Source organism: Cibotium barometz, chromosome 27, assembly GCF_041138505.1.
Source record: "Cibotium barometz isolate CiBa-2024 chromosome 27, ASM4113850v1, whole genome shotgun sequence".
Classification (NCBI taxonomy): Eukaryota; Viridiplantae; Streptophyta; class Polypodiopsida; order Cyatheales; family Cibotiaceae; genus Cibotium; species Cibotium barometz.
The window spans coordinates 36,358,587-36,430,675 of NC_141072.1; the positions used below are offsets into that span (position 1 = coordinate 36,358,587).

The following is a 72,089-nucleotide window of genomic DNA, read 5'->3' on the forward strand; positions in this document are numbered from 1 at the left end:
CACTTATGGGGTTGTCCGCCCATGTGTGAAAGAGGCCTAGGGTTAGGGTTAGTGGCATCTCTACAAAAGAGATGTTAGCTAAAGAAAGTGGACGTTTTTGGCCATTCTCATAAGCTATTGAGTGAAGCTCTTGAGCTCTCAAGCTATGGCAACTCTCTAACTCTCTCTCTATTGTACTCTAATGAGCATTAAGCTCCAATGAGTATAGCTCCACTTCATTCTCTTAATTTGTTTAGCATCATTGAAGTAGATTAATGTATGATTAGTTGAATGCTTCTTTCTTTCTCTTGTGTATGCTGCATGCTTGTAGTGTGTGTGTGTGTATAGTCTCCATTGATGCAAGCTCTTGCCCACTTCATTGGCAAAATGAGTTATTCATGGATAGACTCTCTCTATGAGCTTATGGGTTTGTGAATGTTACATTCTATGCTTGCTTAAGCTTGTGGGTTAGTAGATGCACGCTTATGGGTTTGCGGGCATTAGGGGAAGCTAAGATTTAATCAATGTTTGAATGGGATTAAGAGATTGCTATGCATTGCTGGTTCTCTTGATTAGTGTAGTGGATTTAAGGGATTGAGAGATTGATTGAGGTGTTGAATGGTTGAATCATCAAGTGGTGGTTCGTGTATGTGAGCTCTCCCTCATGGGATAAGCCTTCATGCACTAATCGGGTCGAGTCCTCGGATTGACATTGTGTTTCTTAACACATTTGTTGATCGGTAGTACTCTATGAGCACTATATTGCACGGTAGAGAGAACCGCTCTACAATGGCGCCACTGTCGGGGAACGAGTGCCTACATTAGTTGAGCCCCATACACACACTACCACTCCTTGTTAAATCCAATCTTTTGCAAAACTGTTGTGGATAGGAGAGCAAGATTTGGGACTAATTTTGGTACTTATTCAAGACTAATCTGTTGTTAAATTCTCTTTAATTGTCTTACAATTCGAGTGCGATTGGCTAGCTACGCTTCTCCCTTGAGGTCAGGACAAGGATTCAACACACGGGAAGGATTGGAGGTAGGCGCTAAACCTACAAATTTCAATTTGTGTGCGAAAGAGTGAGGCACCGCGTGGAGAGACCCACACACGGCACCATAAAGACCGGCACCGCACCGGATAAGGGGGGAGTCTGGAAAATTTTTCATTTTCTGTCGCAAAAATTTGGAAGGTTATCTAACTTTTTGAGAGGAGTTAGAAAGCACCCATCGTCGAAATTTCGGTCCCGGAACCATTTTCCCATAGTGAGTCACTATGGGAAACTGGTAAATTTTAGGCGATTTTCGAAATAGAACACCCACAAGATCTTTTAATCCATTTGAAGCCGACATCATGGGGTTACCACTCAATGTGAGACTTCAATATATCTACACGAATGCTCAAGGAGCTGAGATCTTTAGGGATCCACAACAACGGTATCTCGTTAAGATCGTAGACTTTTTCTTAGAGCTTGATAGAGCACCTCTAGTCAATGACCAGGGTAACATGTACATGGGTGGAGATGGTGTTCGCTACGAAGTCACCTATCATCCAGAGAATGTAGACAAATTAGGGGAGCTCTCTAAAAGTGAGTTCTTAGACTTATCAAAGCCTTCCAGAGCAAGAGAGTCTAGAGATGATTGGCTCATTGAGCCGGACATGCTTGGACCATCCAATGCCCAGTCCTTAAAGCCATCCATAGATGATTTACTTTTTGTAGATCTAAATTTAGAAAGGGACAGGAAAGGCAAGAGCAAAATGGATCAGGGGGCTGAGAACCAATGGGACTTTGTACGACAAATTCCAGTGACAAAGGTCTTTCAGGATGACCCACTTCAAGAGGTCTATAAGGACTCTTTAGAAGGATATTATGCCACAACTAGATTGCCAGAGCTAGATCTTCCTCTAGCACTTGTGATGGTAGTCAAGAAGCTTGTAGGATACAAGAACCGAATCGTTGATAAATGGGCCAATGAATACCGAACCTTAGATTGGAAGGAAATTCGTGAGCTAGATCTTCCTCTAGCACTTATGGTGGTAGTCAAGAAGCTTGCAGGATACAAGAACCGAATCGTTGATAAATGGGCCAATGAATACCGAACCTTAGATTGGAAGGAAATTCGTGAGCTCACGTGGAAAGGACAACCATTATTCATGGAAGTGTTCTCAACAAATACAGCTAAACCAGGAGAGACAGCCTTTCTTGGAGAAACTGTTGCTCCCCCCCTACGAGAGTTGACTAGAGAGGGACCCTCGATATCAAAGTCCACTGCAAGTAGCCCAACTCTAGCACCAAGATATTATCCTACACCAAAAGTGCGACCACAGATCACACCACAACAACGTTTCTCTTACTATGACAATCGGAGGGTAGGGGAGCCAACTCGGCCTCCCATAAATGCACCTCCTGAAATGCAGGTATCAAGATCTTTGGAGGGGGTTGGTGAGGCAGGTAATAAGGGACCCACACCAATTTGGGATGCATGTGGACCATCTTACCAAAGAGAGAAACAGTTCCCACACTGAGAGTTAGAGGTCGTAGGCCCTATGATGAGTATTCAAGACAAGTAAGGCCATCAACTCTTCAGAAATTGGTAAAGAAGTACGAAGGGTCGGGAGATCCATATGACCATGTAGCAGCATTTAGGCAAGCAGTTCGAGCTGAGCAAGTGACTGACAAAGCATACGCAAATTGAAGGATTTGGGCTCACTCTTGAGGGAAAGGCCCCTCTAGCAATAGTTTAACAAGGTTAAAGTGGTCCTCTAGGAAGGATGATTGCTAAGAAGCATTATCAGTCCATCCCTGGGAGAAATCCAAGCTAAGTAACTCCTTAATTTATAAAGAAGGATAAGGTGATCAAGGATTTTCTAGAAGAACTTAATTGGTTTGGCTTACAACACTAGCTCACAATATTATCCATAAAACCAAGAATAAGGTGATGAGTCTAAAATTGGATTGTAGCTTAAGCCCTTGGTACTTTAAATTCTATGGGAATTTTTTCAAGAAATTGTGAATTGCAAACACATTATGAATTGGTTAAGGATACTCACTAAGTGACTCCGTAAGTTAAAAGAAGGATAAGGTGATCAAGGATTTTCTAGAAGAACTTAATCCGTTTGGCTTACAAGGCTAGCTGACAAAATTGTCCATAAAACCAAGAATAAGGTGATGAGTCTAAAATTGGATCGTAGCTTGAGCCCTTGATACTTGAAATTCTATGGGAATTTTGTGAAGAAATTGTGAATTGCAAACACACTATGAATTGGTTAAGGATACTCGTAGCTTGAGCCCTTGGTACTTGAAATTCTATGGGAATTGCAAACACATTATGATCTGGTTAAGGATATTCATAGATCAAAGGAATGTCTTCCATTTGTTGAAAAGGGAATGAATGATACAATTTCTTGGGGAACATCATGGATCTATGGACCATCTATGTGATGCATTGTAGGGAATCACAACATATATTGACCAATGCACTCGTGTGGCAAAATCCATGTGGGAATCATGACATATATTGAGACGAGTGCACTTGTGTGGAAAAATCCATGTGAATTACCATCATATGGGTTCATCGTCAATGTGGAATATGTGGGAGGACCAACTTATGAGGTTGTGACCCTCCTCTTGGTAAGGAAATAAGGGTGTGGTGTAGCACAACTCACTGAGTGGAATCGAAGTGGCCTCATGGTTGTACTATGCTCCCTATGTCAAGCATGGCTAGTGGAAGCAGCCCTGAGGTGGAAGGACTCACTTGGAATCCGATAATCTAAGGCATGTTATGTAGGCTATTGATGTTGTGAACTGCACTTAACAATGATCGATAGATGCTCTGAGCCACTCTTTGAATGGTTCGATGGTGTGAACTACACCTAAAAATAGTTGTTCTATAACTCTATGAAACTAATATTTATTTATTCGTTGATCTACTTATTTTTAGTCCGAAATCGCACACATAAATCCTTGAAAGGCCAACAACATCAACTCTGAATTTAGAGTCTAAAGTAATTTATTCGGACGTTGGACCCATTAGGGAAAATCGGCGGAGCTCATTTTGGGGCCTTTTGGCTAGAATGAAAAATCCCTCTTCTCTAATGAGAAAGGCCAACGTGACATTAGAAAACTTGTAAATCAAATTCTAACTTACAAAAATGAAAGACTAAAACTATTCTTTATTTTGAATGTGAACGTCATGCATTTAATATAGGTGTATTTTTTATTTTCGACCAGATTTTGGGGTTGTTGGAGTAGTTAATGCAATTGGGAGGAAATCAAAGAGGAAAGAAAAAACTTCCCTGGATGAGCTCTTCTATTTTCCATGATTATTCTTTTCCCACTCTCTTTGACAGGTATTTCTCCATTATTCCTACTCTCTACCATTTATTTCTCCTCTGTTCATAAAAAAGGTTGACAGAAAAATATCAATGTGCATGTACAAAATATAGTTTGGAACAAAACATGGAGGAACAAACAATATGTAAAGCGAGAACTTCTAAAACAACAGAGAATTGATTGTTCTATTTGTTCATTATTAGTAGTGCCAAACATAATTTCTTCAATGAGTAAATGGGAGAAACTTGTCGTGTCAAAAGGAAATTGGGTACTTATGCAACCAAATAGGAGAAGGAGAGCAAGATCTAATAACGTGTTCTTAGCAGCATGGAAAGGCATGGAAAGGCAGAGTGAAAGACTTCAGGTTTATTGATGGGAAGAATAATGTTAAGGAAATATCGATCTAGCATGTTTATATGCACAAAGAGTGACTATCAAGACTATCTTCCACAACATAGACCAAACTATAAGTGCCTAAGAAATGATAGATAAACATGTTCTCTTTACTATTTTAATTTTAAAAACTTTCTAACTACAAATTTGGTTTTGTTTCTATTGACATAGATGTTTATCCACCATCATCTTATGAAGAATGGAAGCCTATACAATGCATATTGGGGTTATTTGATGTTTTGCATGGGACAATAGGAGAAGTTCATTACAGAGGTAGATCTGTAACACAATTGGCACAATCCGGTATTTTATGACCATTTTTATAAGTTGATGGATAACCAACACACATATGGTATTCTGGAAAGACAACAATTACCATCATGGAATATTATAGATTGGCCAATTCAAATGGTTCTATTAGTGAATCCTATAGAGCCAAACTCTTTATGGAAGTACAACGTTCATTATAGCCAAGTATTGCAACAAGAATTATTAAAGTGAACATATACATGCCTATCTTAGTGTTTGTAGAGTTTTTCAGCCAGTACCCAATAAAGGTTAGCAAGACAATGCTCACATAGAGAGTTAATGTTGTAGAAAAAGGTCTTGATTTTCTTGATTATGGTTGGGATAAGAAAATTTCTAATAAGGTGTAGTATGAAGTTGTGCAAGAAATAGTTATAGTAAAGTACATGATTGGATCTCAAAATTTTATGATATCCTTCTATTATCAACGCAGTCAGTTCATTGGTGACAAAATTGTCCCAATGGATCAGGATTTCAATACGTCTGGTGAAGGAAATCAATTTACTAACATAGAGGCATATGAAGGGACAATATTATTGGCTATTATATCTCTTAGGCAATGATGTACACTTGCTCAACTGTGCCATGATCTTCTTACCTAAAATGAACCCAATTTGCCAAAGAGCTTTACATTCATTATTAAAAACAGAAAAGTAATTTCAATGTAATGCTTTATTATTTCACTTTACGTTGAATTAGTATATTTAATTCATATCAATAACATCACATGAAAATAAGTATTACAAAGAAAGAGAAAGATTATAAACTGGAGAGATATACCAAATTACATTCTTAATATCTTCCATGATTAACTAAATACAGGTAAGGTGTTATTCAGTATTTTTATGTACAAAAGTAATAAGGATGGCATTTTATCGTCATCATCAAAATATACAATTGCATTCTACTACTAAGTAGGTTTGACTTCAGCATACTCTTCTGTTTTGTCCATAGGCTTATCTTATGTGGTTTTAGCTTCACCAAAAGTATCTATAGTTGGAACTTTAATTTTGATATCCTCCTTTGTACTGGTAGATTTGGAGGCTTCCCTGTATCTTTTACTTTAGATGGGAATTCTTATGTGGGTTTGACTTCAGCAAATGGGGATTCTTCTATAGCTTTACTTTAACAGGCTCTTCTATTTTGTCCATGGGCTTATCTTCTATGGTTTTGGCTTCACCAAAAGTATCTATAGTTGGAACTTCAATTTTGATATCATCCTTTATAGTGCCAAATTTTGAGGCCTCCCTTGTATCTTTTACTAGGATCGAGGTGTTTCTTGTACAGGAGGGGGTCTCTTCTGGCATGGTCAAGTATTATACTTGTCATACTAGCTTTAAAGCTATCCACATATACAGGAGGGGGGTCTCTTCTGGCATGGTCAAGTATTATACTTGTCATACTAGCTCTAAAGCTATCCACATATACATCATTGTAACTCTTTGAGGTCATGTGCAGTCTGAAAAATAATAATTCTCTTATTGTCATGAGAATATATTTTAAGTCCTCTTTAAGAATATTATTTTTCCCTCTTGAGTAATTTGGGGACGCCTAGGTTACTCTTACGTCATGCCGGCTAGGTTAATATCGTGGGTGACACCACTATAAATATTAATACGTGCGGTATATGACGTATGCTTGGGGCCGTCTATAATTATTTCAGTTAGGTTTGTATGGCAAGGTGATTCCTGGGGGGTACTTATGCCTGGTAGTCATGAGTTGGTGATGGTTTGTACCTGTTTAATATTTGTGGGATTAATTTAATTATTAATTGGGCTTATATTTTTAGGTGATGAAGATTACGAGGATTGATGAATAATGTCGAGGAGAATGTTTCTTATGCGCATCATATTTATTTTTACAAGCGTAGCTTGTAACTTTAGTAGTTGATTTTTCCATTTTGATACATTGGGAAAAATACATTTATAATGTTGAATTTATTAAAGCCTAAAGGCTTTATCCTAGCCCCAATTTTTGGGACACTCTATTTTTGTTGTGGAAGAGTGTCGTGCTCTCTAAAAGCACACTTTGTATATTTTTGGGGGCTATGGCCTATTTTTGGTTGAAAGCTAATAAAAATACTCTTGTGTGGGGAAGGCCACGCACAAGGGGGGGGAAGATTGCACCCAGCATGTTTGTCTTGGAGCTAAGTATTATGTTTGCTATGCTTTTGTTTAATTTATTTGATTTTGTTGAAACTTGCAAAGCATGTGTTTTCATGGTTGAATTTATGAGTTGAATTTCTCAAGTGTTCCATAAGCTATCCTAGAGAACAATTCCGTTTTCAGTGGTATCAAAGCTAGGGCTAGGAGATTTGTGGAAAGGTGGGAAAGGTCTTCATCAACACAACTCTCAAGAAAATTGCAGGCTTTTAACCGCCGGTGGGCAAAAGAAGGGTTTGTGGTCTTTAACCAAAAATTCAAATTCTCAAACTAGCTCTACTTCTCAAACCCACTTACCTCTTCCCAAAACCATTCTTCTTCATCAAAAAGTGGTTTTGCTCAAAGCTTCATGAATTTCAGATCTGACCGTACAGATGGATTCCCCATGGCCAAAAACCTCACCTGCCCTGCTCAGAATTAGAAGAGGTTCAAGCTGAAAAAATCCTATAATTGACGGTCTGCATGTTTTGTGAGCAACTAGCTTTGTAAATTAATCAAAAAGAAGCCAAAGCGATGCGCCGATTGCAGCCTCACGGGCAAAAAAAAAAAACGTGAGAAGAAGAAGACCACAAAAAAATCATTACTTAATCTCAATTAAGCCAAATCCTCAACTTAACCCAATTCTACTTTTTCCAAGCCCAATGCATGTCACATCAACTTTTGGAGCTTTCACACTACCTATTTTCCTATTTCAAGGGAAATTCCAAAGAATTGCAATTTTTTGATTTTTGGGTGCAGAAAATTGATTTTTCAGGGTTCAAAGAGGCTTAAAAAGGTCAAATAAATGCCAAAAATTTCCAAAATAATTTCTAAAATTTTTTAAAAATTCTCAAAAATTATTACAGAGGTTTGGCCAAGTTTTCAGAATTGTTTGAGTAGTGTTCAAGGTGTAGAAAATTATTTCTTCAGCATTTCGACTAGCCCAAGTCTCCTAAATCACTCGGAATTGCTCGGGACTTGTGCGAAACGAAGGGAATTCGACCCAACCATTGAACCAAAGTCTTTGTTCAGTTTCAACACAAATCGAATTGTGAGAGAATTGAGATAAGTACAATCATTTGCTTTATTTACATACATCAAATAATATCAATTTTACTTATTTACATTGTTTGCATGAGCACTATGGTAAATTTTCCTATTTTACCTTCAATTCAAGAGCAACTCCAATCTCTACAACAACAAATTGTAGAAGAGAGAGAGATACGAATTGAATTGGAGCGACAGCTCACGAGTCGAAGACGTAAGCGTGACTCTCTAATCTTATGATGACGAAGACGACATCATCCAAAGAGCTGTCAATGCTACACTTCAAGCACAAAATTCACGGAAAGATTCTAAAATCAGTCGTAAAGCTTTTTCATTTCAGAATTATGATGGCAAGAAAGATGCTCGAGTCCTTTTGGCATGGCTTAGTCAATTCGATGACTACTTTTCGGGGGAGAAATTTTTCGAGAAGGACAAGATCAAATGTGCGGCTAATCACATGGTGGATAGCGCAGCTTTATGGTGGAGCGTCATCAAGCAAGGACGTGACAAACCGGATTCATGGAAAAGGTTTCAAAGGCTAGTGAAAAAGCATTTCTTACCTTCACAATTTAAATCTAAAACTAGGCATCAATGGGATACATTGCATCAACTTGAAAAAGAAAGCATGTCTCAATATGTGGAGAAGTTTTGGAATATATTACTACAGGTACAGGTTGTGGAGAAAGTCAATGAGAAGGACCAAAAGAGGAAATTCATTTCGGGCCTTAAGTCTACAATTAGGGCCGATGTGAATATGTTTAGACCTCATTCACTTTCTACAGCTATATCTTTGGCAACAAATTCCGAACGCAAAAATGGTTTTCCTAGAGAGGCCAAGTCATTTGAGAGTAACCACTCTAAACCTTTTCATGCTTCAAGAAATTTTCATAAGTCAGGGTTTGACAAAGGCAAGGAGATGATCAAAGGTGAATCAAATTCAAAGAAAGTCAACAGTGGCAAGCCCAAAGGTCCTCCAATCAAATGTTTTTGATGTCATAAAGAAGGACATATAGCACCAAATTGCCTAGAACGTGCAAAGAATCCGACACCTGCGGGCACGAGTCAATATGCTTGAAGGGGACGACAATGAAGATGAATCGCTCAAGCAAGCGGGTAACTCTGACCCCGACTATTCAGAAGCAGAAGGTAAGTCTCAAGCTCATTCGCTACTCAAAATAAAAGGAAAAATTAATGAGCATGAAGTTATTGTTTTGCATGACGATGGTAGCACTCATGACTTTATTTCTGAAAAGGTAATTAGAGCTTTAAACATTCAACCTTCACCTACACATTATAGAGTTAAAGCTGCATTTATTGGAACCAAGTATAATTGCATGCAAGAGGTGAAAGGTTTAACTTTAAGCTTCAATTCCTTAACAGAAAAAAGGGATTTCTTAGTTGCACCTTTACAAGGCGTAGATGTAATATTGGGTATGCCTTGGAGACATATGTACAACCCTATTATAGAACCCTATTATAGACTATGATACACATAGCATTTGTGTAAGGAGGGACAATGAAAATATTTTCCTCCAATGTCTAGTCAAAGGAGAGACGAGCCCTTTATTGAGTCATACTCAAGCAAAGCGAGCTCTTAAGAAAAGGGAGAAGACTTATATGGTTTGGGTTAACCAGCTTAGCGCTGAGTTTAACACATCTAAAAGTCCAAAACTTGATCCTTATATGTCCAAATTCAGGGATTGTTTTATGGAAGATTTACCTCCAGGATTACCTGTCTAGGCCTGAAGACCATAGTATTGACTTATTACCAAGCAACTCTCCACCTTGTAAAGCTCCTTATAGAGTCAACAATTTAGAGCAAAAAGAAATCCAAAAACAAATCGAGGATTTGTTAGAAAGAGGCCTTATTAGACCTAGTAGTTCACCCTTTGGAGCTCCAGTCCTTCTTGTTAAGAAGAAGAATGGAACTTGTGTTTAACCTTTTGAGAGAAAATGAATTGTATGTCAATCTTGAAAAGAGTTCTTTCTTTCAAAAAGAGATTGAATACTTAGGCCATATAGTGTCAGCTGAAGGAATCCGTGTGTTGGCCTACACCTCGAGACATTCATGACCTTAGATCTTTTCTAGGTCTATGTAGTTACTATAGGAAGTTTGTCAAGAATTTCCCTTATATTGCACATCCTTTGACGGAACTTCTCAAGAAAACTACATTTTTCCATTGGACCAAAAGTCAAGATAAATCTTTTCTAGTACTCAAGGATGCATTAACTCATGCACCAGTTCTTACACTACCTGACTTTCAAAGACCATTCTTTGTAGTAGTAACTGATGCTAGTGACAAAGGTTTTGGTGTTATGCTTATGCAAGACAACCATCCTATTGCTTATGAAAGTCGAAAGCTAAAACTTGCTGAAACAAATTATAGCACATATGACAAGGAATTAGCAAAAGCAGTTGTGCATGCCTTGAAGATTTGGAAGCATTACGTAATGGGTTCAGAATTTCTTATTAAGACTGATCAACAAAGCATTAGGCATTTGCTTTCTCAACCCCTTATTTCAGATAGGCACATCAAATGGGCATCTTTCATACAAAGTTTGTTGCCGATGCTTTAAGTAGAAGACCTCATATCAACAACATTTTCGCTATTGAAAGTGAACCATTTGTACTTATGAAAGAAACTTATGAAGTAGATCCAGAGTTTTCTGAGATATGGATCAAATTGCGTGAAAACAATTGGACACCTCAAGGAAATTATTCTCATAATGATGGCTATCTTTTCTTTGAGAAAAGATTATGTGTTACTCAACCCTATAGACAACTTATCTTGGAAGAGATGCACCAACCACCATTCATAGGACATAGAGGAGTTTCCGCAACACTTCAAGTAGTTTCTCGAGAATTCTTTTGGCCTCATTTGAAAAATGATGTAGCAAAATTTGTAGCTAAGTGTAACATTTGTCAAGCAATTAAAAGCTACAAAGGCAAAGCTTTGGGATTGCTTATGCCTTTACCCATTCCAGACCGACCATGGGAACAAGTGTCTATGGACTTCATTACAGGCTTTCCTACTACTTCCAGTCATCATGACATGATTTGGACAATAGTGGACAGGTTTAGTAAGCAAGCCTATTTCATTCCATGTAAAAAGACACTGACTTCTCAGCAAGCTGCGACCATATTTGTCAAGCAAATCTTTGTTCATCATGGTCTACCCAAAGTGATAGTTTCTAATAGAGATTCCAAATTTTGTAGTCACTTTTGGATTGCTCTTTTCTCAAACTTAGGCACTAAGTTAGATTTTTCTACGGCTTTTCATCCTGAATCAAATGGACAGACCGAAGTCATGAATAGCACTATCTTGGATATGCTTAGGGCCTATGTTTCCCAGCAACCTAGTTCATGGGATAAGTACATACATCTACTCCAATTTGCTTATAATAATACTCCTCATTCTGCTACTGGTCGAGCACCATTTGAGATTATCTATGGTAGAGCTTTGCCTATTCCGGCTACTAGACTCTCCCATAAGATTGAAGCTACTGACCAATATACTCGAGACTTTGATCGTATTTTATCTAAATTACATGATTGTATTGCAAGAGCTCAATAACAGAAGTATACATTTCAAGCAAATAGGAAGCGTAAAGATTTTTCATTCCAAGAAGGTGATTATGTACTTTTGAGAATTGAGAAGAGACGATTGAAGAGTGTGGAAAAATTCCCTGCAGTTAAACTTGCACCTAGATACTATGGACCATTTAAAATTATTGAAAAGATTAACGATGTGGCCTATAGACTAGAGTTGCTATCTAATTGGAATATCCACAACTCTTTCCATATTCATCTCTTGAAACCCTTTCGAGAGGAACACTTCCTTCTCACCCAATTTATGAGGAACCACCTCTTGTTGAAGGAGAGGAAGAAGTCTTAGTTCCTGATGCTATTATTGATCAAGAGACGACAACAACAAGAACTAGGAACCAATACATCAAATATCTTTTGACATTCAAAAACCATTCTCAAGAAGATGCAAAATGGATGCCCGAGAATTTTTTCCGAGGTTATCCTGAGATCCTTCGTTCTTTTCAAACCCAGCAAACCTGCAATTGAGGACAATTGCAAACTCAAGCAAGAGGGATGTCATGAGAATATATTTTAAGTCCTCTTTAAGAATATTATTTTCCTCTCTTGAGTAATTTGGGGACGCCTAGGTTACTCTTGCGTCATGCCGGCTAGGTTAATATCGTGGGTGACACCACTATAAATATTAATACGTGTGGTATATGACGTATGCTTGGGGCCATCTATGATTATTTCAGTTAGGTTTGTATGGCAGGGTGATTCCTGGGGGGTACTTACGCCTGGTAGTCATGAGTTGGTGATGGTTTGTGCCTGTTTAATATTTGTGGGATTAATTTAATTATTAATTGGGCTTATATTTTCAGGTGATGAAGATTACGAGGATTGATGAATAATGTCGAGGAGAATGTTTCTTATGCGCATCATATTTATTTTTACAAGCGTAGCTTGTAACTTTAGTAGTTGATTTTTTCATTTTGATACATTGGGAAAAATACATTTATAATGTTGAATTTATTAAAGCTAAAGGCTTTACCCTAGCCCCAATTTTTGGGACACTCTATTTTTGTTGTGGAAGAGTGTCGTGCTCTCTAAAAGCACACTTTGTATATTTTTGTTGTGGAAGAGTGTCGTGCTCTCTAAAAGCACACTTTGTATATTTTTGGGGGCTATGGCCTATTTTTGGTTGAAAGCTAATAAAAATACTCTTGTGTGGGGAAGGCCACGCACAAGGGGGGGAGATTGCTTCCAGCATGTTTGTCTTAGAGCTAAGTATTATGTTTGCTATGCTTTTGTTCAATTTATTTGATTTTGTTGAATACTGCAAAGCATGTGTTTTCATGGTTGAATTTCTCAAGTGTTCCACAAGCTATCCTAGAGAACGATTCCGTTTTCAGTTATATCTTTTGGTTTTGCATCACATTATTGGTTTTTGAGAATTTTGTGTTTAGCAGTTCTGGTCTGTCTATTTTGAAATACACATTAAACATGTACTTTGCATGGATTAGAGTCCTCCACCCACATGAAAAAACCATTATGCTGAGGTGGTACCTATATACCAGAAAATAGAAACCTTAGACTATTTTCATTCAGGAGAAAAAGTTTTAAAACATAGAAAAGAGGAAGAGGTACCTACAGGAATCCAAAGTGGAGTTACAGACCTAAGAAGATTAATATTTAGAGATAAATGACCCAGCATAGAGAAAAGTCTCTTCAAACATCTACAACACATGATATTTTAGTAGCTTGAAATTAAAATAAATCAACTAAACATAAAGAAACTAATAGTACATACAATCCAAGTTCGTTTTGAGTATTCCTAAGAGAATTGAAAGCGGGCATCGTTTGTCAACGACATCAATTACCACAAGACTCAAATGGGAGCTACTAACAACATAAGAATAGGATAATGAGTCTTCCTTCATAGTGGTAAAAAATATTGAGGACAAACTCTAGTAATTAACTTTCTCTTCATGGTACGGAAAGAAGATTAAGCTGACATATTCAAAATTACAATGTGTGAACCACTTTGCTAGATTTTTATTTGATTCTTTTGGGTTCCTTAAAAAAGGATTAAATTGTGGATCCAAGATGAATGTCATTGATTGCACATCTGGAGATAATTGAGACTTAAAAATCCTGTAAAAATAAAATTAATTTGAGAGTGCTTCCAAAGATAGCCTATAACATGGAACTATCAAATGAGATAATAAGAAAATTACCTTAAACCCACAAGAATTATTGTGTCAGATAGTTCATTTGAAATCTTTCTCAAGATCATCAAACATTGTTTGCTAAGTGCAATCTAGTCTCTTCAGCTACAGTATTACCTTTAGGGTATCTATTTTCTTGAGAAATTCTTCATAAAGTGCTTTACCCCTTATGTTTTTATCATGTGTCACTTCTACCACCTCCACTTCTACCACCTCCACTTCTTCACCTTCCTTTGACTTTCTTGATGGTGTTACTAGGAGAATATCCCTCATTTTGATGTCCACCCATTCCACAGGATGAAGAAGCTTGTTATATCTCCAACGTACCCTCTTTAATGTCTCCTTTTTTTTTTCCTTGTGCATGATTGTCAACGTATGTGCATGTAACACAATGTCTTGAAAGAATTCTGTGAGGAAATCCTCTGCTGCTTCCTGAAAGGGTGTAGATTGCACTTCTTGGCGGCAACCTCAATCCAAGTGACCATTAATCACAAACCTCTCATAGAAGTCTCTAAAATGGTGCCTTATGGATTGTAAACCCTATGGCCTTTTGAGTTGTCTAAATTGCCTTAGAACACTTACGTTTTGAGTCAATATTTTTTTCTTTGCTTGGTTCAATATGTGCATTGACTTTCCCTTCCTTGGATGTGAAGCTCACTAGAAGGTAGCAATTCATTCATCTATTTGATTGGAAGGTTATTATAGGATTCACATTTTCTTTATTTGGTTCTAATATATTCCTAAAGAATAAATTGTGTTCTCAATAATTGACAAAACAATATCTTACTAATCTATTACTCATTTAAAATTACATTTAATAATAGCTAAAAATTATTAGTAATAATTCTTACCTTGCCTGTCGCACTCTACGCTTGCATCCTCCACTGTTTGCTTTCAACTTTGCAAGATTGCAAACTTTCTTCTTTCTCTGTCTTCCACCTAATAGAGTTTCTTTGCTTCTTGCTTTTTAAGTTTCTCTTTTTTCTTTTGCAATTCTTCATTCTCACTTGCAAAGTAGTTTCTTCAACTTTGAACACTCAGCAATCTTTTCTGATTTGTATGTTGCTTCTTTTTTATATTAGTTTTTGTACACATATGCAACTGCCAAGTGACTTGATATCTATTCAAGCAGACCTGATCTCTCTCTTTCTCTCTAGCACTAATGTGTGGACCCTTTCTCCTTTTTTTAAATGGATCATAATCTGCTTCAAGATCTATAGGAAGATGAGAAAGCCTCTTCTGGTTTGAAAGTTCACCTCCTTCCATTTTTTTGGTTATCTGTTGATACAAACGAGACCTTTTATCATACCAAATCAAGACTAATGGCGCAAAACTTGTTTGTTACCCTCTAAATTTAAAAATGTGGTGAATTCAATGTTTAATATTAAATAGAAAATACTTTCAATAAGGTGTGTACAGTAGTTAGTGTTTGTTAATATGATGTGTAACATTGTTAGGATCATATATTCCATCTTAAATGTACGGGGATCTAAATAGATTCAACTTTTTAGTAAGTGGGGATCTAAATAGATTCAACATTGTTAAATGTACGGGGATCTAAATAGATTCAACTTTTTAGTAAGTGGGGATATTATAATGCTTCTTTTGGATCATGTTTTGTTTTCTTACACATTCTTGACATCAAATAAATAGGATAATGAAGAATTTCTTAGAGGGCCCCAAAAAAAGTTTCGGTTTTCTGTAATGCATAGTTATTGGTCCAAGACCTAAAGGAATTAGCGTGATGCATAATGGGAACTAAAGCAATTGGTCCAAAGCATACTCTATTGGTGTATGGAATCGATAAGGATTTTCGGTAAAGTTGAAGAGGTTATAAATTGGAAATAATTAAATGTTTAGCAGGTGTTTGTGTTTTCAATATATGCATAAGATTACATAAATTGTGTTAGCTAGGGGGCATTGGAGTGATTTTTCTTGTACCCAAGCACAAACCCCCCCAAAACCAAAATAAAAAACACATTTACAATTTCTCCAATTCAGTGGTGTGGCTGAGAAACAAAAAAAGACACGTCGAATTTCTCTGCCCGAGTGGTTGGGCAGATTGGCTAACCGGACTGGACAGGGTTAGATGTTGGATTTGGTAAACCTGAGAGAGGATATTTTAACAAGAATGAAATCATGAAAATTATCTTGGAGGACTTCCCTCCATTACTTGATGTTGGGTCTTTCTTAGAAAAATCCTAGAAGGAAACTTCTTCTGGATAGCCCACCCTTAAGATAGTGTTGGTAGGGCCCCAAGTAAGTCACCCTACCCTCATAAGTTTAGTCTTTCACTATTAGCTTCGTCCACTTTACCCAAGTGACGGGAGGGTCGGTGTCTACGATCCCAGATAACTCCATGCTCCTTATTTTTAAATATCTTTGAGTGGTAACTTTCTAGTTTTGTGCACTTCTTTTCAAGTTTTGTCCAGGACAAGGCTTGTAGAAACAATTATAACATAACAACGGAAAATTTATCCACAATGATTGATCAAAAATCTAGTTTGGATTCATAACCCTTGAATTCAAAGAGTTTTCAAGAATTTCCATTTGAAAGGCCCACATTAAACCTCCACTTTTACATAAATTTATAGGAACTGCATACTATTTCATTTCCAAAAGTGGTTTTCCTATTGAAGGGTCTATTTTTTCTTTCATTTCTTGCAAAGGATAAAACCTCCCACCCTTCAAATTATAGGCCGACATGATATTTTTTTTAAGGCATAGACCATCGATATTCCAAACAAGACTAGTAAATGAGTGATTGACAATGCACTTTTCAAATGACTAGAGCACATGGTGACATATCAATGTTTTTTTTCGCACAAGTAGAGTTGTGCCACAAACAAACTATCTTTATTTTATGGTTAAGTTTGTGACTATGCTCTAACAGATGATTTTTTCTAAAAATTGTGCATGATGTTCACTTCATCAAAACTATCCAACAAGTTGCTCACACGAGGCAAGACTACACACATTTCCAACCATCAGGAAATCTATGCATGCGTGGCTCCATTTCATGTGTCTGTTAAGTTATTGGGTCGTGCATTAGGGCCTTGGAAATGTATGTGTGTGGCTCCAATTCATGTGTTCGTTAGGTTATTGGACCATGCATTCGGGCCACTAGTTGTTGCAAGCCACAACCACTTGTGGTGTGTACGTATGAATAACCCCCAAGTTGCTCTCACTCCTGGGGCCCATCCAAAATACTCCATCAACCAGAAGCTTCTCTTTGTAGGGTAGAGGGGCTAGGAAAAGAAAAACCCATCAAAACATTGATACCCCGGCACACTCATTTTATTCCACATGAGATCCGATGTTTAAACTAAGATACTCCAGAAGCAGAACAAAAATATTGTGGCCCAAAATTTCATAATATTGGATATTTATAGGAGTAATGTTTCGTTCTTCATGTAACATGATTGAGCAGTTGGCTCTAGAGTCTAGTAAGAAGTTTATTGGAGGAGTCGACTTAAATTTTGTTGAAGTTGTCACTAAGTCCGCTAAGTTTGTCGTGTTAGGGAAAAAGAGCATGAAAATAATTCCGTGTTGAAGGTCAAAAATGGAAGACCGGAGGCGGCAGAAGCGGGCAACCTAAGCGATTTTCGAGAGAGGGCCAATCACGTGGTCCATGTATTTCCCCGTACATAAATATTAACTTCCTTTCAATTTGTTGCAAGCTAGCGACAGGTTGTGCTGTTTGTACAATCTGACGACACAATATGCATTTCCCTCTCTCTCTCTCTCTCTCTCTCTCTCTCTAAGAAATCCTAACCCTAGTCGCAGTGGCAGTTTCCTAGCTGTATGCTGTCCTAAAAAACCCTAGCCCTCGCAGGGTGCCTCTGTCTAAAGAAAGAGCTGCGCGTGTGCATCTTTCCTCTCCTACGCTTGCAAAAGAATGGCAGATTTTGGTGAGGAGACCACGAGAGAGTCTGAGATAATGTTAGAGGAGACTGTTAATGGAGAGGCTCCGCGTGGGGACGTGGACTTTTCCCTGGTGGACGCTGAAGAGGATGCCTGCTGTGCAGGAACATCACTTTATCAAGAAGGCTGGACCCCCTCTTGGCCGCGGCAAGATCCAGATCAGAAGAATCGAGAAGACCACCAGCCGCCGGCAGGTCACCTTCTCCAAGCGCAAAAACGGCCTCTTGAAAAAAGCCTACGAGCTCTCAGTCCTTTGCGACGCCCTCGTCATCTTCTCCACTACCGGCAGGCTCTGCGAGTTCGCAAGCTCCAGGTACTCTTGCAACTCCCCTTCATTATTATTAGTTTCTGCCTGGGCTCGCCGTTGTCGTACTACTCAGTGAACAATTCGTTGAGATAAAAGTTGAATAAAAGCATTTGTTAGCGAGTTTTCATCTGCAAGGCATCGTTGGAAATGATAACGTGTGTTGCAAATGATAATGTTTTAAATTCTCCATATCTTCAATGATTCCTGTGTATGTGTGTGTGGGGGAGAGAGAGAGCCCTCAGCCCGGACAGAGCTGTCTTGCACACCTCCTCCACGGAAAGAGTCCTCTATGTACGAACAGAGCTCATAAGCATAGAGAGCTATATCCATGCATAAAACACTATATGCATGTATACAGTTCATAGAGAGCTCTTTGTATGGATTTGAGCTCATAGAGAGCCCAATGTATAAGATAGTCTTCTATGCATGGATAGATCTCATAGAGAGCTTTTTGTATAAGTTGGAACCCTATGTGTATAGCTCTCTTTGTATGTATAGAGTGCTTCATCCATAAGGTTGAGCCCTCTATGTATGCATAGAGCTCAAAGAGTTCTATGCATGTATAACACTCTTTATGAGAGTTATATCCATGCATAGAGATCAGGGCTCTCTATGAGCCCTATGTATAGAGAGCTATACCCATGCATAGAGGGTCTTTTGCAGGCATAGAGAGCTATATCCATGCATGCATACAGCTAATTGAGATCTATGCACATGGATAATGTGTTTTATACTCTACACATGCATAGATTGATATATGAATACATAGAGAGCTTTATCTAAAAGATAGTCCTATGCATACATAGAGATCAAAGAGAGCACTACGTATGCATAGAGCTCAAAGAGAGTATTATGTGTGCATAGAGCTCAATGCATTTGCATAAGGCCTTTCCCTGATGCATAGAGCTCAAAGAGAGCTCTATGTATACAATAAGAGCTCGAGCCCTTGTGTATAGAGCTTAATGCATTTTCAAGAGAGCTATCATGCGTGTGGATAAAAATTACTTCCATAGCTATTAGCATCCACCAATGTGGCATTTAAAAATTCCTTATGTATAGAGCTTAATGCATTTTTAGGAGATCTCTTGAAAATGCATTGAGCTCTATGTATAATTTCTTTTTAAAAGAGAGCTCTACTCATATGGTAAGAGCCCTTATGTATAGAGCTCAATGCATTTTCAAGAGAGCTTCCATGAATCTGAAGAAAAATTATTCCCATAGCATTCGTCGTTGTGATATTTAAAAAACGAGTGTTGGTTTAGACCTTAATGTAAGAATATAAAGCTGACAAGTGAAGCATAGAAACTTTGTTTTTGAAAAGGACTATTTTATGCCAGAATGGAGGGAGTATTTGGCTTATGTTTAATTATGTGATGAAATTCATACAAATTGATATTTATAATGAAGATTCATAAATAGGTAATTGGGTCTATAGATGGAAGTACCGTAATTGTATGGAATCACTGACTTGCTTGAGGCCTAGACATGATGGTATTCACCTTATAATTCCAAGGACCGTGACTACTCGTATATACCGAGGGTATAACTATAGCTCTTTACTGGCAATATATATGAGTAAATCTAAGACCTTAAAATTATAAGCAAAAATGCTATCTAGATTAAAAATTAAGGCATATTAGTAAAAAAATGAGATATTTAAGTGAAATGATGTATTTTTGACACCTCAGTATGGTGGGAAACCCACTTGAGGTAGATACCTTTCTCTCCATCATTGCTTGGATTTTTAAATTCAATTTAATCAAGATATTTCATCTCTCTTGTCTCCATCAGTGCTTGGATTTTTAAATTCAATTTAATCAAGATATTTCATCTCTCCTCTCTCCTGGTGCAAACTGGATCAAAAGGGGAGTCAAATTGATCCAAATCTTGTCCAAACTGAAGCTGGAAGGCTCTAGAACCCAGTTGGACTTGTTTAGTGGCTTTCCTCACCTATAAATAGACTCGTCTAAGGCTTACTATAAGTGCCCGTGACCTTGACTAAAGTGCTCACACATACATCTACCACCTACATCATCGGTGGCTCAGAGGTGGTTTTATTCTGTTGGGGTAGGTTACATTGGATTGTGGAGTTTCTCTCACAGAAAAGATGTTCTCACTCTCCTTCGTTAGGAGTCTCCATGAAGTTTGTCGATGATCCTTTTTCATTGGGTTTGCTATGGCAATCTCTTGCCATGTGTCATGGCTTCCCACAGCTATGGCAAGTGAAGGTCCTTCCTCCTCCTTTGCCTCTTCCTCTTCCTCGTCCTCGTCTCCTCGTGAGAATCCTCCTCGGGTGTAGAATGCTTTTTCCTCTCTAGTTGTTGGGTCCATCCCTTTCTTCTCATTGACCTTGGTCTCTTGCTCTAGTAGAGCTCCTCCTATCTCATGTAGCTGCAATTCTGGTACATTCTTTAAGGTTGCCACAATGTTTTCATATTATCCTTTGTCCACACCCTTTAGAAGCACTACTAGTGCCTCATCATCCTCTACCCTCTTACCAATGGCTGCTAGTTGTTGCTTTTAATGCTTTTATATTTGTTCAAGTGTCTGGTTAGAGGTTCACTTTCCTTCATGTCAAGTTTGTAGAATTGCATTAGCAGATTTATCTTTGAATTTTTTTCTTGAGTGCCAAATAATTTATTGAGTTCATCCCATGCATCTTTAGCCAGTTGTATTCCTGTGATGTGGTAAATAATTTCATCATTTAAACTGAGTGCAATGAGTCATAATGCTTTCTCATTCCTTCTCTTCCACTCATTCTTCCCAAACTTCTCTGGGCATTCATCTCTTCCCTCAACTAGCCCCTATAAATTTTTCCTCATGAGCAAATACATGGTCTTTGTTTGCCATGTATGAAATTTCTTCCCATTAAATTTAGCTATTTCTTGTGCCGTGCGCATGATGATGTGAAGGGGGTCTTACCTCTTGATCCAATTCAAGATTCAAGGGCAGTTCTATCCTTTTACAACTCAAATCTGGTGTTAAATGATTACAACAGATTTATCAGCATAAAGCCAAGTGCAGCTGATCTGTACTGAATGGTTGGAGTATCAAACCATCTCCGAAGTGTAATCTGAAGTGATAGGGATCTGTATCAGATATCCAATGGTAAATTTGAACCATCAATTTCACCAAAATATAGTGATTAGTATTGATTAATCATCATTGATTAGTGAAATAATCTTTCTTGTTTTGTGTGTACAAAAAATACACTGATTTTGGAGAGATTAATCGGGATAGTGATTGCGATGGAAAATTCAATTCGAACACATAGACATGTGTAGCATCTTTCCAATGTCGGATTAGATTCACCAATGCCTAATTAACACCTTGATTAGGTGGATTAATTAAGCAATTTGCCAAGATAATTCACTGTTCATGTCCAAAAGACTGTCCCAACTTGGAGTCTTCAATTGATCCACTTGCACAAATCTAATCTCAAAATGCTTCAATACAGTAGTAGATAAATGTATCTAGATATGTTTTGATTCCACAAACATCAAGATTGAAGATTTAATGAAGAATTAATCAAGTGATTAACAGAGGCACTTTCCTGACTGTTCACAGTGCTGGATCTCACTGTAGACTTGATGAAATCAAAAACCACCTTCACCAACTTGTAGAGCATCCTTGAAAACCCTTAGGCCTAGTTGGAATTAGGCAAATTTGAAGCGGACGCATTGCTTGAAGCTTTTTCTCCAAATTTTTTGGCACCTGAAATTCACACTGCTGTCGAGGTTCTGCGCTGAATTGAGTTCTATCCTTCAAGTTGCGTGGAGTGCCTTGAGTCTAGTTTGTGTCCCCAAAAGGGCTTGGACAATGGGTATATGTGAAGGGAGAGGGAGCTCCTCCACCAGCTGGGGGTACACTTTGGTTAGGGAGAAGAGACTAAAAAAGTGATTATCTCTTAATCCTAATTAATAGGGTGATTAGCAAGATAAATAATCTCATAAATTGAATGGATCCTAAGCTAGGCTCTAATACAATGCTAAAATATAAGCAAAGTGATGAGCTATGGTGGATCAAATGCAAGAATCAACATCATTAGTAAGTGATTAGATGATGATTAAGATGAGATTAGTGAGCAATTAATTGATAGCTTAATGTAGATATGGATACTCAAAAATCAGCAAAAACACATTAGGCCAATGCCTCAATTTATAGTGTTTACATCCACAGGATGCCAATCATCTAATCCCACTGATTTCTCCTTGATTTGTACCACCTCCCCTACATCTGGGGGACATCTTATCCTTGATTCTCTCCACCTCTTTACTTTTCCCATAATATATCCACACATCCTAGATCTTCTCATGCTACCCTTTATTCTCTCCCAATAGATACCTCTCACTTTTTCACTGCTACCCACTTATTTACATACTCTCTTTTACATCCTCTTGTTAAGGGCTTGTTCCCGCACATACACCCATTCACTTGTATATATTTCAACAACCGGGATGGTGAACGGATTAATTGGATATCTCTCTAACTCCTATAGTGCATCTCAACATCTGCCTCTTTGCTTCTATGTTCATCTCGGGACAGTGAATGGATTAATTGGTGGGGGACCAATAGCCACCCTCACTACTTGTGGTGGTCGGGCACCCAAGCCTGTGAACCCCCAAGATCGGGCATCCCCAAGTCAGCATCTCTCACTCCCTTTGGCCGGACACCCCCAAGATCGGGCACCCCCCAAGATCGGGGATCCCAACTTCCTGAACCTCAAGGGCACCCACAAGGCCACTCATGAGTCACACAAGTTGGGAATATCCGGAGGTCCCAATTTCCAAGTTGGCTACCCACTTGACCGATGAAGCGTCTCTTACCTACTCGTGCTCGGCGCCTCTCACCTGGTCTAACGGCATCTGTCACTGACTTGTGATGAGTGCCTCTCACCTACTCCAACGGCATCTGCCACCTACTTGTGCTCGATGCCTCTCACCTACTCCAACAGCATCTGTCAGTGACCATTTTTAGCACTTGGCTCATGATAGCCCAAGGGGCCACTCCCATTGTATATATAGAGAATCTGGTGTACCGAGAGGGGATCCCCAATGCAATACATGGTCTTGTGGTGTCCCAACTTTGGCCTACTTCCATCTCATGTGTGTATGTCACCTAGGTAGCTCGTGTTGTGTTCAATTCTCGAGTATGTGTGAATGCATAGTGGAGTGGGACATAGAGGTCGCCATCTCCCTAGCCTGTGCCAACTGCTTAGGGTATACTGTCCTAGAGAGGACCCTTAGTGATTTAGTGTGCTTGCACAGTGGGCATCCCAATCTGCTACAAAACTTGTGCTACTGTTCTGATGTATGAGAAGCTTATCCTTTAGTTTTCTCTCGTAAGTTGCACATCACCACCCACTAGCGTGGAAATGTAAGAGCTCCATCCTGCCTCTAGCTCTTCACTCGAGTACTGCTCCTCACTTCTCCAAAGAGGATGCAAAATGTGTGCAACTGCGTGGATTGGCTTATAAAACCAATCCAGTGTTGGTTCCATATCTCCCTAATATGTTGAACTCTACATATGAGTTCACACATTAGGCCATGGCGCACGCTCACGAGTCTCTCCACCACAATGAACATGTAGGCAAAGCGGGTTTTGGATGGCTTCAAGAGCTCAAGATCAGAATTGGCTCTATACATGCTCAGCACTTTTGGCCTCTTGCTGACAAAGTTCACCATACTTGACCATGCCACCAGTTCTTTCCACTCTTACAAGGATGGATTCGCGTGGACCTACCAGGATTTGGATGACATGCTTGACGCAACATAGGTGTGCACACCATCCCTCTCCAAGAGGGAACCTGACCAGTCCGGGGCAGTGCCTAGAAACTCAACACCAAGTATGTAGAAGCAGTGAAGGTGGAGCTCGAGAAAAAGGAGGCCGCTTGCATTATTCCCCCCAGTGGAACACACAGAATGGCTCTCCCCCATGGTGATCACCCCCAAGAAGAAGAATAAAAAAATTTGGGTCTGTGTTGACTTTCGTGCTCTCAACAAGGCCACCATCAAAGATGGATTCCCAATCCCCTTCCTAGATAGGGTGCTGGAAGATATAGCTGGTCACCCTTTCTACAGTTTCATGGATGGTTTCAGTGGCTAACCAAGTGGCCATCCATCCTAATGACCGGTCGAAAACGGCCTTCATCACCCAATGGAGCACCTACCTATACAACAAAATGCCATTTGGGTTGTGCAATGCCCCAGCCACTTTCCAACGCATCGTGACCAACATTTTTTGAGAATTTCTCACCAGCTTCCTCTGAGTATTTGTGGATGAATTCTCCAACTTCATCGGCACACATCTTGCAACGTGTCTGGAAGCCTTTGTTGACCATCTTCACCAATTAGGCTTAGTCTTTGGTAAATGTCGCTCCACTCATCTCCTACTCAACCCCTTCAAATGTCACTTTTTAGTTGTGTAGGACACACTTTTGGGCCACATAGTCTTCGCCCAAGGCCTCGCCCCAAAGACCGACAAGATAGTTGCCATCTTGAGGCTACCCCATCACATCACTCCTAAGGGCACTCAGGTCTTTGTTGGTCGCACCGACTATCACTATCGGTTTATCCGCATGTATGTTGACATCGCCCTACCCCTCACCCGCCTTGTTAGTCCCACCACCCCATTCCTCTAGACCACCCCTAAGTCCTTAGCTTTCTCCTATCTTAAGCATTATCTCACATAAGCACCCATCCTCATGCCTCCTGATTGGTCCATCATATTTCTCTCTCCTTCTTCATCTTGTGGTGGATAGTTCTCTCTTTCTCGGTGAACTCTTTCTTCCTTGCTTTATGTCTTGCGGTGGACATCTCTCTAACTCATGTAGTGCACCTCAACATCTGCCTCTTTGCTTCTATGTTCACTGAGACGGTGAACAAATTAATTGGATATCTCTCCAACTCTTGTAGTGCACCGCAACATCTTCCTCTTTGCTTTTGTGTTCCTCGGGACAGTGAACGGATTAATTGGTGGGGGACCTATAGCCACCCTCACTACCTGTGGTGGTCGGTCACCCCCAAGCCCGTGAAACCCAAAGATGAGGCATCCCCAAGTCGGCATCCCTCACTACCTTTGGTGAGACAACCCCAAGCTCGTGAGCTCCCAAGATCGAGCACACCCAAGATCAGACATCCCAAGTTCATGAACCTCAAGGGCATCCACAAGGCCACTCACCAGTCATCACAGAAGGTGGGAATCTCCAGAGGCCCCACTTCCCAAGTTGGCTACCCAATTGACAGACGAAGCGGTGCTCACCTACTTGTGCTCGGCGCCTATCACCTACTCTAACGGCATCTATCACCTACTTGTGCTCGATGCCTCACGTACTCCAATGGCATATCTCACCTACTTGTGCTCGGCACCTCTCACCTACTCCAACAGCATCTGTTAGTGACCATTTTTAGCACTTCGCTCATGACAGTCCAAGGGGCCACTCCCATTGTATATAGACTCTAGTGTACCGAGAGGGGATCCCCAATGCAATACATGGTCTTGTGGTGTCCCAACTTTGGCCTACTCCCATCTCATGTTGCGTGTATATCACCTAGGTAGCTCTTGTGTGTTGTTCAATTCTTGAGTCTGTGTGAGTGCGTAGTGGAGTGGGACAGAGAGGTCGCCATCTGCCTAGCCTGTGCCAACTCTTGAGGGTATACTATCCTAGAGAGGACCCTGAGTGATCTAGTGTGCATGCATGACAGGCATCCCAATCCCGCTACAAAACCTGTGGCTACTGTTCTGATATATTTCTAAGTTCTATGATCTAACTTCAAGACAAAGAATAAGAGTTATAACTCACAAGAGACAATCATGTACAAGCACTCATAGATGAGCCTAATGCTAATCCTCTCCATGCGTGAGTCGAAGGACACTATACATGCGATTGAGTGTCTTGACAAGTGCCTACGCATCATTTCATCCCTCATGACCATACGAGCAAATGAAACTAACTTTGGTGCATCTTTGTCATCCCATGTTGCCCACTCACGACATAACACTGTGCGCATTAGGCCATGGTGCACCCTCACGAGCCTCTCCACCACAATGAACATGTAGGCAAAGAGGGTTTTGTTTGGCTTCAAGAGCTCAAGATCAGAATTGGCTCTATGCATGCTCAGCTTTTTTGGCCTCTTGGTGACACAGTTCACCATACTCGACCAAGCTACTAGTTTTTTCCACTCTTACAAGGATTTATTCGCCTCGACCTACCAGGATTTGGACAACATGCCAGCCAACATAGGCGTGCACACCATCCCTCTCCAAGAGGGTACATGACTAGTCTGGGGTCGCGCCTACAAACTTAACCCCAAGTATGCAGACGCAATGAAGGTGGAGCTCGAGAAAATGGAGGCTGCTTGCATCATTACCCGGTGGAACACGTGGAATGGCTCTCCCCCATGGTGATCACCCCCAAGAAGAAAGAAGACTAAAAAACTCTGGGTCTATGTTGACTTTTGTGCTCTCACAACAAGGCCACAATCAAAGATGGATTCGGAATCCCCTTTATGGACAGGGTGCTGGAAGATGTAGCTCGTCACGCTCTTTACAGTTTCATGGACAATTTCAGTGGCTACAACCAAGTGGCCATCCATCCGAATGACCGGTCGAAAACAGGCTTCGTCACCCAATGGGGCACCTACTTATACAACAAAATGCCATTTGGGTTGTGCAATGTCCCTGCCACTTTCCAACGCCTCGTGACTAACATTTTTCGAGAATTTCTCACCAGCTTCCTGTGAGCATTTGTGGATGATTTCTCCAACTTCACTGGCACACATCTTGTAACTTGTCTGGAAGCCTTTGCTGACCATCTTCACCAATTAGCCTTAGTCTTTGGTAAGTGTCACTCCTCTCATCTCCTTCTCAACCCCTTCAAATGTCACTTCTTAGTTGTGCAGGGCACACTTTTGTGCCACATAGTTTTCGCCCAAGGCCTCACCCCAGATCCTGACAAGATAGTTGCCATCTTGAGGTTATCCCCTCACATCACTCCTAAGGACACTAAGGTCTTTGTTGGGTACACCGGCTATCACCGTTGCTTTATCCACATGTATGCCGACATCGCCCTACCCCTCACCTACCTTGCTAGTCCCACCACCCCATTCCTCTGGTCCACCCCTGAGTCTTTAGCTTTATCCTATCTTAAGCATTATCTCACACAAGCACCCATCCTCATACATCCAGATTGGTCCATCATATTTCTCTATCCTTCTTCATCCTGTGGTGGATATTTCTCTTTCTCACTCTCTCTCTTGGTGAACTCTTTCTTCCTTGCTTTATGTCTTGTGGTGGACATCTCTCTAACTCATGTAGTGCACCTCAACATCTGCCTCTTTGCTTCTGTGTTCACCGGGACAGTGAAGGGATTAATTGTATATTTCTCTAACTCCTATAGTGCACCTCAACATCTGCCTCTTTGCTTCTATGTTCACCCCGGGACACTGAACGGATTAATTGGTGGGGGACCTATAGCCACCCTCACTGCCTATGGTCGGGCACCCAAGCCCGTGAACCCCCAAGATCGGGCATCCCACTGCCTTTGGTTGGACACCCCCAAGCTCGTGAACCCCTAAGATCAGGCACCCCCAAGATCAGACATTCCAAGTTCGTGAATCTCAAGGGCACGCACAAGGCCACTCACCAGTCACACAAGGTGGGAATCTTTCGAGGCCCCACTTCCCAAGTTGATCGACGAAGTAACGCTCACCTACTCGTGCTCGTTGCCTCTCAACTACTCTAACGACATCTATCACCTACTTGTGCTTGACGCCTCTCACCTACTCAAATGGCGTCTGCCACACCTAATTGTGCTCGATGCCTCTCAACTCCAACGGCATCTGTCAGTGACCATTTTTAGCACTTGGCTCATGATAGCCCAAGGGGCCACTCCCATTGTATATATAGAGAATATGGTGTGCCGAGAGAGGATCCCCGATGCAATACATGGTCTTGTGGTGTCCCAACTTTGGCCTACTTCCATCTCATGTTGTGTGTATGTCACCTAGGTAGATCTTGTGTAGTGTTCAATTCTTGAGTCTATGTGAGTGCATAGTGGAGTGGGACAGAGAGGTCGCTATCTCCCTAGCCTGTGCCAACTCCTGAGGGTATACTGTCCTAGAGAGGACCCTTAGTGATTTAGTGTGCGTGCACGATGGGCATCCCAATCTGCCTACAAAACCTGTGGCTCTACTGTTTCGATATATGAGAAGCTTATCCTCTAGTTTTCTCATAAGTTGCACATCACCACCCACTAGCCTGGAAATGTAAGAGCTCCATCCTGCCTCTAGCTCTTCACTCAAGTACTACTCCTCACTTCTCCAAAGAGGATGCAAAATGTGTGCAACTGCGTGGATTGGCCTATAAAACCAATCCAGTGTTGGTTCCATATCTCCCTAACATGTTGAACTCTACATATGAGTTCAAAGTTGCAGGTGGAAAAACAAAAAAGTAAGCAATGAGCATATACTTCGATCTTGTAAGTTCTATGATCTAACTTCAAGAAAAAAGTATAAGAGTTATACCTCTCAGGAGACAATAATGTACAAGCACTCAGAGGAGCCCAATGGTACTCCCCTCCATGTCTGTGAGTCGAAGGACACTATACATGGGATTGAGTGTCTTGACAAGTACCTGTGCATCATTTCACCAAGTCTCCCTCGTGACCATACGAGCAAATGAAACTGACTTTGGTGCATCTTTGTCATCCCATGCATTTATTCAAGCCGTTGGTCTTGCAAATTATTGATGATGCAAAAGGGTGTCTTAATCCTGGAAGATGCCGCTTGGCACATGTGCGCATAAGGCCATAGTGCATCCTCACGAGCCCCTTGGTGACAAAGTTTACCATATTAGAGGCTACGGAAAAAATGTCTCACCCAATCCAGCTTTCCCACATCTTCTACGATCAAATCAAGGCTATGTGCAAAACAAGGTGCCCATACAATCTTGGGGAACTCTTCTTCAAGCATCCTTCCCATGGAAACACAATTAGACCCATTGTCTATTACCACTTGCACAATGTTGTCTAGGCCAATCTCTTGTATAGCCTAGTGTATATGCTTGAAGATGAACTCCCATGTCACCACTGTCCCCACCACAGAGGCATCAATGGCACGAGTAAACATAATGCCTTTGCATGGGGAGACCAGAATGTCATAAACTCTCCTCTTCTTCACATCAGACCAGCCATCACACATCAAAGTACACCAATACTTTCCCCAAGTAGCCTTAAGAGGCTTCATCTCTATCTCAACTGCTAGCTTATCTTTGTGAAGCTCTGTAGTATGCAGGGCCTCATATGAGTGACCATCCCACTCACAACCTATGCATGAGATTGCTCTAATTGTTGTCCTTCATCAAGGAGTTCCCAAAATATTGAAGGATAATGCACACTGCACAAAAAGCTTGGTTATCTCCTGTATTGTCTCCTTCATGGAAGCCTTTTGAAACCCTGCCTTCACATGCCCTTTCTTTAACAAAGGTAAAGCTATCCTCTTTGCTCGAGGTTGTGATCTAGAGATACCCCCAATAGTAAAAGTCCCATGATGTTGACTTTGCATATCACTGTAGAATCTTGCTCTTCCACAATCATGGCAAGCTCTTCCACAATCTTGCTCTTCCATAATCTTGCTCTTCCACAATCATGGCAAGCTCTCTTAAATGCTCAAGATCCACAATCTCCTCAATAGGAAGGCCTAGTTCTTTAGCCTTTCAAGATTTAAGGCTTTCATAAATGTGCCTTGGCATGGCCTTACAAGGTCCCACCCCATGGTCCTTTGTATGTGTGAAGTGTGCCTTCAGCCGTGTAATGATGCCAAGATGCATCTTTGCACAAAAATTGCACCTCCATTTTCCTGAGCCCAAGCCTACATACTTGCTCTCCCATGTGACATTGCTCCACAAGGGATCTTGTGTGCGAGGTATCTTTCAAAGTTGCAAGAGAAATACCCTATTGCCTGCATAGGTTATGGGAAAAAACTCCATTTTAGTTGTTGGGAAAAAAGCCTGATATACGCTAGAGCAGCTTGTAGTATAGTTAATAGTATGGAAACATAAAACACCTAGGCTTACCTTGAGACTTGGCCGCAGGCTTGGATAGCAGTTGTGAAGGTGGACAGGTCACAACAGTCTGCGAGTCTCGATTGTTGTCAACTCTCATGGTTCATCATTCACAATTGCTGGCCAACTGTCCACCCTCACGACTGCTGGCCGACTTCTATTGTGACCTATCCACCCTCACATTTCATAGCCGACTGCTATGGCCAACTGTTGTGACCCATCCACCTTCACGACTACTAGTCTTGAGTCGGCCAACCATACACAGATGGCAGCCGTCGTGAGAGTCGGGACAAGTCACAGAGTCACTTGAAATGTGTGCGGTTGCGAAACGAATGTAAAGTCAATGGCACACCGCATATGTGATAAGACTTTTTTTCTGGGAAAAAATGTTGGATAACAAATGTGTTTCAGTGAATGAAACGTTTCAATCCGTTTCGATGCTACACTAGTTGGGGTCTCTATGAGTCACGGTTAGCTTCAACCTCTTCAACTAATGCATCACCCAAGGCATCTAGATCAAAGTGTGGCTGATCTGGAGCAATAAGGGGAATGTGAGACTACTCAATTTGTTGATTGTCAGTAGTAGCAAAAGGCTGATTCAAAGCCAAGCGAGCTTAGTTGATTTAGCACCTGAATCAAATAATGGCAGCAATGTATCAAATATGTGTTGGGGCATCAATTGATGGATGTATAGCCAACGTGAAAGCTTAGGTTGAGATGCATATTCATCAAAGATGACATCTTTGGATACCATAAGCTTTCGAGTGAAAGGATTATATAGCCTCTATCTCTTGCTTTCACTACTATATCCACAAAAAAAAATTTCATTGCCTTTGTTTCAAGTTTATGTTTGTGTTGTGCTGGCACATGCATGTAAGCCAATCACCCAAAAACACGCATGTGAGTGATTACAGGGATTCTACCATTCCAAGCCTCAGAAGTTGTCCTAGATTTCAAAGCTTCAATCGGACAACGATGCATCACATAGTTGGCACATATGACTGCTTCAAGCCAAAATCTAGAAGGAATATCTTTGCTTTTAAGCATACATTTGGCCATTTCCATAAGTGTCTAATTTCGGTGTTCATTCTTCTTAGATCTCTCCTCTTTAGGCTTAGGAGGATCTAAATGGGCTAATGCTTTACCCTTAGGTTTAGCACGAGAAGGAGCCTCAGATTTTCCTTTGCCATAATGGGAGGCAAAAAAAGCGTAATCGGAATAAAGCATATTGTTTCGATTGTTAGGTTTTTTTTTTGGTTGTGATGTGGTATTGTCTCAATGTATGTGCAGATTTTTGTTGTGATTTGTCAAGATTTTTCATTTTTTCTACGGTTTAAAGAATTGGAGTCAAGAAAAGCTTCCTTTCCTCGTTTGCACAGGTAGCCCTTTCATCTCTCTGCTTGGTTGCAATATTTTTGGTTTTTTGAAAATTTTATCACAGTTTCTTTGTGTTTTCAATAGGTTCTTAAATCTCCTAATCTCTTTGAAATAATGTGGGATTTCTATGTGTTTCATGAACTTTTTTCATGGCTATGTTGGAACGGGCAATGATGAAAGTATTGTAATACACAAAACAATATTTTGTTGAAGCTTTTCCTTTTAAAATTATAATGGTATGAATTTAAGCATTGCATTTATCAATTGTTTTCTGTTATCAACTTTTGAATTGTTATGATGGTTTAATAGTCTTTTTTCACAATTGCATTTTTGTACAATGGTTGTTGTAGCTTTTAAAACCTTGCATTGTTTTTTATTCTTGCTTAAAATTGGAATTTCATGAACTCTTGGTGTCATCAAGCGAAGAAAATCTCAGTTCTTTGCAAACAAGTAATATACTTTTTTTAATTTTACAAAGGTTTAGAGTATGCTTTTGGTTTACCTAAGCAATAAGTAGTGTCTTAAACACTTGTAGATTTCTTATAATTTCCTTTGCTTGATGTATTGTTTACAAAGATAAAATATTTCTTATTGTTTTATATAGCGAAACATATCATCTTTAACACAAATAGGTCTTTTTTAATAGAATTATTTGCTTCTCCTTTGATAAAGTAGTCTTTGATCAAATTTTATTTGTGTTGTTTTGTATTGTTATGATAAAGAAAAATTGTGAAAAATTGTAGCATGGTTTTATTGTCCATCAACTTAATCACTTTTCACAATTAATCAGAAATGAAAACCCAGTGTCTTTTATAAATTCTTTTTTTTTCTTTTCTTTTTTTTGTGTGTACTCATACATTTAAACTGAAAGATGGTTGAGAATCAATTTAGTTTAATTGCACCTCTGTTGAGCCAAAGATCTATGGAATGGTCTTTGCTTATGGTCCTTCGAGATTTGGTGCTTCAAAATTGTGTGGTCCGAGCTTTGTATTTAATAATGCTTTGTCTAAGTGGAGTCCCACCTTTTTGTTTTTGCTCTCAATCATTCAAGAATGAATGTATAAAAAGACTATTATAAAGAATGTACGTTCTAAAAGAAACTTTACTGTGCGCTTAAAGAAACTTTACTGTGTGAACAGAGTTCCATCTATCGTAGTTTTGTTGCATCCTTAATTTCCTTGTCGGTCTGAAATGTTGATGTTTTTCTTAAAGAAACTTTACTGTGTGAACATAGTCTCTATGCAGCATCTGTGTCTTAGTTTTGCTGTCTTTCATTTCCTTGTTGGTCTGAAATGTTGATTTAATCACTTGTTGCCCATACTTGCATATCTTGTAATAGTTGGATAGCTTTATGTTTGCCTTCTAAATTGGGCTCTATTTAGGCTACTAATTTATTTGTTGTGGTGTAGAGTAAAATTGAAAGCTATGGATTGTCAATGCATGTACATGAGAGCGTTCTTTCGTGAGAAAGAGAAGAAAGGTTTTTTTTTTATAGAGGTAATGCACTGCTCAAAGTTCGTCAGTGTGTCCGTAAAATTTATGTCAGTGGGAACCCCTTTGTGTTTGTTGCGATGGACTGTGCTTTGCATTGTGTGACTGTAGATGAAAAAATCCGCGAGGAGACATTAACAGTGCAGGGACTTTCTTTAAAGCTTGTGAGGTCCTTTGTTTATCATGACCTTGCTGTATTTAAGGTCATTGGGAGAGGCAAGAACCTTACTTGGATCTCAAAGGCTATTTTTCAGTCTATACTGGTAAGTAAAACATTACTTGGCCGTATGCGGATTTTCACTTATACAGATTTTTACTTATACTTATCAATTGTCGCTTGCCTCATTGTAGGATTTTTTGTGGCGTTGCTGTCTTTTCCGGCCTTGATTCGCAGACATAGGATGGCGAAATCTGGTGTTTCAAAAACTCTCCTAGCAAACCCTTATGTTCAACATTGGATGGTGCAAAAAGAGAGCTACCTCTTGAGGTTCTATGTCTTAAAACTTAACGTCACGTCCAAGGTGGTTATGATTTTCACGAAATGCTTAGGCTAAGAGTTGTAACATCAATCAACAACAATAAAGAGATATATGTCTAAGAGTTGTGTAATTAACAATAACAATAAAAAGAAATGTCTTACACTTGGAGGTGAATGTCTAACAGCTTTTCTATTTTTGAAGCAACAATACCACCAGATGAATTAGGGAAGCAAGGATATTGGGCAACTATCATTTCAAAATTCTTCACACCGAGAGATTTTCCCGTAAGTGACAAGAATTTTGAAATGGTTGTTGTCCAATATCCTTACTTCCCTAATTCATCTGGTGGTGCTGTTGTCTCAGAAATGGAGAATGTGTTAAGCATTCACCTTCAAGTGTAAGACATTTCTCTTTAATATTATTTATTGATTACACAACTTTTAAGATACACATCTCCTTATTGTTATTGATTGATGTTACAACTGTTAGCTTAAGCATTTCAATTATAATGTTATTTTGGCAATATCTATCACGAAAACCATAACTACCTTAGACGTGACGTTAAATTTGAAGACCAAGAAGCTCAAGAGGTGGCTCTTTTTGCAACATCCAATGTTGCACATAAGGGTTTGTTAGGAGAGTTTTTACTTGTCAGTGTCATAAAAAGGAAATTGCAACATCTAGGCAGAGTTAAAGCTAGGAGCATGCAACTCCCCACGGAGAGAGAGAGAGAAAGGTGTAAATAATAAATTGCTTGAGTGAAGAGGTTATATGGACGATCAGATCAGTTCTCTAATTATCAAGTTGTAGGTCTCTTTGACTCCTCAATGGAAGTACTCTTATTTGAGTTTAATATCTCTCTTTGAGTATACCCTACACCCTTATTTGAATTTAAAACTAGTGTAGCAAAGCCAATCTCTTTGTTTTTTATCTTGAGCTGTTGTGCAGATATGTAAATTTTTTATTGAGGTTCATATCTCATGCGATGGTGTTCTTTGTTGTGTATGTCTGATGAGGTGAACTCATACTGAAGGTAGAAGCGTTGCCTTTGCTTGTTTGTTTTTCTTGGTTAAGGTGCTCTTTATTTGTTTTTGTGTAGAAGTCCTTGTGGTGTTTTTGGCCCTATCCCTATTGAGATGTTGGTGGCATTAGGAATATATATTTGTTGCTTAAATGGTCTTGATAATGTGGCATCATCATGTTTCTCTCTTTGACTCATTGATGCACTCAGAATTGACTGTAACCCTTCAACACAAAAAAAACTGACTCAGCTGATGTAGATTAACACCCTGCTGTATCCGCAAGGACTTCAGGAACCACAGGCCACTTCGAACCAACCAGGATATCACCTCTGCCTCTCTGCTGTACACAGTTGATCCCCAGCTGCTCTCGGAACAGATCAGATTTCACTCAGTTAGACTTATCAGCCAGCTCCTCAAGAAAACCTGAAACGTATACACTTAGCTGCACTTCCAAATCCCAGCTACACTTAGCTGCACCTCTACTGACTGTACTATAGCTGACTCTGTTGCAGACCTCCGTCTCAGGACAAGCTGATGTAGAAGGCCTCTCTGATGCAGCACCACTCTTCAACTATCCTCAGACTTCACCAAATGTCACCAAGCACCAATCTTCAAGGATCAACCCTTCATCATGCTCTGTTGCATGTCTTCTATCTTCAGCTGCACCAAAACAGATCAAAATTGACCCAAACACCCAGAAAGAGCTAGCTGATGCAGCAGCTACCTCCCTACAATCAGCTGACTCTCCAGACAGAAACCTTTAATGAATCAATTACAGGCCTCAGTTGCACACGCTGCTGCAGAAACCCTGTGAAAACACTAGATCTTTTAACTTATGTCCTGCAGGTCAAACAATCAGTTGGACCTCATAACCACCTGCTTTAGCACAACCAATCCATAGCAAGCCCTAAGTACTATCAGCTGCATATGCTGATTCTCAGCTGATAGTCAAAAGACTCAGTAAAGCATCTCTTTTGTTCATGCCTCAGAAATGATTCCACAGTTAACAGATTCATACATTTCAGAGCTCTACCTCCACAAAGTCACGCAAAACACCATCTTCTCACAAGTCATACAGCAAAACAAAAGATAATACAGCCAGTCTCACAGCTGATACTGCTGGCACAAACCAAACACCAGATATAGAAACAGAAACATAGGGGTTCCAACAGCCCTGAGACTTTGGACACCAATATAAGAAGAAAAACACACAGGCTCTAAGATCCCTTTTGATGGATCATAATACTACAGCAGAGAAACATCAACAATAGAGAAAAAATGAACAGACCCTGTCTCTAGAGTCTCCTTGGGACACACCACCTTCAAGACTCCTCTGGGGGCAAGGGTCTCCTAGAGATCCAAGGGACACACCACCTTCAAGACGACTCTGGTTCCTGTGCTCTCCACCCGCTCTGGTCCCAAACAATTTCCTCGTCCTGCGCTATTCTCCTTCATGGGTCAAGACTCCTCTGGGGCAAGGGTTTCCTAGAGATCCAAGGGATGCACCACCTTCAAGACTACTCTGGTTCCTGTACTCTCAACCCGCTCTGGTCCCAAACAATTTCCTTGTCCTGCGCTATTCTCCTGTCTGCAATCATTGGAAAAAATGACTGGGACTCCAGCCCTCAGAACTTGCAACCATGCAGTCCTCTCTAATCTCCTCTGGGGGCAAGAGTCTCCTAGAGATCCAAGGGACGCACCACCTTCAAGACTGACTACTCTGGTTCTTGTGCTCTCAACCCGCTCTGGCCCCAAACAATTTCCTTGTCCTGCGCTATTCTCCTGTCTGCAATCATTGGAAAAAACGACTGGGACTCCAGCCCTCAGAACTTGCAACCGTGCAGTCTTCTCTAATCTACTCCCAACTCTTCCAACCTCTCTGAACCTTTGCTAACCCAACCAACCCTCTTCGCAGTCCCGCTTTTCTTTTATATATCCATCCCTCTTGCCTTACTGCATCCATTTGTGTGCCTATGATCACCTACTTCGATTCTCCACATGCAGCCACTCCTTACAGCTCACTGCAGCTGTCGCAGCTGTCTACACTTCAGTTCCCTCCTTTTCCTTTGATTCTTCTACCCTCTAGGATACCTTTCACACCTGCTCATTTTCTCTCTCCCATTTTGCCCCATCCTCTTGGATAAATACATTCAAGAACTACATCACTCTCATGTGCTCCAAACTCCCTTCCTCTACAACACAGTCTAAGCAGCTCCATTAACATCAACCACCTCAACAGGCATCTCTTGCCATAGCATCCTTCTGAACTGAGCCACTCTCCTGGATCAAACACTTAGAAACAATCAACAAACATCTCCCCAGCCTTGCCTTTATCAAGGGCTGCTCAAACCAACCATAGTCTCTGTCCAGCTTCTTCCTTGTTTCTTCATCCTTGTCATCTCCTTCGGCAGTTATCTCCAATGTTAGCTGCACAACTCCTTTACTATCAGTGCTGCATAGATGTCCCATTCCTGCTTCCAACAAAAAAACGACTGGGTCACTGCAACATAAGTATCAAGACTCACCTTCTCAACAAGAAAACCAGTCGCTTTAGCATCATAACCCACTCTCTTACTTGGCCATAACAGACTGGGTCACTGCAACATAAGCATCAAGACTCACCTTCTCAACAAGAAAACCAGTCGCTTTAGCATCATAACCCACTCTCTTACTTGGCCATAACAGCAGCTCCATCTACCTCTTCAGTGGCTATTTCTAGCAAATCCACATGACCCCTTCACATTATCAAACTGATGTCCATCAACATCTAGAATACTGTCAGACAAGGAACCCAAATAGAAGCTCTGCTGTACTTCCTAGTCATCATTCACATCTTCCTCATCCCACAGCCTGCTTACAGCATCCAACAACTCATTATCATTAAAACATAATCCTGTATTCGTGCCAGCAGCAACCTGTTCACCTCCATCTTGATCCACAGATTCATCAAACAAGTCACATACACCTTCCAAGTTATCATCCAGCAAAGCATCACTATCATCATTCACCCCATTATCTAAATATTCATGCACAAGTATCTGCTCAGCCATGCCATCATCATCAACATCTGTGTCTTCAAAGAAAGGCAGCTCTAACAGGGCCTCCTCCTTACTTTCTACCTCATCACAAAACTCACCTGCAGATTCAAATCTGGTTACCTCTCATACAGCACACTGCTAAGCTCATCTACCTGTGATACCTCCAAACACTGGGGGCCACCTGTCCTTCCATGGCTGGCTCATTAACCATCTGGCATCTCTCTTCCACCTAACTAGCATCTTCTACCTCCATTCCTGGGTCTACAGTTACATAACCTGCATTCTCTGTCACCTCATAAGCACTTGTCTCCATGGCCTTCACACAGTGATCCACTACCTGTTCTCTGTTTTGAGCATAACACACATCTGACAAAGAAGATGTAATCACTCTACTGGGCCCACTGGATGGCATACACAATCCAGCCTTCCTCCTCAACTTCCTCTCCTGATATGCCACAACCTTCATTGGTTCTTCAGTAGAACTGAAAGGGCCTTTCATCTCTACTTTCTGCAAAACTGAAAGGGCCTTTCATCTCCACTTTCTCTCTGATTGGCCCCCTTATTCCCTCCACAAAGCTTTCCTTCTTCAGAAAGCGAGGAGGAGTCTGAATCCCTCCCAAAGTCTTCAGCATTCTCTTCCATGCAGCTACAAACCTGTCAGCAAAAATCTGACACCTTTTCATCCTCTTCTTGATTCAATCTAGTCAGCTTTCTCCACATGTCCTCTGGAGTGTCAGTTTCCCATACTTCATTTTCAGGGCTTCTCTCAACCTGTCCCAGCTTCCTCTGTCAGCATCTGTAGCCTCAAACTCAAACCAGTCCATAGCTGCATCCTCTAACAACAGGCTCACCAACTTCTGGTTGTAGGCATCATCATCCTTGTTATTTTGGAAAGCAACCTTTTCAACACTCCTTAGAAACTCGGAGACATCCTCACCCCTCCGACCTCTGAACACATCAAATCCAAAACAAGCCGTTGGTCCTGAGTTGATCAACAAGTGGGTTCCAATCTGCTGGTCAAATCCCTCAATAAGAGCCTAATGAAATCCTCAGTGGCACCAAAAGAATGGGTGATCATTGGGTGGGCCTCTATACACCACCAGCAAGCACTCAAAGAAGAAAAGAAGAGGAATCAAAATGAAAAGATGTGGGAACCTCTACCCCAATGGCACCAATCAGACATATATTTATCCCTAGCCTCTCAGCTGATCATTTGCTGATCAGAAACACACTCAGCTGCATGCAGCATTGCTGAATTCTGCCTCCCCTAGCCTACCTTGTGATCCCAAGCAGAAATCTATCCTCCAAGCCTTCACTATGAACTGCTAAGCTCAGCTGACCTTGTAGACAGATCCCCAATACTCCCCAGGTTACTCTGCTGACACTCTTCTAATCCTGCTGCTGTCTGGACCAGTCTTGCGGTATCTGCAGAGTACGAAGGATCTAGGACTCTTTTACACAGGAGGGGATGGAGTCAGACTCCAAGGTTGGAGTGACTCAGATTGGGGAGGAGATCCAGACACGAGGAGATCTACTTCAAGATACAGTTTTACCCTTGGCTCAGGAGCAGTTTCTTGGAGCAGCAAGAGGCAACCAACTATTCGACAGAGGCAAAGTATCGGGCTGCTTGTGGTGCTGCTTGCGAGGTTGTGTGGTTACGGAGGTTGCTAGGCGAGATTGGGTTTCCACAGAAGGAGCCCACAGTCATCCAGTGCGATAACCAGAGTTGTATAGCTATTGCTCGGAACCCGGTCTTCCATGCCCGGACCAAGCACATAGATATATAGTATCACTTTGTACGTGAGAAGATCTTGGCTGGTGACATTTTGCTCCTTTATTGTTCGACGGAGGACAATGTGGCGGACCTCTTCACGAAGTCTCTACCTCAGGTTACGCTCAGGCGGCACTCCAGCTCCCTTGGGTTGGTTGCACAGCCAAGAGCTGAGAGGGGGTGTTAGAAGTCATCTCCTATCTTAATCAGACACCAGGGCTTCTGTTGTGGGTGTGTCCACCCTGTATAGGTGTTTTATCATTTTTCCTCACTCCCCGTATTTTTTTTTCCATTTTTCCATGGTGCGGATGGATGCCACGTGTTGGTGCCAGGAGCCCCTGGTGTTGGCCGACTACACCTCATGTGCTCCTGGTGGTGGCTGGCTAACTGCCTATGATGCAGTCGTGGAGGTTTTGATGCTGGCCGACCTGTTTTGTACAGTTGTGGAGATATTTTCTACTAGCCGACTTGCTTTATGCAGTCGTGGAGAGCCCTCAAGCGCTGGGGCGATTGCATCCATGGGTCATATAAATAGGCCCCATGTTCCTCACCATTTTCTCATTCAGTTTTGTACGGGATCTTGTGTATAGAGAAGAGTTTACATGCCTATCTCTCAGTGTTTCTTGTGCTGTCTATTTTCTGCACTCTACTTGCTCTTGTGGACCCAAGTTTGGTTATCATTTCCGCTGTGTATTTTGACAAAGGGATGCAGGATGTATTCATGTACGGTTAGACCAATTTTATATGAATGATTGGGTGCTTCACATAGGGGGCCATACTTTTATTGCCTGCAAGCAATTCAAAATCAGATCATTGCCCAGTAGTTTTATGCATTACAGATCCAAGTCGCCATAGATCAACACCTTATGCATGCATCCTTGTTCATTTGTTCTCACATGTAGAGCTATCACGTCAGATGCTTGATATTTGGAGATCTCATGATTTCTCATAGGCCTTGAAAAGGCTGGCCTCTTCTCTTTCAAGCAATGACACCAAATCCCAAGTCTCATTTACATACAATGCATCCGTCTCCTCATCCATAGCTTTCTCCCAATACACATTTCCAATAGCCTCATCAAAACATGTGGACTCTACAACAACCTGCAAAACTTTTACCATATAAGCATAGTGATGTGTCACATAACCATCATGAGTCAACCTCTGCATAGGGTTTTTGACTCTTCCAAATCTTTGTAACTTTACATTCATGGCTTCCAAAGTCTTCTTTACACGAGTTGTCTTTATTGATAGAATCCCAAGCTCCTCTCATCAAGGCTCATCTATGAGCCACTAGACTCGCTACCATCAACAAGAGAATGCCCTGCAAAAATATCAAGCATACCAAAGAGCTCAACCACTTTCTCTTTACCTCTATGTGATGTACCAACCACATTTCTAGGACTGGTTATCAACAAAACCGCTGGATGACTACTCTCCTGGTTCACTCATCAATGACTGTGATTATTAACTTGCATTCTGTGCAACCACATTTCCACTTACATCAGCCCCAACAACATCTTTTTCAATAGCATACAAGCTACTCATCTCATCAAATACAACATCTCAATGACTGTGATTATTAACTTGCATTCTGTGCAATCACATTTCCACTTACATTAGCCCCAACAACATCTTTTTCAATAGCATACCAGCTACTCATCTCAAATACAACATCCCTACTTACCCTCAATTCAAGTGTAATAGGGTTATAACATCTATATCCGTTTTGTTGAAGGAAATATCCCATAAACACACATTTCTTTGTCTTTGGATCCAGCTTAGTACGCAGCTCATCTGGCACATGCACATATGCAATACGTTTAAAAACTTTTAATTGAGACAAATCAGGTTTCTTGCCAATAAACTTCTCCTCTCCGTCGGCTTTGCATCATGTATGGCTGCAGTAGGAGTCCTGTTCATAATATAAACTGTTATAGACACAACCTCAGCCCAATATCTATGCAGCATATTCTTCTCTGCCATCAATGCTCATATAATCTTAGCAGTGTGCCTGTTTTTGTGATCAGTAATTCCATTTTGCTATGGAGTGTATCTACATGTAAATTTTCTTTGAATGCCATTCTTTCGTAAGAAATTAGAGAACTCATTGGAAAGACCATATTAGAGAGTTTGGGAAAATCCCATTACTTTGGAAATTTTCTTCTCACTCTACCTTTTGGTGTATCTTGAGTATACCAACTCGAAAGTTGTCGGAGAATGTGGATTTAGAAGCTATTCTTCAAGAGCTTTCCAACGATATGTCACATGAGGGGGTTTTGACAAAATCTTAAAAGGGTTTACCATGTCTCCCATTTTTTGATCTTGCAAAATGGGAATTGGGATTTTCCTAAACTCCCTAATATAGTCTTTGGAGAAGTATTCTCCCTCTCCGTCTGAACTTAGGCACTTCACATGCTTCCCTGTCTACTTTTCAGCCATCACTCTGAAATTTTGAAAATGAGTAAAAAATTCACTCTTCTCCTTCATGAAATACAACCACACTTTTCTCGTGTGATCATCAATGAATGTTACATAGTACCTACAGCTACCCATAGACATAGTCTTCGTAGGAGTCCATACATCTGAATGCACATCTAGTACATTCTTGCTCACATTTTTGTCATGTGGAAATATATGCTTTGTTTGCTTTCCAAATTGACATGCTTCACATACTTTCTGCATACCTTCAACCTTAAACTTAGGCAGCCCTGTCACAATTTCTTTAGTGTGCAGCATAGACTTCATTCTTTGAACATTTACATGTCCAATTCTCTTATGCCAAATTTTTGTATCTACAAAAACTCCTGAACCATTTGCAAACATTGCAGCACTCACTTCAAGCATATTAACATTCAATATAAACATTATGTCCACTCTGTTACCTTTTGCAACCAATCTGCACTTATCTTCAACCATCAGGGTTAAACTAGACCTGTAAACCCTGCTCACTCATTTGGCCAATCGAAACCAGATTCTTTGTAATGTTCAGAATATGAAGTACATCTATAAGGTACTTCCTCTACCATCCTACATAGACAATGGTACATCTCCAACATGGGAAATCGAATGAGCAATTTCATCCCCTGTTTCAACAAGACTTGGTCTTTCAAGACTCTTCATTTCCTTGAACCACTCACCATGACTTATGTGGTTTGAAGCACCTAAATCAACATACCATACATCATCCTTACATGCTACAACATTATTTTCAGACCCAACATTAACTACATGTTGCATAACAAACAATCTCTCATTATTCTAATTATTTTTGCTAGAGGACGCATAGTTATGTTGCTACTTTTTCATTTCGCGTGTCATTCTACTCTTATAGTAGTAATCTGTTTGTACATGTCCAAGCTTAATACAGTAAAAATTACAAGCACTGTTGGGTAAGTTCTTGCATGCAACCGTGTATGACACTCTATCTTAGATTGTGAGGAAGATACTGGACAAGAATGATCTCCAAGCAACTACCTTAAATCTCTGCATATATCCGAGGTCATATAATCTCATAGATTTGGTGATTGTTTTCATCCACATATTCCAATTTGTATGTGATGGGATTAACTATCTATTTAAGGATTCCAATCAGCCACCCACCCATCACTGGTGGTGGACATAGAGGTTCCATGGGATGTCTTCATTATAACCGATCTTGTGGGAAGGGCAGATGTCTACATTGAAGGTCACCATTTTGTCACTCGAGGAAGGGACTTATGTCCTTGGAACATAGGTTTTTGTAAGCCTTGTCTAGTCATGTAAAACTCTTCTGTAGGGTCTACTTGGATGGTCTAATAAATCCTCACTTAGGGGGGTGACAGGCTATCTAGGTCAAAGCAAGAGATGATGTCGAATCATGAATTTTTTCAATACTCTGACATTGGATCTTGAGAGGAAACCTTGCCACTATCGTTGTCCTTGTTCAGAGGATTCTCGTTGATTGTTGACACTAACACCTTTTTGGGGCACAAGTGCATATGGTTGGGATCATCTAATAAGTAAAATCTAGTGTTCAGCATATGAGGTTTAGAGTCAATTGTGTCGAGTCAAGGAGTTAAGGATTAGCTTTGTCAATTTCAAGTCACAGAAGTGTAAGATTCCTTTGTTTTCTCAATCAAAGTGTGAGGGGTCTAGATTTACCCCAAAAAAACATTTCTTTGTTTGTCCCTTCAGTTTCAAACCACTCTTTTTCAAGTCTCTTCTCATTTTTTTTCTTTTATGTGTGTGTATAGTTTAGAATGAGAAACTTCTTTATGGAAAAAGGATACTAGGAGTTTATTTCAGGTGTGATAAGAAGGATTTGAAGCTTCCGAAATAAAATATCACTCTTCAATAGGGGCAAGATTTTAATTCATGGCATAAGCTCGGGGGGTGCACTACTAGAAAACCCTAGGTATCACGTCCGTTCAATAGGGGCAAGATTTTAATTCATGGCATAAGCTCGGGGGGTGCACTACTAGAAAACCCTAGGTATCACGTCCGTTCAAGAGGTATTAAAAAAACCCCTTAACTAAAAAATTTTCCCAATAAAACAACCCCTCTTTACTTATGAACTAAATGATTTTTTTTCTAAAGTTGAATTAAAAAACCTCTCCTGTTAATGTAATCGTGTTAATTTTTCTCAATGTATCTAATTAAAAAACCCCTCTTGTTGAACTCATGTGGTACACTAACATTTTTTGAGATGTGAACCCCCCGAGGGCATAATAAAGTTAGAAAAGTGATGTATTTGTTGTTTGTTAGTGTGTCAGATATTATGATTAGTCATATACTAAATTTAGCAACACCATATATATGGGATACCTTGGTTAAACTATATAGCATAAGTACTAATGCAAGAAACTAGATGTAGCAACACTAAATATATGGAATACCTTAGTTAAACTATATAGCATAAGTACTAAGGCAATAAATATGTAGTTAAAGTAAGAGATGCATAATGTGCATACAGATAAGATGAGTATTAATGATTACTCAATCAGGAGATCCTATTAAGATGATGACAACTTTGTGTCACTCATATTAAATGCCTCATGGCTTGACAAAGAGAATGATCAGTTTCAAACATCTATCCAAACTCCAAAAAACTTCCCAAACTTTCTGGACCTTATAGCCCTTATTTTATCACTAAGGAGATAAATGTCGAGAGTAAATTATCTTAACGAAATATTCATTAATAAGCCTTCTTGGTAAGATCTCTTTTCTCTTAAATTAATTTCAAGATATATATTTCTAGTGAGATAATATGAGAATTTGATAAGATGAATATTTTTAATAGAATGTTCAAAGAATGAGAAATTAAGAAAGTAAAAAATAAAATTAAAAATTTAATATTCAGGCTGCCAATATGCAAAAATTAAGTTAGGGATTTTAATGTGCACATGTGCACCCCCTTGCACGTTGGGATAAAAATAGAGCAAGAAATTAGTGAAAATAATAGTAGTTTATTTTTTTTAAATAAAAGAATTATTTTGTAAAATTTTAAATAATTTGAACTATCCATAAATAATGCAAACTAATATTTGTGCATTTTCCTTGGCAACGGATGTGAATTACGGGTTAAAATATGCAATGGAATATCTGTGTCATCACCTTGGACCTTGGTAACGGATGTGAATAAAGTACACATTTAATTTAATTAAAGTAAGTATATGTTTAGTTAAATCAAGGACGAATATATAAAATATTAATAGTCTAAGGTTGAAAGGTGAGTGTAATCACCTTAAGATTATTTTTTGGAAGAAAAATAGTAATTAATGTAGAGATAAGTATAGTAAACTAAGAGAAACTTGTAGCCATACATAGATGTATTTGTTAATTAGAGATATCGGGCGACCAACTTGAGAAGACTAGCGACTGTTATTTTCAAAAATAAAAATACATCCTCTTCATGAGAAATCCACGAGTTTTTCCATCAAGCTAGGATCTCGGGGGGGAGGGGGGGGGGTACACTACTCATAAACCCTATGTATCACGTGTGTTCAAGGGATATTTAGAAAATCCCTTACCTGTGAATTTTTCATAAATAAAAGGACCCCTTTTTCTTTATGGACTTACGGTTCTTTTTTTTTTTCAAAATGGATAAATAATCCCTTCTGTAAATGTATTTCTATAAATTTACCTTAAAATAATGAATTAAAAAGTCCCATTCATTTTAACTCATGTGCTATATTTACATATTGTTAGGTGAACTCCCCGAGGCTAGGATAGTACTCTTTTGCTTAGTCTTTTATGCAGTACTTATCACTAGTTTACCAAGGATCAAATATAATCATTTGACATGTAAGAGGTTAAATATTAGAGATTGTAAAACATATAAAGAATTTGCTTTAAAATGTGCAAAATTTTGATGGAGAGAGAAGACAAATGTTTTATCCACACTAGTCACTATAGATACCTACAAACCCAATTTTTTGAAGCTACAACTATCTTTGTTTATAAATTGTAATTTTATCTTCTTTTTGTATTAAACTTGAGAGTTTTGATCTAAATTTAATTAAGAATATAATTAAATAATATCCCAAAAAAATCTCAAGACCAAAGACCTCCTGAGTCTAGTCTTTACCATTCATGCTTTTAATTTAATACCCAAACTTTGGTAGAACCTTAGTAAATTGATAAACCTTTTTATTTTCTTGAACCTTAAAAATGTAGATGTTGGGATAACGTATTCCTAACCATATAACAATTTATCCCCATTACTTAAATTATAAGAAAAACCTTAGATCAAATCCATTTTAGAGAGATAAATTGTGTCTAAATGCTCTAAATATTGAGATAAGCCCAAGTCTAGAATAGTCTCTTGAGAAAATTATGAGTAATGGGATTTAATTAGAAGAATTAAAACTAAATTTTGAATTTAGGTTTGACCCTAGGTCTAGAGAGAGAAAATCTTTTTTTAAATCGTTTGTTGCTGATTAAACATGTCCGTGGTACTCAAGACATTGGATCATGGTACCTTCTAGCGAGCATGAGAAATTAGTGGAGAATAGTGCCCTTGCAATGATCCTTATTCGATTAGATGTTGAGAGAGGAATAGTGCCCTTGCAATGATCCTTATTCGATTAGATGTTGAGAGAGGAATAGTGCCCTTGCAATGATCCTTGTTCGATTAGATGTTGAGAGAGGAATAGTTCTCCACACATCACTTTGACGAGATCTTAGAGTTTGTAGATTTATGTATAGGACTCTTGAAAATTATATTTCATGACATAGATTCTTGAGTGCTATCCAAGCCTTTAATTTAGTTTACTATGGCGTATATCGTTGCTCTATGAGAGCTAGGCTTAGTCATTGATGACCTCTTTTGATGTACTCAAATAAAACTTTTGGAATTAAAAATATTGTTTTGTCTTCTGTTTGAACCTTTTATTTTATTTTGAGTAATGTTGTGTACAATTAGAAATACAATATGGCCCAGAACTTCTCTTCTTTCTTGGAAGAACAAGCAATTCAAGTTACATTTAAGCATTTGATCGGTGGCAAAGTGATGGCTGTGAATATTTCTCAGTTATGTAGAATATTATTTTTGACAACCTTATCACTCATCCCTATTTATGCGGTATCCCTAATGGAATGAGGATGAAGAAAACTTTATTGTGGGATAGACATAGACTATCTTCCATTTTATGCCTCGTTGGCCATGATTATAGAAAATACAGATTTTGTAAATGAGGTTAGAATTCAAGGAAAAAGTCTTTTCACCCTAGATGAGTATTTAGCCAAGCTAAATCATCTTTGCCTATACCTTCCTCATAAAAAAGTTTGTAATTGTAGCCCAATAAATATCATCATTTTTTAACTTTTTGGATCATAAGATTGAAATCAATAAATATTATGAGAAAACAAAATAAATATTTTTCTTATTATATAATCCTTGCCAAGCTTTTGATTTAAGAAGATTCTCTTCTTGAATCTTCTTTGTTTACATCTTCCTCATAGAAAGTTTTTAATTATAGTCCAATATCATCATATTCAATGTTTTGGATCCTAAGATTGAAATCTTTCATTGGCAATGTAATAAATATTTTGAGAAAATAAAAGAGTTATTTTTCTTGAGACATGAGCATCGAGTTCAAAACATTGTACTTGAGATTGAGGCATTAGATAACTATGTCAAGATGACACTCCATAGGTCTCAACCAAGGCCATTCCAAGGTAAGGGTAACAATTTCCAAGACACAATATTGAATTAAACAATTTCCATGGATGAGTAATTTTATATTATGAGATATAATGATAGAAATAAAATGGTTCTTTTTATTGAAGATTACCAATGTTGCACACAATAGTTAAAGGAACCGCATTAAATCTAATCATGTCAACGAAGACCAACAGATGGGGTGACATGAAGGCTTACCTTCATCAAAGGTTTTTTCTCCTTGGATTTCAAGAAGAGAACATGGATGAGTTTCTAGAGCTATCTTAGGTAGGGAAACCTATTAAGGCATATCATCAATCTTATGCAAGCCTAGTCTTATATGCTCTTGCGATGCATGATGAGAACATTCTTCATTTATTTGTCAAAAGATTAGAACCTCCCATGGAAAGGAGATAGATCCCATTAGAAACCTTTTTTTCCCCTCCCCAAGAAGAGCTCCATTTTTTTTCGTATATGTCAAAGTCAAAGAAAAATAGGGAACAAGAGCAGATCTAGTATCAAAAGCTAGTGGACCCAGAGAACATGATTCTTTCCTTAGAATACCTTTGCATTTGTAGCTCTAGCTAACGCACATGTTGATGTTACATTTTAGACTCCCCCTACTCCAAGATCTCGTTATTACCAAAGGCCTAAATTTTAAATCCATAACAATCAAGGACTTGTCTTAAAATAAGGGAAATTAGAGGAGACAAGTTCCAGCCCAATCACACGTGGCTAACTAGGAGGAGGAAGAAACATGAAAAATTCATACTGCATTTGAGCACCAAGGTAAGAACCAACAATTCGTAGTAAATTAGGCCTTGCATAATTTTCAAGGAAAAAATTTTATGCTTTTGGTTGATTCAAGGAGGACTTATTCGTTCATTTCACCTAGATGCTTATGTAAATTAGAAATTGACAATTTTAGAAGTAGGGTAAATGAATGTAAGTGATATTGGCCAATGAAAGGTTCTTTTTATGCATCATGAAACACATGTAATCCACTTCTCCCTAGATGAGAACTTTCTTGAATGTAAGTTCAAAGTCTTATCCTTAAGTGTATACGATGCGATTCTTAGGATGAATTGGCTCATGCGGAATCAAGTTGATATTCATTATTGCAAAGGAACCATTTTCTTCATGAATGTTCATGGAAAATAAGGTGCAAGGAGTTAGAGTAGCTAGAGATCCCATCCTATAACTTGTAAAGGCATATCTAAGTTATTGAAGGGACTAAGGAAAAAGTAAGAAATTTCTATTATTAATCTCAATCTTGCACTAAAGGAATCACATATAAAGGAACATGATTGGTTAAGTCAGCATGCTTATATATTTCTTGAAGATTTAATTGAAATTTCCTTCACTTGTGAGGTTGGTTAAGTCAGCATGCTTATATATTTCTTGTTGAAGATTTAATTGAAATGTCCTTCACTTGTGAGGTTGGTTAAGTCAGCATGCTTATATATTTCTTGTTGAAGATTTAATTGAAATGTCCTTCACTTGTGAGGTTGATCATGAGATAGAGTTGATCCCTAGAGCCAAACTAACTATGAAAAGAGATTATAAGATGGCCATTCCAGAAGCAGTTGATCCTTGGATCCAACCGACTGTGAAAAGAGCCTATAAGATGGTCATTCTAGAAGCAATTGAGCTTATGGAAGAGTTAAGGTAGCTTTTAGAGCAAGGCTTTAATAGCCCAGTGTATCCACTTGGGGTACGCCAATTCTTTTTGAAAAGAAGAAGGATGGGACTCTTAGATTTAATCAGCTAAATATTAAGAATAAATACAATCTTTCTTCTTTTCTAAAAGAATAGGAATGATACTCTTATATTGTACATTAATTATTGAGAGTTGAATCACCGAACCATTAAGAATAAATACCATCTTCCTAGAATAGATGAGCTATTAGACCAATTGCATGGAGCCAGTATATTTACAAAGATTAACTTAGAGTCAAGATATTATCAAATTAAGATTAAGGAGCATGATATTCATAAGATGACTTTAATACCCTATATGTAAATTATGAGTTCATGATAATGCCATTTGGATTGAATAATACCCTTGCTACCTTTAAATGATTATTAATGCAAGAAATCTTTAGAAAGTATTTGGATTTTCTTGACGATGTTATTGATCATATATGTAAAGTCGTGGAGTATAGATACCATGCCAAGGCCTCATTGTCGACTCAAGCCGGTGAGACAGAGACTTCTTTGAGATAGCTGGCCCTCACAGGAGGAGAGACGGTATTCGTCGCAGGCTACGTGGCCAGGATGGAGTTATTGTTTTCGATCCCCCGCAAGTGAGAGTCATCGCCACGGATTTTTTCAAGTCTCTTCTCATTGGTGCCCCATTATCCCCCCAGGTGATGGATACGTGCGAGAGAGTATGGAGACACACGAGAGAGGTGGTTCCCCCCTCCCTTCAGTCTTTCTTATATTGACCCCTTTCATTGCAGAGGAGCTGGCAGAGGCAATGAAGGCATTACCCAGGGGCAAATGCCCGGGGGCGGATGGGCTTCCTGCTTCTTTCTTTCTTCGCCATTGGGACCTCATGGAAGGTGGCCTTCGTGCTGCCTTCAATGAGATTATGCTAACAGGTGCCATGCTAGAGAGGCTCACAGAGGGTTTGATACATTTGATTCCCAAGGAGAGTGGTGATAGATTGGAGATCTGGCAGTGGCGACCCATCACCCATCAATCGCATGCTGCCTGCTGATGGCCTGTTGAGTATTCGAAAGAAGCTTCTATACTGGAGATCGGCAAGGCTATCCCTAGCAGGCAGAGTGGTGGTGGCGAACCAGGTACTGCTTGCCACCATGTGGTACATCACCTCATGCTGGGCCTTTTCTCGGGCTTGTATTCGCCAGGTACAACATTTGATCTAGAACTTCTTGTGGGCCGGAAGTGATGGGAGGCTAAGGTGGCATGGAGAGTGATCATTCAGCCATGTAGTAGAGGGGGGCCAGGTCTCATTGATCCAGCTATACAGAGGCGTGCCCTATTGCGCAAGTTGATTGTCAAAGGACTCCAACCCGGTGGTGAGCCTTGGAAGGATCTCCTATGGCCCGAATTTCAGACCGCACTACAAGCTTTGGAGGCCCGTGGCCACAGAGTACTAGATGGATCTTCACAGAGATGCAAGCCCATGGTTTTAGTCTTGCCTTTGAGGACAGATTCGCAGCCAGTCTACTTCGTGTTTGGGATCATCTTAGGCCAGCCCTCAGACAGATTGTTCCAGTGGCCTCAGAGGAGCAGCTTTGGAAGCCTTTGATCTAGAACCCCCTGATCCGTTTACCCAATGGCCACTGCTAGGGGCCCGACCACACATATCTTGGGGCGCCTTGAGCATGGGACCAACCAAGTATCTTGGAGATTGGGTTGCACACAGGCAATTACCTCAAGAGGAGCAGGAGAGAGGCCTGACAACAAGGATCCAGGGTAGAGATAGGCTTAGCATTGACATTGACTCAGCTATTCCTCCAGAGTGATTGACTCCTATTCCAGACCCGACCCCCCCGATATGGCTAGGTATGTTCACCAGACATGATATTCTCATGGCGGTCTATGGAGCAAATGAGGACAGTTGTCTGCTCACTTTTTCTATTGGATTACATGGCGGATTAGAGAGATTAGAGCACCCCTTGGAGGATTTTAGAGGCTGCACCTTGCAGAGGGTGAGGGTGATTGGTTTTCAGGCACGTGCATGGCACATAGATCCAGCACCGGCCAAGGTGGCCAGGGAGAGAGTTTGGCAGTTATGGATTTGGGAGTGCCGACCTCTCACGCGGTTGTAGTGGGACCCTGGAGAATGGGCGTGGCATGATCCCACAGATTGGGTGGAGACTCTCGATGCCCCTTTCTTTGCAAATATAGCGAGGCTTGGCCGTAGGATCCAAATGTTGGAGATAGATGGCACATCGGCAACAGCAATACACTGGCAGTCTCAGGGCCTATCACAGCGCTTCCTTTCAAATTTCTAGAAGATGAATCCTTTTGGACCCAGATGGGTGGCAGATGCAACAAACATTTCTTCACTACTCACGGCCCATCTTATACCAGGGATAGTGTCAGGCAGTTTGCAAGATTCACATGGCACTCTCCACTCAGGTCCTCTTATGGTTAGACAGATTGCCTCTGATTTCTATCACCAACTTCTTAGTGTTGAGCCACACTCTAATTTGAGACATAGGGCAGAGAGGAAGGTTTAGAATGCATTGCCACATTTGATCACTGAGGAGATGCGTGCTGTTCTGGATGCCCCTTTTTCTATGCAGGAGTTCAGTCATGCTCTTCATGCCTTACCTCATGATAAGTGTCCAAGGGAGGATGACCTCTCCCTTGTTTTTTTCATTACTTTTTGGGATGAGATTGGAGCTGAGATCACATGGGCTCTCCATGAAATGTCAGACACAGATTCTATGCCTTCTTCTCTCACTAAGGGGCTTATCTATCTTATCCCTAAGAGTGGGGATATGACATTAATTGGCCAATAGAGACCTATCACCTTACTTGGGACTGCATATAAGATTCTTGCTAAGGCAGTGACCATCAGATTGCAACCAATTTTGCAAGATGTCATTCATGATACTCAGAATGGATTCTTACACAGAAGGAGCATCTTTGATAACATTTTCTCGTTTTGGGAGGCCATGGAATGAGCCCTTAGCCATTCTGCTCTTGGATTTTGAGAAGGCCTTTTGGCTTCCAACTGCTACAGAACTAGCTGAAACTTGCATCCAAAGTCCTCTACTTGTTTCCTCTCAGAAATCCACCCTCCAGTCTTTGAATGTCCTCCAAAGTTAGCTAGCCTCAAAACCTTGCCTTAGAACCTCTCAGAACAACCGAGCAGTTGCCCCCCTCAGCTGACCACTGGCTGATAGTATACTCTCTCGATTGCCATAGACAAATCAGATAGTCACTATCTACTTGCTTCTAAAATCTGATGGCTTACCCCAGTCCAAAATGGATCCTCCAGTATCCTCTACGATCCTCCAACATTAGCGGACTTAATTTCTACAATCCCTAGACCTTTCTAGTTGTCCTGTCGATCCTCCTCTGACCTTTCTTCCACTTGCTAAGTTCTACCTCAAAAGTCTAGAGCAAATCAGAAACTTCCCAAAATGTCCTACACCTACACACCCTGAGGTATCTCTCAACTTGAAGGGATATCACACAATCCACTCTTTGCTGACTACAGCTGACGTCCAGTTGCCTCCGTATAACGACTATCTCCAACTAACTAACTAAGCTGATCTAGCGGATGTAGGTATCCTCTCCTTTGCATCATTTAGCACCTCAAGAGCCTCAAAACTCTTAAACTAAGCCAGATCCCAACCTTAGAAACTCTCAGCTGACAATAAGTGTATCACTGTTGTTGCCATAGAAACCTTGTTAGAATACTAAGTCTTCTGAACTGCTGCTGACAACTGTCCTCTGACAGACTTATAACCATGCTAAGCTTCAAAACCACTTCCTCTTAACTCAAACAAGTTAAATGAGGGTCTCTACACCCCCACCTAACTATTCTGATGTATAGCTGACTATAGTTGACCCCTACACAGGTTAACTGACCCAACACAGACACAACCATAATCAATTCTTCACTTACAGCCTTATCTTTAATAGAATTCCATCCAGACAACACAGAATTGAACCAAAACCATAGACGGACTCTTCAATTCCACACAACTTGATCTTATGTGAATTTTAAGAAAACTGCGTAACTCACAACAGACCATGAGAATTGAGCAAATGAGAGAAAACAACAACAGATCAACAGAGCTCTCACTCAAAATAAACCAAATATGTATTCACAACTCCAACAAGATCAACAACAACTATAAGATTTGCAGCAACAGCTTGCAGGCTGCTGCAACTGTATCTAGTACAATTGGGATGTGTTTTGAGAAATTCTTAATCTAGTCCAAGTTCCAACAGTGATGCACTCTAAGAGGTTCTGAGACAACCTCCCACACAGAACTCTCAACCACCTCTGCAATCCTTGCTCTGGACAGATCTAAGTCTCCTCTATAGTCCCCCATCGCCACCTTCATAGAACAAGCCCATAGATAGCCAACAAGCTTTACAACAAACTTCACAACCAAACAACTAGCTCTCTTGCCAGTCTCCTCCACAACACATAATGCTCTCTCAATGCTCTCACACCCAAAACTCGATTGTTCCCCCTCACGCAATTGACTGTTCACCCACGTTGATGCATCTAGATGAGCCTGCATCTAGTGTCCTGGAATGTACGTGGCTTCCATTCGAGAGCCTCTCGAGGCCCGAGGAAGCTTTTCCTGAAGTAGGAGCTTCACCCTAGTAGAGTGGGGAGTATTGATGTACTTATGCTATAGGAGCCTAAGCAGTCTGAGTGAGCAAGACGGGCCTGTACCTCATGTGAGCTGATTCAAGAGCAGCGCTCAAAATTTCAGTACCACACTTGAGCTGATTCAAGAGCAGATTTTTGGGCCTGGAATGGAGATAGGATGAGCAAAGATTTCTTTAGGACTCATGGGATGCGAGCGAGAGAGCACGTCAGGCATTTGAGAGAGAGACAAGGAGTGGTATGGTCTAGGCCGGAGGAGGTCCTAGGTGTTGCTTCTGACTTTGATACTTCTCTTTTTCATGTAGAGGGCAGGACAGAGCAATTGATTCAGGATAGGGAGTAGGTGTGGAGATGTGTGCCGTTGATGTGTCGGGGAGACTTGCCTCTATAGCTCGTCCGTACACACCACCGTGAGGAGGGAACAACCACCAGCACCACAACACCACCAAAACACCAAATTAAAGCACCAGTCCACTCAGCTGATGTTTTCTGTCCTCCAGCTAACACAGTCGGACACCTGAATACTCTCCAAACCCCTCAAGCTTATCTTAGCTGACCCAAGCTGACACCCTTCCGAACTGACACCCCTCAAGTCGGACACCTGAATACTCTCCAAACCCCTTGTATACCCTCAACTGATCCCTTCTGAATCTTAGCTGACCCAAGCTGACACCCTTCCGAACTGACACAGTCCAGCTGACACAGTCCAGCTGACACCTTGACTACAATCCAACCCCCAACCTATCAAATTGACTTCTGACTACTCTCTAATGGCCAACCCAGACTCCACAGGCTTCAAACAAGACAAGATCTATACTTCAACAGCATCAATTGACTAATCCAGACACACAAGTGACTCCAATTGATCAACTTCTGCCATTGACAAACCCTGCCAACTCAAAAAATAAGCTTTTTGATACAACACAGTTAAGCTCTTCACTCACAATTGGTTCTTTTCAACAAACTCCATCAAAACAACACATATAACACCAAAGCATAGGAATTCATCAATCCAACAGAATCAGACCTTCTGTGTATATATAAAACTGAGCCAATCTTAACAACCTTGAGATTTGGGGATTAAACAGAAAAGAGAAAACAACATAAAACCAAGGGATCTCCACACGACTATCCCCAAGAAAACCTCTTTCAAATTCGTATCTTCAACCCCACAAAGACCAGTAACAACATAAGAAAATTGTAGCTACACCCTGCGGGCTTCCACCATCAAACACCGCAGAGAATTGTTAAGCAAAGCCTTGAGCCAACAGAGATGTTGTTCCCAGAGATCCTAGGGCACCAACCTCCTACAAGACCCTCTATCACCTTAGCACCTCCTCAAGCAAATCCCGCATCACCTTCTTCCCAAAACAAAAGAGTCAACACAGCAAGCTACCACAGAGTTGCTTCACCAAAAACACTCCTATGCTCTCTCACAACTCTCTTCTCTGCAACAAAGCTCTCACACAATACAATTCTTCTCCACCATCCCTCCCATAACCATGCGCTTCTCTCCCTGGTTCACGAGCATCTCCCCTTCCTCTAGTGCATGCAAGAGTTCTTTCTTCTTTTGGCTGGTGCTGACAACGGTTGGTTCCTAATTAGAAGGTGGCCGCACAACATCCACTTATTCCCTAAGGTCCTAAACATACTCGGATGCGCTTATTCCTATTCTTGGGGTGGGGGTGGACACATCTATTGGGCATATTCCTTGGGCACAAAAAATCCTATCATAGTTTGCCCAACCCCTCTTGGTTAGAGCATTTATGCTCAACCACATGCTGTTGGCCCACCAAAACAATCCTCAAAGAAAAGTACATCGAAATCCCAACAAGTATCTGCTGCATCAGCTGGAACATCTGCATTAGCAGGCAGGCTGGTATCCAACATTTCTGAATCCTTCTGAATTGTCATAATTCTACACCAATATGGCTTGAGCCTTTAACCATTGACTCTTTTTGAATGCTGCTAATCATCCAAGTCAACTAGCTGATAAGTACCATTCTCATATATATATACCACCTTGAAGGGACTCTCCCATTTAATCTGGAACTTGGTCTGGAAGGTATTATCTAGTCTGTTGTTGTACCTGAGAACCAGATCGCCTTCTTTAATACCTTTGTCTTTAGCAGTCTGATTGAAATGCTCAGCTCTCTGATTGCTTAACTGAATATAGTGGTCCAAGGCTTCCTCTCTAGCTAATTGCAACTCTTGAAGATCCAGCTACCTCTCTTCATACTCATCTAAACCCCTTTCTTGATGCTTCAGAAGAAACTTTAAACTAGGAATTTCAACCTCAATAGGCATCATGACCTCTTTCCCAAAAACAAGATGGTAAGGTGAAAACGCAATAGCTGATCTGACAACTGTCATATAGGCCCACAGAGCTGAGGAAACATGTAAGTCCCACTGCTTGGGATGCTCTTCCAGACACTTAGTCAGCATAGTACATAATTCTCCATTGAATCTCTCTACTAGCCCATTGCACTATGGATAATATGGAGTGGAGTACCTATGTGTGATATGTAATTTTTGCATGAGCTCTCGAACAACCTCTCCTTTGAATCCAGGCCCCTGGTCTGTCAACAACTCCAAAGGCATGCCAAATCTGGCACATATGTCTTCAAATACAAATTTGGCCACTTCTTTAGCAGTTATATGCTTCACACATCTAGCTTCAGCCCATCTAGTCAGATAGTTTACACCAGTCAAAATATAGGTCTTACCCCTAGCAGTAGTGGGCAGAGAACCAATTGCATCCAATCCCCACTTTTTAAAGGCTCCATATGATACAATACTCTTCCTCAAGTCATATTGTAAAAGCTTTCTCCCTTGATAGGCCTCACAACTCCTATAAACATCTCTTCTCAAACTAGGCCAAACATACCCAGCCATCAAAATCTTCCTCTCAAACTAGGCCAAACATACCTAGCCATCAAAATCTTCCGTAGTGTAAACTTCAGGGAAAAATGCCCTCCACAGACACCTTCATGGCAGGAGGCCAAAATGGCAAATAACTCCTCCCTACTAGGGACTCTCCTCAGGATCAAGTCCTTGCCCTTCATGTACAGATGATCATTCAAAATGAGGTACTACAAAGCTTTCCTGATGAAACCGTATTTCTGCTTCTTGGATAAATTTGAAGGTGCATGACTTGTGTAAAAAATATTCAATTTTTTGTAAGTTCTCTCTTCCAACATAGCTGGGATGGGCTAAAGTGATGGCATACACATCTAGATCCTTGCCCAACCCCCTTTTTGCTAATGCATCTGCAGCTTGATTTAGTTCCCTCTTCACATGTTGAATCTGCACTTCCTGAAATCTATGCAACATCCTCTTTATCTGAAAATTTCATTCCTTCAATTTAGGGTTTTTGGCTTTCCAAATAGCTTGAAGCTGCCTAATGACCAACAAGCTATCCCCTTTGATGATTAGCTTTCTTAATACTGCTGAAGCCCATACTCCAAAGTAGCATTCTCAGCTTCATTGCTCGTCTGTACTTACAATTTAATCCCTTATTTAAGTACTTCTTTACCCTTTGGATCCAATAAGACTATACCTCCACTAGCCACTCCTAAGCTCCTCTTGAAAGCCCCATCAAAGAATAGAGTAAAAGCATCTGACAGCCCTATTTCTGGGTCCTTCCATTTGGGCACTTTCTTCTCAGCCACACTGTTTCCTCCTTCAACACCATAGGATTCTACCTATATGTCAGAATATCAGCCAATGTAGCTCCAATGCTGTCCTCCACCATACAAGTAAATTGAAATTCCTGCAATTCCACCGACCACTTGAACAATATCATGGAAGGAATGTTAGATTGGATTAGATGATGAAGCAGAGAATAATGGGTTAGAATGGTAAAAGGCTTTGAGAGTAGGTAGGACCTAAATTTCCTAAGAGAAAATACAACAGCCACCATCACATGCTATGCCTCAAAATATGTCCTCTCCCTTTATGTCTTAGTTCTGCTAACACAATACACAGGCCTCATATAAGAATGTTCCTTCCCCTGCTGTAACAGCATTGCACCCACAACATCCTTATCCACACTAGGGTTCACAAAAAATTATCTGCTCCAATTAGGAGGCATAACCACTGGTAAAGTACTCAAAATTTCTTCCCTTGTCTTGCTAACTAAAAGGATCCCTTTGGGATGCTTGTTGCAATGGATATAAAGCTTGGGATAAGAGAAATATGAACTTGGCAAGGTATCTTACCTTATGAGTAAAAGTTAGCAACAACTGCGTCACATCTTGAGGAGCCTCTAATAAAAGCAAAGCTTTCACTTTTTCAGGATCAGCTTCAATTCCATTTTCAGAAACCACATGACCAAGAAGAGTCACCTTGGCTTGAGCCAAATGACATTTATCTAGATTCAGCAGACCACCCAAATCATCAAGTCTCTTCAAAGCTAACCTCAGCTTCTCACAATGGATCCATCTACCACTGTAGATACAAAAGTCATCAATAAACACTCTGATGAAGGACCCCAAATAGGGCTCAAACACCATATTCATAAACCTTTGAAAGGTTGCAGGGGCCTTCGTTAGCCCAAAGGGCATAACTCTGTAAGAAAAATACCCCATGGGGTTTTTCCTTTGGTCCTCTGGAGCAATTGAGATCTGAAAGTATCCTGAATATCCATCACACACTATATCTTTCATGTCCTACCACACTATCCAAAATCTCATCCCGGAAAGGCAATGGATAATGATCTCTTTTAGTTACAGCATTCATGGGCTTAAAATCAACATATACTCGTCATATCAACATATACTCTTCATTTACTATTCTTCTTTGGAGTGATTACTATTGGAGAAGCCCATTCAGAGTTATCAACTGGGAATATAAACCTTGCTTTCAACAATTTATCCACTTCCTCTCTCAATACCTGCTACTGTACAATTCCCAATCTTCTCAACCTCTGTACAAGTGGTTTAGCCTGTGGCTTCAGATGGATTTGATGCTGCACTACAGACACTCCCCTAACCTGTGTATAAGAAGAGATAAACATGTCTGGAAATTTTTGCAACATTCGTATATACTCCATTCTCTCTACCTCAGTCAGATCCTTTCAGCATTTTCTGTAAAACTTCTTCCCCACCTGACTGTACTTCAATTTCAGACTTCATCTTCTTCCCTTCCTCTGCACATAGCTGTACAGACATACACATAAGGTCAGAATCACGCTCCGACAGTTGAACCTCTTCCCCATCATCTTCTAAGCTGACTTCTTTTGTTTTTGAATCCTCTATAGAGCTGGTTTCCTCATCTTCTTCTGATGTACTACTCTCCGAAATTAACTCCCTTCCCTTAGCCATATCATATCTGACTTGTCTCCTCACAGGCTAGTCCAGCCCCAAAATTAGATGTCCTCTCCACCAGTCTTGTCATGTCCTCATAGCAATCAGCCATGGTCTCCCAAGAATTAGTGGGTATGCTTCAGACTTTGTTGGCATCACATGTACATCTAATTTTGCTTCCAGTTCCAAAACATTCACCTGCAATTTCTTTACAATTCTCAAACATCTGACTTTAGCACTATTTGCCATTCTGACTCTAAATTCAGATGGGGCTCCAACCTTCAGTCTCAAAGCCTCCATTATTTGCTGGGTCATTACGCATACCTGTGCACCACCATCAATATATACTTTGGGGACTCTATGCTTGTTCACCCAGGCAGCCATAACTGGTAAATAATCTTTATCTCCTTTTACCTGCACTACATTAATCTGACCTCCCTTTTTCTCTTTCCTGGAGCTTCTTGTGCTGACCAACTTACTCCATGTCTTCCTGAGTCTGGGAAATAGCTCAAAAAGCTGGGGCCAAGTTAACTAGGTCCCTTTTGTTGAAGGTCTTTCTCATCAGATCATATTCTTCCTCATGAACACCCAAAGGAAAATCATGCATGCCAATGTGTTTTGGACCTGGTCTTCTTCTTACCTTCCTTGGACTGATCTTCTATCAGCTTCCCTTTCTTCTTCCTGGATGGTCCTGGCTCATCCTCCACCTCTGCACCTCTGGTCCTTTTATTGGCTAAAATGTCTGCTTCTTCATCCACTCCAATCAAGTTTACCTCTCCTTGTCTAGGTCCATTTCCTGGCTTGTGTGTTGAACCTGTGGCACCTGCTAATTTGGCATCTCCTCTATCCTCTGGACATCCTGTCTTTCTTCCCTCCTAGGTGCCAAAGGATAAACATCACCTCCCATCCTTCTGGGAGGATAAGGGCACTGAGGAGATATACGACCCCTCTCCACACAGTTAAAACACTGAACATTCATGTTGGGTCCTCCTCTTCCCCTACCTCTCAAACCATCTCTGTCTCCTATCTTGGGGGAATTTTTGCCTCCCTGCAAAAGGTTCAGATTCAAATTTTCCATCTGTTGAGCTAGATGATTAATACTCTCCATGAGCTAATCAATAACCACTGGGACTACTAGAGCAACTCCTTCTGCTCTTCTCTCCCCAAGCACAGCTGGCCTTCCCTTAGCTTGAACTTCCCTTTGCTTCTGAGCCATTCTCTGTAGCTTCCACTCCTCTCTAGCAATTCTTAAGGCTTCTTCAAAGGTTCCTGGCCTCTTCAACTCCACTTTCTCCCTCAGATCTGCATGAAGGGATTGAATAAACATGTCCTTCTTAAGAAGAACAAGTGGGTGCTTTGTTCCCAAGGAAGTATCCCATCTTCCCCACCACAGGTCTTCAAAATGGTCCAAACACATCAAATAGATTATGCTTTAAATTTTGAATCTCCTGGTGTAGAGCATCTGGGGATTCACTCTATTCATAATGTTGCACCAAAGCCACTTTGATGTCTTCATATGCCTGACCCTGATTTAGTTGGGCTCTCCATGTCTGCAACCACCTTTTGGCATCTCCCTTCAACATCATAGACAACAATGTCAACTTATCTTCATCCCTATCCTTACCAAAGATAAAGGCTGCCGATTCCATCCCTGCGAAAAACTCCTTTGGATCTTCAGCAGCATGATCATGGAACACCGAATATGTCATCATGGCAGCCATATGTGCTACTGAAAACTTTCAGACCTGCAAACAGATCGAAAGGTGCTTCAAAGCCCTCCTCAGTTGGGGCACCAAAACAATGATATGTTGGATACTCTCCAAACCCTTCAAGCTGATACAGCTGACTCCCTCAGTTGTCCTCCCAGGTCCATCCTGACCTCCAATGGCCCTAGTCTTCACTTCCAAGTCTTCAGGTTACTTTAGCTGACCACCAACTGAACAAAAAACACTCCCAGCTGACACAAACCGATCAGTTTCAGACTGTATTCTGATTCAAATTTTGGCTGTTGACCCCAGTCTAAAATACGTCCGTCAAGCTTTCCAAGGTTCCTCCAATACTAGCAAACTTCAAATACTTACTTCAGAACCCCATAGAACCTATCAGGTCCCCCTTGTTGACTCCTTGTTGACTAGAGTCTGACTTAGTTGATCCAGCTGATTCTGTTGACTCGGAACTCTTCAACCCAGTGTCACCTCCAATTCCTTAAAAACTTCAAATCCCACTAGGACCCAACTCCACCAACTCATAGCTAACAGCAGCTGACTGTCTGGTGACCCTGGAATACCTTCAGCCCTCAACTAAATCCAACTAACTGCTGAGACTGATTGAAAATCTGACAGTCAGACCAAAACCTTATGTCACTTGCACTCAACCCAAAAGACCAAATCTACCCTTGTATACCCTCAATTGATCCCTTCTGAATCTTAGCTGACCCTAGCTGACACCCTTCCGAACTGACACAGTCCTTAGCTGACACCTAGACTACAATCCAACCCCCAACCTATCAGATTGACTTCTGACTACTCTCTGATGGTCAACCCAGACTCTGGCTTCAAACAAGACAAGATCTATACTTCAACAGCATCAACTAACTAATCCAGACACACAACTGACTCCAACTGATCAATTTTCGACATTGTCAAACCCTGCTGACTTAAAAAATAAGTTTCTTGATACAACACAATTCAACTGATCAATTTTCGACATTGTTAGACCCTGCTGACTTAAAAAATAAGTTTCTTGATACAACACAATTCAACTCTTCACTCACAATTGATTCTTTCAACAAACTCCATCAAAACAACACAGATAACACCAAAGCATAGGAATTCATCAATCCAACAGAATCAAACCTTCTGTGTATATATAAAACTGAGCCGCCAATCTCAACAACCCTGAGATTTGGGGGTTAAACAGAAAAGAGAAAACACCATAAAACCAAGGGATCTCCACACAACTATCCCCAAGAAAACCTCTTTCAAATTCGTATCTTCAACTCCACAAAGACCAGTAACAACATAAGAAAATTGCAGCTACACCCTGTAGGCTTCCACCATCAAACACCGCAGAGAATTGTTGATCAAAGCTTTGAGCTGGTCCAAGTTCCAACAGAGATGCTGTTCCCAGAGGTCCTAGGGCACCAACCTCCTGCAAGACCCTCTATCACCTTAGCACCCTTTCCTCTGGGTAGACCCAAACCTCCTCAAGAAAATCCCATGTCGTCTTCTTCCCAAAACAAAACAGTCAACACAACAAGCTACCACAGAGTTGCTTCGCCAAAAACACCACTCGGCTCTCTCACAACTCTCTTCTCTGCAACAAAGCTCTCACACAATACAATTCTTCTCCACCATCCCTCCCGTAACCATGCGCTTCTCTCCCTTGTATTTGGCATATTCCTTAGGCACAAAAAATCCTATCACCGTTCATGGTTTCGGAGGAGATGGGACGGACTCTTCTTGCTCCGTTTAGTGAGGAGGAGGTTCTTGCAGCTTTTATTGGACATGAGGGGCAAAAATGCCTAGGGGAGGATGGTCTGTCTAAGGCCTTCTTCCTCACTTTTTGGGATCTCCTCAAGATGCTGTTGCGGCTTGCATTTCAGTGGATTTTCAGATCGCTCGATGCCTGAGAGCATGACTACAGGTCTCATTTACCTCCTCCCCAAGGGGGGCGATAGAGCAGACATTAGACAGTGGCAGCCCATTTTGCTCATGTCAACTTCGTGTAAGGGGTTGGCAAGTTGCTTAGTAGTCCGGTGCGTCAGATACTTCATGATATCATCAATGATACTCAGAATCCTGGACAATATCTTTACTTTTTTTGAGGCGACAGAGTGGGCGCAGCAGAGTCATAAGTGGGCAGCTGGCAGTATTACTTCTCAACTTCGATAAATGACACTGTGGGCTGGGACTTCTTGGAGGGCACTCTGGATAGGATGGGCTTCCTGAAGGTTTGGATCAGAGGGGTGGCGGCTCTGTACAGGACAGCCAGCAGTAGGGTTATCATTAGAGGATGCCTGGGAGGGCCTTTTGCATTGGAGAGATCCTGAAACCGGCCTTCAGAAATCCGACGGGTGGTGAAACAAACACTCACACATAAAACACTTCAACGCCATTGAGGACCTAAAAAAGGAAAACAAATAGGGGGAGCTAGAGTTCTCCTGCAAACAGTACACGGACACCAATTGGCCCCAAAACACAGTGGCGCCCCTTGCGGTATTTCTTTAATTGATTATAAGAGCTTTGATTACAATAAGGCTGGGAACTCAGCCGTCATAGTAGAACTCCTGAAGCCTGCAAATACCCTACATCATGGCTTCATATCCACTCGGCATCCACAAACAAGTCTAGCCATTGTTCACCTCAAAAGACTCTCACATTGAGTCTGCATACAGAAGCTTTCTCCCATGATCAGGGCTGCCACAACCATCCGTAGCCTCTCACCCTATGAATAGCATCACACCCTGACACATCCAGTGCTTCTGCATCACAACACAGACTCCCAAACTGTCTCTCAAAAGAGAACTCGTATCACAGCACAGCATACCATACAGTCGACACACCTGTACTAACCCTCTCTACCTTCCAAGGGTACTATCCATCTCTGTCATGGATTCCCTATCCCCTGCCCAATCAGTAGCAAGGCTGTACCAAACATGTGTCCATTCCTGTACCTTCTACCTGCATGTGACCTATCTCCTGGAAAAACCCAAAAACATGTTTCCTCGCGGGAAACCTACGACCTGTTTCCACATGAAACCCTTAGGCTTGTTTCCCTTTGAAACTTCTGTCCTGTTTCCATACAGAACCATTCATAGCACCATTCAACAACAGTGCCAACAACGGCATACATCTAGTTACCTGTTCCCTCATGAAATATCTAGAAACATAGAGATGCCCATAACTGTAGGTCCCTCTGTTCCTTTCTAGTAGGAAGAAAACAATCTGCTCCATGAGCATGCAGCCATGCGAGCTTGCTTCAGTCCCATGCCAAGAAACACATTCAAGTGACCTGTACTTGCAGCCGGAAACCCAAGTACATAGCTGAATTTGCAGCCAAACAAAAACACCCATAAACAATCCTCAAACTGATTTCAAAACAGTCCCGAGCATTGCTCATGTTCATAGCCACATGCACTGCCACGAAACAGTCTATAAACCCTTTCCAAAACAGTCCTGAACCAAAGCAAAGAGAAGCTGAAAGTTCCATCAGTTGAATGCCATCAACATGATGTCTATGTTCATGAAAAACCAGCCCGTGTCCGCCTTTATGTCCAGAGAAACCAGCCCACGTCCACCTAGGAGAAGAGCACGCAATCCTTAGCGCCTGTAGTCCAGCCCTCCTGTGCACCAAGCGGGAGAGAGAGAAAAGAGCATGTGCCGCAGCTTCTGCCCCCCTCCTACTGTTCAGCCCTCAACTTTTGTGCACACAGAAAAGCGCCCAAAAACAGGCCGCCAGCCCCTTGTTTTCTCCCAAAAAGCGAGAGAGAGAAAGAAGCACATCCTCCAAGAGCTAGAGAGAGAGAGAGAGAGAGAGAGAGAGAGAGAGAGAGAGAGAGAGAGAGAGAGAGAGAGAGAGAGAGAAGGAAGGCCTGTGCCTCTGTTCTGTAGCACAGCACAGCAGCCAGCCCTTTACTATCCCAAAAGCATGCATGTGGAGCTATTCAGCTGCGCCTCCAACTTCTGTAGCACAGCCCGCCTGCTGCCCTTTCCAAAAAGCCAAAGCTATTCAGCTGCTCAGATCCGCCTGTAGCTGTCTTTCTCAACAAAAACCAGAACTTCAGTGCTGGCCGCCTGTGTAACCAGCTGAGCAGCCCTCCTAAGTGGAAAGCTCACCTTCATCAAAAGATAGGCGCCCTCCTTTCTGTCCGCCAGCCCCTCTTTTTTTCCAAAAAGGACACACGTGGCCCCAATAATAGCATATGGGCCACGATTATCCTCTAAAAGGGGTTATTTTATTTTTAAAGGTATGAGAAAAGACTTTAATCACTTGGCCCCCTTCACACTTGGGGTTGTCCACACATAGGTTTACTATTTGACTCCAATCTGATGCCATTCACACTGTCCACCATGTCCCCGTGCACACCTGCATATACTGTCCAGAGAAAAACACAGGGTCGTGACATACCCCTCTCTTGAAAAATAGCAAGCGTCCTTGATTGCACTCAATAACACAATAAGGCATCTTATGAGCAAAGACTCCCCATACAACAAAATCAATGACCCTAAAATGCATCTTGGTGATAAAACAATCATCCTGCACAATATGGCCACACTGTCACGCCAAAGTGACAAACAACTCTTGCTTGTTCCTTCAGAACCTGTAGCAAAAGTCTAAAACCAAGTGGAAACACATTAACTGTGTTAGCCAAAAACAAAACCATGCATCATTCTACATATGGCACACATATGCATGACACACATATGCATTCGCAAACAATATGCTCCTCAAGTTGCTCTACCTACTCTAAAGTGACAGTCTAAGGGCTGCTTGCAAGCCTTACGCCCATGAGCATCCTGCAGAACCCACGACTGATGGTACAACATGGACATATGAAAGCACTCAATGCATCCAAACACTACATCCACTAAGTACTTCCCACATATGTCTCATGGCCATCCCACAGGAGTCACACCGAGTGGTGCATCCATGAACATAATAAAGCACTTGATGTATCATACCAATATACATGCAGCACACGACACAATCCAGAGTATTACCCAATGCATTCTCAATGGTACCAGGATCCAATGGCACCAGAATACAATAATACCTCAAAAAGTGTATGCATACATGCACAAATAGAGTTCAATCCATATATAAACCAAACCAACTCTAGGACTGCTCGCAAGACTTATGCCCTCCATAGAGTTATCCATAGTTGCAGTTATAGTTTAAGGTGCGCGCGACTGTGAACCATACTCAACCATCATCTCATGTGTCTAGAACACAAGATCATAGAAGTCCCATAAGCAGATGTACTGTCAGCCTCAGTACCTTCGGGTGAATACAAAGATATCACCAAGTGACTCCTAGATGACAACTGAGCCTGTCTGTAGCAAGGGAGCGGAGGTGCTACCCCCCTCTTGAGCATCAGGCAATGCTCCAGACCTATGCTCTGCTAAACCTGAATGAGCCGTAACAAGAGTCGACTCCAACTCAAAGGCATCAAGATAAAGCTGCAAATCCTGAGGTGAATCTGCTAAGTCACCCTCCTCCATCCACTTTGCATCCATCAGTGAACAGCTCTTGAACTTCATAGGATAGCGACGGGAAACTTTACCCTGTACCTTTCTTTCCTTATGTGCCAGTATCTGCTCGGGAATAAGAACCTCGTCAAGTTCCTCCACTTCTGTCTGAGGCTCATCTGATACATCCACAGGCACCCAAAACCTGCTTGCACTCCACCCAAGTGGTAAGCACAAGTCCTCGATGAAGCATAGTAGATCACCACTGCTAAACATAGAAAGAAACTGTCTTCCGAACCCATGAAGCCTCTATGTAGATACGACCGGTGACAAACTGTTGAATGTTTTGCACCATAACACTTCAACTGCTTCTTGTTCTCCTGGCTGACTACTTCTTATCCTTGGTGTCTTTTCTCCTGAGCTTCATCTTCAGCTCTTGCTCTTCACCTCATATAGGCAAAGACACACAACCCTGCACTGTCTCCTGCACTTCCTTTTCACTTTCCTCATGTTGAAGCTTTTGATGTGACAACCACGGGCTTGCCTCCTTGAGAAAGTCGACGATGTCCCGGCAACGGAACCTTGAAACCGGCCTTTAGAAATCTGACGGGCGGTGAAACAAACACTCGCACATAAAACACTTCAATGCCATTGAGGACCTAGAAAAGGAAAACAAACAGGGGAGCTAGAGTGCTCCTGCAAACAAACACCGATTGGCCCTAAAACGCAGTGGCGCCCCTTGCGGTATTTCTTTAATTGATTATAAGAGCTTTAATTACAATAAGGCTGGGAACTCAGCCGTCGTAGTAGAACTCCTGAAGCCTGCAAATACCCTGTATCATGGCTTCATATCCACTCGGTATCCACAAACAAGTCCAGCCATTGTTCACCTCAAAAGACTCTCACATTGAGTCTGCATACAGAAGCTTTCTCCCATGATCAGGGCTACCACAACCATCCATAGCCTCTCACCCTATGACTAGCATCACACCCTGACACATCCAGTGCTTCTGCATCACAACACAAACTCCCAAACTGTCTCTCAAAAGAGAACTCGTATCACAGCACAGCATACCATACAGTCGACACACCTGTACCAACCCTCTCTACCTTACAAGGGTACTATCCATCTCTGTCATGGATTCCCTGTCCCCTGCCCAATCAGTAGCAAGGCTGTACCAAACATGTGTCCATTCCTGTACCTTCTGCCTGCATGTGACCTATCTCCTGGAGAAACCCAAAAACATGTTTCCTCGAGAAACCTTTGACCTGTTTCCACATGAAACCCTTAGGCTTGTTTCCCTTTGAAACTTCTGTCCTGTTTCCATACAGAACCATTCATAGCACCATTCAACAACAGTGCCAACAACGGCATACATCTAGTTACCTGTTTCCTCATGAAACATCTGGAAACATAGAGATGCCCATAACTGTAGGTCCCTCTGTTCCTTTCTAGCAGGAAGAAAACAATCTGCTCCATGAGCATGCAGCCATGCGAGCTTGCTTCACTCCCATGCCAAGAAACACATTCAAGTGACCTGTACTTGCAGCCGGAAACCCAAGTACATAGCTGAATTTGTAGCCAAACAAAAACAGTCCATAAATAGTCCTCAAACTGATTTCAAAACAATCTCGAGCATTGCTCATGTTCATAGCCACATGCACTGCCACGAAACAGTCCATAAACCCTTTCCAAAACAGTCCTGAACCAAAGCAAAGAGAAGCTGAAAGTTCCATCAGTTGAACACCATCAACATGATGTCTATGTTCATGAAAAACCAGCCCCTGTTCGCCTTTATGTCCAGAGAAACCAACCCACGTCCACCTAGGAGAAGAGCACGCAGCCCTGAGCGCCTGTAGTCCAGCCCTCCTGTGCACCAAGCGGGAGAGAGAGAAAAGAGCATGTGCCGCAGCTTCAGCCCCCCCTCCTACTGTTCAGCCCTCAACTTTTGCGCACACAGAAAAGCGCCCAAAAACAGGCCGCCAGCCCCTTGTTTTCTCCCAAAAAGCGAGAGAGAGAAAGAAGCGAGCTAGAGAGAGAGAGAGAGAGAGAGAGAGAGAGAGAGAGAGAGAAGGAAGGCCTGTGCCTCTGTTCTGTACCACAGCACAACAGCCTGCCCTTTACTCTCCCAAAAGCATGCCTATGGAGCTATTCAGCTGCGCCTCCAACTTCTGTAGCGCACAGCCCGCCTACTGCCCTTTCCAAAAAGTCAAAGCTATTCAGCTGCTCAGATCCGCCTGTAGCTATCTTTCCCAGCAAAAACCAGAACTTCAGTGCTGGCCGCCTGTGTAACCAGCTGAGCAACCCTCCTAAGTGGAAAGCTCACCTTTATCAAAAGATAGGCGCCCTCCTTTCTGCCGGCCAGCCCCTCTTTTTTTCCAAAAAGGACACACGTGGCCCCAATAATAGCATATGGGCCACGATTATCCCCTAAAAGGGGCTCTTTTATTTTTCAAGGCTTTTAAACCTTTGTCCCCTCCAAACCCCTTTGTCCCCATGGGTTATGAGAAAAGACTTTAATCACTTGGCCCCCTTCACACTTGGCGTTGTCCACACATGGGTTTACTTTTTGACTCCAATCTGATGCCATTCACACTGTCCACCATGTCCCCGTGCACACCTGCATATACTGTCCAGAGAAAAACACAGGGTCGTTTGACAGATCCCTGAGACAGGGCTGTCCATTGGCGCCTTATCGATTTTTGTTTTATGCCGAGGCTGTGGCTCATTTTCTGCAAGCGCAGAGCACTGGCATCAGGGGACTGCACTTACCATTAGTAGGCCCGGTGGATGATACTCAGGAGCTCTTGGATGCAGAGTGTGTGGATGACAAATCTTTATATGTAGAGGAGGATGTTTTAGTGCTGGATAGGGTCTGGTCAGCCCTGGAGACTTTCTGCTCGCCAGCCGGGGCTAGGATCAATTGGCACAAGTCAGTGGGTTTTTTGACGGATCCGGATTCTCAGTGTGACTGGGGACAGCAGGAGGGATTCACTTGGATAGAGCGAGGGAGGACCACCAGGTACTTGGGTTTCCAGGTGGGCCTTGACATTACTTCAGCTCAGCAGTTTGTGCCAGTTTTAGAGTCGATCCGTCAGAAACTCACCCAGTGGAGCGCTACCAAGCTTTCCCTGGCGGGGCGCGCTCTGGTGGTCAACCAGGTTCTCCCTGCTACGGCCTGGTTTGTGGCTTTGTGTTGGAATTTCTCTCGGTGATGTATCTCACAGCTCCGGAGACTAATTCAGAATTTTTTGTGGGCAGGGTCTGATGGTTCACAGGACACACGTGCCAAGGTGGTGTGGGCCACAATTATACTTCCTAGAGCAGAGGGGGGATTGGGAATCATTGATCCATAGCTCCAGAGTTGGGCATTGTTGGGGAAGCTTCTGGTGTGTGGTCTATCACTTGGAGGACACACCTGGAAGCTTCTTCTACAGGAGGGAGTCAGAGCTTGCGGTCCGTGGTTGGGTGGTGAGACTGGTGACCATCCGTGCAATGGATTTTCACAAATGCTCCCTCGAGGGGCCCGTGACCCCCTTTCTTGAGAGCCTTACTTTCAGTTTGGTGGCCATTGAGAGGTTGCCTTATGGAGCGAGCCCCAGCGTCAGAGGAGGAGATTGACAGGCAGCCGATCATCTGGACCCCTAGGGTGAGGGATTTGCGAGATAGACAGCTGGGTGCTCGGTCACACCTGCCTTGGGCTGCTTGGGAGAGAGGACCGGCCTGCTCAGTGCAGGTTTGGAGAGACATCTATTCCAAGGCAACAGATAAGGTGCTCACCGCCGGGACCGGCATGGCCTGGAGTTTGGCACGCATGAGGATGGAGATAGAGACAGCCCTTCCTGCTAGATGGCAGGTTTGTGTGGAGTCGGCCCCACCGCGAGTTGGGAGCGAGTGGCTGTGTCAGTTTTCGGGTATTGGAGTGCCACTTTTGATTTTGGGTCCCACCGTGGGCGATTATATCTGGTAGCACAGCCACAGGAGGAGTTGGAGCTTTCCTGGCAGAGGATCAGAGTGGTGGGTCTTTGGGGCAAGGTGTGGTCTATCCATCCTTGCCCACAGACAGAAGATGGAGGCTGTGGATGTGGGAGGGGAAAGCATTGGTTGCATTGGATTGGGACCCCGAAGAGTGGACCTTGGCCACCATTGAGAGCAGTTCATGCCCCTGTTGAGTTTCTCAGATACAGCGTGAGGATCGGCAGGCGGGGGCTCCTTCTCAACAGAGTGAGTGGTCTCCCTCCCGTGCTCGCACCGGACTATCACCGGACTATCACCGGACTTTATGCGCAGATTCTGTACCGCACTGTGGGATACTCGGTGCCCCCAGCGGATTTCCTTCTTCATGTGGTTGCTGGCTCATGGTGGTGGAATACCGGTCGGTAGTTGGGCTATATAGATGGGTCATCCTGGGATTTGTTGCCGCTGCCATGCAGGGGTGGTTGAGACCCCTAAGCACTTCTTATGGGAATGCCCTGCATCTCATGAGGTTTGGAGGGGAAGTTGCAGGCTGCTGAGGGTGGAGCCAGCCTTGGGATATGTCACATGCGGGGCTTTTTGCTGGCTTGCTACTGGCAAAGGGCGCCATCTTCTCTAGGAGGCGGCGATCGGCGATGTCATCTTCCATATTCAGAGCGGCACCTATGCATGGGAGGGACTTGACTACATACCTTTCTCCCATGGACAGGGCCTCCCGACCACACACATGAGGTCTGGACGATTATTGGGAGCCTACTGGGTTGGCAGATCTGGAAGGAGCAATGCGCTCTGGTCTTTGGCGGCACACCTTCTACCACTTCTCAGATTCTGGCAAAGTTTTGGGGAGAGCTTATCCATACACTGCGTGGAGCATGGGACCAGATGCAGGGATCTACCAGAAGAGGGCGCATTTTCTGCGCACTTGGGACTGTCAGGCTATTTTCTTCCACCGCTGTGATGGCAGTCCACGGTGGTCCTACTTACCCCCGGCTTGGTTATTAGGCCCTCTTCCCCCATTACCGCCGTGATTGGCACATGTACACTCTTTGTATCAGCCTATATGTGAGCACAACCAATTTATTGCATCTTGTGACAGCTTTATGCTGCTTTGATGTACTTATGGTTGTTTGATGAATATAATCAGCCCTGTTTTTTCTTGCATTCAACCCATACCTACTAGGAATGTTCCTGTTGCTATGATTGCAAGTGCATATAGGTGTCGACACATGCATTAGGCAGTCTTTTACTCTTCAATAATATCTAGGCACTCACATTATCGCATCATACATGCACTGTGTGTGTGAGAAAAAGCCTCGACATTGACAGCCAGCTTCCAATGGTATGAGAAGATACATATTCTTACAAAGTATGTTCCATGCATTCAACCTACACCTAGGAGTGTTTTACGAACACATGCATCAAGTTATCAACATTGTTAATTGTTGGGACCCGTGCACATAGACATGATGTCGGAAGACACCACCAACTATCCCAAAAAAAAAAAGCTCAAAGATTTTTTAGATTGTAGATCCAAATCAGATCGTGTGATCCCAAAAACCAGTCAGGATCGCGATCCCAAGATCGTCGATCTCAAATGAAATTTAGATTGCCCGATCCCACACAGTAGTCGAATCGTCCGGAACTAAATTTGGATCGCTCAACAACTTTCGAAATCCGAATTGTTGGGTTTATTAGATCCCGATCTAAAATTTGTATC

General features: G+C 41.5%; 1 protein-coding gene across 3 annotated transcripts; it reads left to right on the top strand.

Annotated features, from left to right (window-relative positions):
• The first annotated feature begins 17,647 nt into the window (after window positions 1-17,647).
• On the top strand, window positions 17,648-34,691 carry LOC147623345 (uncharacterized). Of its 3 annotated transcripts, none has more exons than XR_015269372.1 (5): window positions 17,648-18,194; window positions 31,539-31,627; window positions 33,035-33,122; window positions 33,228-33,379; window positions 33,468-34,686. XR_015269372.1 is itself a non-coding variant. In XM_086821487.1 (5 exons), exons 1-5 carry the CDS (start codon window positions 17,856-17,858, stop codon window positions 33,501-33,503), a joined length of 612 nt encoding a protein of 203 aa, XP_086677613.1. In that variant the 5' UTR covers window positions 17,648-17,855; the 3' UTR covers window positions 33,504-34,691. The 3 variants fall into 3 exon arrangements, 2 of the variants coding, with proteins under 2 accessions (XP_086677613.1, XP_086677612.1); XM_086821487.1 differs by having other exon boundaries at window positions 33,320-33,379; window positions 33,468-34,691; XM_086821486.1 differs by lacking the exon at window positions 33,468-34,686 and having other exon boundaries at window positions 17,649-18,194; window positions 33,035-33,376.
• Window positions 34,692-72,089: the final 37,398 nt, after the last annotated feature.

Coding starts and splice junctions, on each gene's coding strand:
- LOC147623345 (XM_086821486.1), top strand. CDS start 17,856: ATGGCAGATTTTGGTGAGGAGACCACGAGAGAGTCTGAGATAATGTTA. Junction 18,195..31,538: donor TGCGAGTTCGCAAGCTCCAG/GTACTCTTGCAA, acceptor ATGTATGTGCAG/ATTTTTGTTGTGATTTGTCA. Junction 31,628..33,034: donor TCCTTTCCTCGTTTGCACAG/GTAGCCCTTTCA, acceptor GTTGTGGTGTAG/AGTAAAATTGAAAGCTATGG.